Source organism: Gossypium hirsutum, chromosome D04 (genome assembly GCF_007990345.1).
Source record: "Gossypium hirsutum isolate 1008001.06 chromosome D04, Gossypium_hirsutum_v2.1, whole genome shotgun sequence".
NCBI classification, from domain to species: Eukaryota; Viridiplantae; Streptophyta; class Magnoliopsida; order Malvales; family Malvaceae; genus Gossypium; species Gossypium hirsutum.
In genome coordinates this window covers 22394386-22466474 of record NC_053440.1, presented here as the reverse complement: position 1 = coordinate 22466474, position 72089 = coordinate 22394386, and the positions used below count along the sequence as shown (strand labels likewise).

At 33.1% G+C, this 72089-nt stretch overlaps 1 protein-coding gene and 1 long non-coding RNA gene across 3 annotated transcripts; one reads left to right on the top strand and one right to left on the bottom strand.

Moving 5' to 3' along the window:
• The first annotated feature begins 26482 nt into the window (after positions 1–26482).
• On the top strand, positions 26483–29804 carry LOC107899363 (AP2-like ethylene-responsive transcription factor At1g16060). The gene is made up of 8 exons (XM_016825054.2): positions 26483–26880; positions 27065–27147; positions 27297–27305; positions 27400–27488; positions 27571–27644; positions 27749–27799; positions 28302–28378; positions 28943–29804. The coding sequence occupies exons 1-8, from the start codon at positions 26729–26731 to the stop codon at positions 29497–29499; spliced, it is 1092 nt and encodes a 363-aa protein (XP_016680543.1). The 5' UTR covers positions 26483–26728; the 3' UTR covers positions 29500–29804.
• A 7716-nt stretch (positions 29805–37520) lies between these two features.
• LOC107899362 (uncharacterized) lies at positions 37521–39529 on the bottom strand. 2 transcript variants are annotated; one of them, XR_001684655.2, is made up of 4 exons: positions 39132–39529; positions 38930–39019; positions 38559–38664; positions 37521–37946 (listed from the first exon to the last, which is right to left on the bottom strand). It is a non-coding gene; the product is annotated as an uncharacterized lncRNA (long non-coding RNA). The 2 variants fall into 2 exon arrangements; XR_001684654.2 differs by having other exon boundaries at positions 38849–39019; positions 39132–39512.
• Positions 39530–72089: the final 32560 nt, after the last annotated feature.

Sequence of the window (72089 nt, the reverse complement as noted above, 5' to 3'; positions counted from 1 at the left end):
CCCGATCACATCTCGTCAAAAAAGGATTGGTGGCGACTCCCGTTTTCATTCTTTTTTAAATCCAAGTCGACCCCGTTTTATCCAAAAAAATGGTGTCAACAGCTTGGCGACTCCACTGGGGACAATAAGAGAGTCAAGCCACGTGTTGATTATTTCTTGTCTTTTGTCGAAAGTTGAAAATTCGATTTAAATTACGATCTTCTCATTGCATCTCTTTTGTTTTGAGTTATATTTTTTATCGTGTTCTGTATTTTATTTATACCTCCACACACTGCATTGCATGACCGCTGGTCATACCCTTTTAAGTGGGAGTGAGAAACTACGCCTTCGTGAGGTTTTCACCTTCGCATGGGATAGTGAATCGCTTCCGGGATACATCCGTACCTATGTCTTCGTGAGATTTTCATCTCCGCATGGCCATAGGGAAATGTATTCCCCTGAACTGAACTCGGTCCATATGAGCCTATAATGGGTGAGGATCGAGGAATCTGCTGGTTCAGGTACCCTTACTTTAGAACCAAACCACACATAGCGAACCATAAGAACCCACCGAGATAGAGCTATTCCAGACCCTAGTGCTTACCGAATAGATGCTTTATTTATTACTGTTTGCTTTAAATCCTAGCTCTAATTTGCTTTGTTTGTGATTGCATGGCATTTGCATTTCAAAAGAGGTGTTGATTCACGTTCAGTATGGATAGAAAGCTTATCATGGAAAAGAGGTTTCTTGATAAAGTAGAAGACAATGCAGCTGTACGATTATGGGCTGAGACGATGTGGAAGAGAAAGGCGATAGTCTTGCAGAAGGGTACGTATCAGAGTTATGGGACTTCACCCGTATCAGCGTAATCCAAAATGATCTTCGAGAAATGAAGGAAATATGGGATCAATGGGACGACGGGACCAAGCAGATGTTTTACTGTGATTACGGGGACTTGCCTCACCTACTTGGTGTCAAAGTGGACAAGCATTTATTCGAGCCCTAGCCCAGTTTTGGAATCCTGCTTACAGTTGTTTCACTTTTGGAAAAGTGGACTTGGTGCCCACCGTGGAAGAATATACGACCTTGCTTCGGTGTCCAAAGATTCAAATTGACAAGGCCTATTCTAGAGCTGCTAGTGTCCGACATTATTAAAAAAATTGATGAGCATTACAGGGATGAGCGAACAGTGGGTCGCTGCCCGGATCCAACAGAAAGGAGACAGTAAATGCGTTCCTTGGAAAAGCTTGCGAGATTTAGTATTAGCACACCCTGATGTGAAGAAAAGAGTGGATGTCTTCGCTCTAGGTATCTATGGATTGGTAATTTTCCCTAGAGCTTTAGGGCACGTAGATGAGGCCGTCTCTGATTTGTTCGATCGGCTTAGTAAAGGAGTCACGCCCATCCCGCAATCTTAGCAGAAACCTTCAGATCTCTAAGCGCATGTCGAAGAGCAGGGGAGGGAAGGTTCATCGGATGCGCGCAGCTACTATTGGTGTGGTTCCATAGTCACTTTTGGAAGGTGGAAAATGTCTCCTATCGAGTCTTCTCAGAAGACTATTCTCCATTGAAGGAACAAGTTGCTACACCAAGACGAGACGACATCACGGAAGAAAAGTGGATGACGATTCTCCAAAATCTTCAGGAGGATGACGTTGAATGGAAAGCTCCTTGGATGGTACCCGACGAGATCCTGTATCGATGTGGGGATTTCGACTGGGTCCCTTTACTCAGAATTTGGGGAGCTGTCGGTTATGCCCCTTTACTCGTATTAAGACAATATAGATCGAGACAGTTCATACCAGCAACACAAGGGCTGGCTCAATGTGAGTTTTCTTATAAGGATGAAAACTACAAGAGAAAAACTCGAGAAATATCTAACGCTTGGAAACAGGTTCACCGAATGAAAAGATTACCGTAGGAGCGATGACAACTTCAGAATATTATGGGTGGTGGAGTAAAAGAGTCAATGACAACATCCCTAAGCCGAGGGAAGATTGCGTTCAGTCTATAGAGGAGCATCTACAAGTAGTTCCGTCAGAATTAGAGATCATCAAACGAGACTTTGAGAAAAGAAATTCTGAGTTGGGAAAGAGGATAGAACAGTTAGAAGAAGAAAGAGTGCATTTGGGATTAGACATCGATATCCACAAGCTAGAAGCCGAGAAATTAAGGAAGGGAAAGAACAAAGCTGAAGAGGATTTGGATAGTCTAAAACAGATTACAAGAAGCTGCGATTGTCGATGAGAACTGTCGGTCTGGGTAAAACGTCAGAGCAGTGGCGACAAGAGATCAATGAGGAAAAGAATAGGGCCGATCAGTGGGAAAAGAAATTTCAAGATGCTCGAGCTCGAGAAAACGCTTTGGAAAGGAGTTTGTTAGAGTGCCGAAATGAGAAGGCAGGATTAAAGGCCAAGTGGCAGAGCTAGAAAAGTCACTTCACTCGTACCGTAGTCGCAACTCCATGATCGAATTAAGAGCAAGCTTAAATAAGATCGAAGAACTGAAAGGAAAGGTAGAGGAGCTTGAGGACGCATTACACAATTCTGAGCTACGAATGGAGCTTCTTGAGAGGAGTAATGATCAATGGCAAGAGCAATTCCATCATTCTCAAAGGCAGATTAGAGATAGAGATTACGTTATGGGCGAAGCTGTGACTCAAGTGCGGGAAGTGGCTGATCATCTGCAAACATTAGCAGTTCAGGCCGATGTATTGAGTTTAAAATATGAGTCAGAATCAAGCCGAGGTCGAGATTTAGCTTGGCTTCTTAGGAAGGTTAAGGCTTTGGGTATAAAGGCGAAGCCGTATATGTAATTTATTTTATGTAAAGAAATTTGCTTTCTAGTTGAGTTTTCTAATGAAATTGAATTCGAATCAATGCCTCTTTTTTGCATTCATCTCATACATTTGCATTACATCTCATAAAATGACCCTAATAAAATTAAATTATGACAGTTACCCTGGAAACCAACAAAAATCTAATCAAATATCACTACGGTACTCGTCGCCAAACAAAAGCAATGGATCAAAGGTTGGAAAGATTGGAACAGTTGCAACGAGAGATGCAAGATCAGATGCATGAACGACTGGAAAAAATCCAGCAGGACATGTTAGAATCCCAGAACACTGTGATGAACCAATTAAAGCAGTTATTGGCTGGAGGAAATAACAAAGGAAAAGACCCCGTAGTGATGCTGGGGAAGATCACGATGACCCTGTTTATCCTCCAGGTTTCACCCCAACTAACATCCAAGCACAACCAGAGGTGTACCCACAGAGGGTACCGGTTACCATTAGACCTCAATATCTGGCTGGTGCCTCGGTACCATTGCATTTTCAAATGGGCTCGGGTTCTAATCCCGGGGATAATCCCACTAATCCTGTGGTCCCGGACCTCGATGATGTGGCAGAAACAGAAAAAACAAGAATGAACCTGCCAAAAACTAGAGGACCGATGTAGATGGTTAGAGGAAAAATTTAGAGTCATGGAGAACATCGACTATCATCGCGGGGTTGACGCCAAGGATCTGAGTTTGGTCCCTGATTTAGTACTCCCACCTAAGTTCAAAATGCCGGAATTCGAAAAATATAATGGGACTAGTTGTCCTGAAGCTCATATAACTATGTTCTGTCGAAGAATGACAGGATACGTCAACAACGATCAGCTGTTAATCCACTGCTTCCAGGACAGTTTGATCGGATCTGCAGCCAAATGGTACAACCAACTGAGTCGTGCTAAAGTTAGTTCATGGAGAGACTTGGCGCAAGCTTTTATGAAGCAATACAGTCATGTAACGGATATAACACCCGATCGAATTACGTTACAAAACATGGAGAAAAAGCCTAGCGAGAATTTCAGGCAGTACGCCCAACGATGGAGAGAAGTGGCAACACAAGTCCAGCCACCCCTTTTGGAAAAAGAGGTCACCATGTTGTTTATCAACACTCTGAAAGCCCCGTTCATCAACCACATGTTGGGGAGTGCTACCAAGAGCTTCTCGGATATGGTAATGTCCGGTGAAATGATTGAGAACGCGGTAAGGAGCGGTAAGATTGACACGGGGGAAAACTTCAAAAGACCAGCCCCAAGGAAAAAAGAGGGCGAAGTAAACAACGTAAGCACATATAGCAAGAGCCATTCAAAACCGATTACTGTTGGCCCTCCAAAAATGATAACCACTAGTCACCAAGCCCCCTCGAGGCAGGAACCCAACACAAGCCCAACACAAGGACTAACACAGAGAGACTTCAATTCACGCCCATTCCAATAACATACGGGGAACTGTATCAGAAGTTATTTGATGCACACATAGTATCTCCATTTTATCTCGAGCCCATGCAACCTCCATATCCCAAATGGTATGCACGAATGCCCAATGTGAATACCATGCAGGGATACCAGGACACTCAATTGAGAACTGCACTGGGTTTAAAAAGGCGGTGGAAAGGTTCATTAAGATGGGGATTGTGAAGTTTGACAACCCATTAGGACCCAACGTAGCAGCGAATCCGTTACCCAACCATGCTGATAAAGGGGTAAACGCAATAATCGAAGGTGAGAAAAGAGAATCAAAACCGATATTGCAGAGATAAAAACCCCATTGAGTTGGGTCTGGAGACAAATGATAGAAGGAGGTCTCATCAAACAAGATTCAAAAGAAAGGCCCGAAGGAACGAAGACGTACTGCGAGTTTCATGCTGAAGAAGACCATGACATTCAAAACTGCACTGAATTCAAGGCCATGGTGCAAAATCTGATGAACAACAAAGAGCTAGAATTTTATGAAGAGATCAAAGGACTTGAAAATGGAGAAGTTTATGCCTCGGAGGAGGGGCCTACGGGAAAGGCCTCAAATCACCCAGTGGTGATTATTTCAAGGCCAACGAGTACAGGATCTGGAATACAACTGGCGCCAAGGGTCATAATCCAAAAACCTGTAGCCTTTCCTTACAAGGATAGCAAAAAGGTTCCTTGGAATTACGACTGCAATGTGATGATCACGGGAGAGGAGAACCCGATAAATGCTTCAGAAGAGGGTAATGGCGCAGGCTTCTATACGCGTAGTGGAAAACGTTACGACCTGGGAAATACAAAAAGGGAGCCTATAAAAGGAAAAGCCTTGGCGGTTGAACAAGATAAAACGAAGACGACCGGAATTGAACCGCATATTAACACACCGGTGACTGAAAATGAGGCTAGAGAATTCCTAAAATTCTTGAGCATAGCGAGTATAGCGTGGTGGAACAATTGCATAAGCAACCCGCTCGCATCTCAGTGCTCGAGTTACTTCTAAGTTCAGAGATACATCGTAATGCGTTGGTAAAAGTGCTAAATGAGACTTATGTCGCTAAAGATATCTCAGTGAACAAATTGGATCGCCTGGTTAACAATATAAATGCCGATAACTTCATCTTCTTCAACGATGATGAGATCCCGCCAGGTGGTATGGGATCTACCAAGGCCTTGCACATCACTGCCCGTTGCAAGGGGTGTATACTACCGGCGGTACTCGTGGACAATGGATCGGCCCTGAATGTTTTACCCCTGTCCACATTAAACAGGCTACCTGTGGATAGTTCTCACATGAAATCATGCCAAAATATAGTGAGAGCATTTGATGGCACTGAGAGAAAAGTGATGGGGAGAATCGAGATACCTCTATTGATTGGTCCAAATACATACGAGGTGGACTTTTTGGTAATGGATATTAAACCATCTTACAATTGCCTATTGGGGAGGCCTTGGATCCATTCTGCAGGAGCTGTACCATTGTCACTTCACCAAAAGTTAAAATTGGTGATAGAGGGTCGATTGATGACTATATGTGCAGAAGAAGACATCATTGCATCAGTCACCGATGATATGCCATACATAGAGGCTGATAGTGAAGCGATAGAATGTTCATTTCGATCATTGGAATTCGTAAATGCCACATTTGTCATCGAGATGAGCAAAATCCCAGAGCCTAAGATATCCAAAGCTACGTCAATGAGCTTACAGCTAACGATGGGGAAGGGAGCATTGCCTGCAAGAGGATTGGGAAAATACCTCCAGGGAAGGGTCGGAGTACCGATCCTAGTTAACAAACAGGACCGTTATGGTTTGGGATATAAGCCTAATGCGAGGGAAAGGAGGAAGGAGATGGAGAAAAAGCAAGAAAGGAGAAGAGCACATTTGGGCGGGATAGAAGCCAAGTGGGGACCGATAACCTTTCCTCTTATATCTAAGACTTTTGTTTCAGGGGAATTGTCCACCCTGAAGAGAATGATGAGGTTACAGAAGGAAGGATTGAGATGTTGGACATCAATGCCATATCCACGGAAGAAAGGGTGGAAAGGAATTTATCGGGCATTCGTCCTTACGAACCTGGAAGTGTTCTGAATAACTGGACTGCAGAAGAGATCCCTGTAACATTTAGAACTAATTCAGAGTAATATTCAGAACACTTGTTGCCCTAAGCCTGGGGGTGATAAGAATCTTTTGTAAAAGGCACATGTCCAAAAGCTAATTTCAGTGAAAACTTATCATTCAGTTTCATCTTGAGCAAATATTCTTTCATTCTTTTCATCCCCTTTATAATCATACTATGCATACAAGTATTCTTAAATTCTTTTATTTGGGCCTCCATTTGTTCCAATAACAGGTCTTCAGATATCAACGAGATGAGCGACGCTGTTACTAATTCAGAGTCTCTATTTGAGCAAGACATGAGTATAGATGATCTCAAGATTTTGAGGGTGACCAAGACAGCGTTTTATCTCCGAATTTGTTAAGAATGATGGAAGAAGAAGAAAAACAAATTCTACCCTATAAGGAATCAGTAGAAGTTGTGATCTTAGAAGAGGGCAGAGAGGTAAAAGTTGGCGCTTGCATTGCCAAGGAAACAAGGCGAGACCTTGTTGAGTTGCTTCAAGAGTTTAAAGATGTCTTCGCATGGTCCTACCAAGATATGCCAGGTTTAAGTACTGATATCGTGGTGCACCGATTGCCTATAAAGGAAGAATGCAAACCAGTCCAACAAAAGCTCCAAAGGATGAGGCCTGATGTCTTGCTAAAAATAAAGGAAGAAGTTAGGAAGCAATTTGATGCTGGTTTCTTACAGGTGGTCAAGTACTCAGAATGGGTAGCCAATATAGTCCCTGTTCCTAAGAAAGATGGGAAGGTGCGAATGTGTGTGGACTACAGAGACTTGAACAAAGCCAGCCCAAAAGATAATTTCCCACTGCCTCATATCGATACCTTGGTAGACAACACGGCCGGATACTCACTGTTCTCTTTCATGGATGGTTTCTCCGGGTACAACCAAATTAAGATGCTTTCTGAAGACAGGGAGAAGACCACATTCATAACGATGTGGGGGATGTTTTGTTATAAAGTGATGCCTTTTGGATTGAAAAATGCGGGAGCAACGTATCAGAGAGCCATGGTAGCATTATTCCATGATATGATGCATAAAGAGATAGAAGTTTATGTTGATGACATGATCGCAAAATCCAGAACAGAAAGGGAACACGTGCAAGTTCTGAGAAAACTGTTTCTGAGGTTAAGGAAGTTCCAGCTAAAACTTAACCCAGCCAAGTGTACTTTCGGGGCTAGATCAGGAAAATTGCTAGGATTCTTAGTCAGCGAAAAGGGAATTGAAATTGACCTAGATAAAGTTAAGGCCATACAAGAATTACCTCCGCCAAGTACTCAAAAAGAAGTTCGGGGTTTCCTAGGAAGACTAAATTACATCGCTCGATTCATTTCACAATTAACTGAGAAATGTGACCCCATATTCCGTCTTCTTAGGAAACACAATCCAGGTGTATGGGATGAGGAGTGCCAAAAAACTTTCGAAAGAGTTAAACATTACTTGTCCAACGCCCCAGTACTGATGCCACCTTGCCCTGACAAACCACTGATACTATACTTGGCAGTATTTGAGAATTCCATGGGGTGCGTGCTCGGCCAACATGATGAGTCAGGACGAAAAGAAAGAGCGATCTATTATCTCAGTAAGAAGTTCACTGAATGCGAAACGAGATATTCGCCAATTGAAAAATTATGTTGCGCATTGGTTTGGACTACTCGGAGATTGAGACAATACATGTTGTACCATACGACTTGGTTAATCTCAAAGTTAGATCCTCTGAAATACATGATGGAGTCAACTGCTCTAAACGGAAAGATGGCCCGATGGCAAATTCTACTATCTGAATTTGACATAACCTATGTGAATCAAAAGGCTGTAAAAGGGAGCGCGATAGCAGATTTTCTAGCAAGTAGAGCCCTGGACGATTATGAGCCTTTGAACTTTGATTTCCCAAATGAGGATCTGATGTATGTGGCAACTACTGAAGCGAGCACACAAGAAGGCAATACTTGGAAATTAAATTTTGACGGAGCCTCAAATGCCATGGGCAACGGGATTGGGGCAGTCTTGGTATCTCCAAACGGTGATCATTATCCTTTCACCAGTAAACTAGATTTTGATTGCACAAATAACATGGCGGAATATGAAGCATGTATCATGGGAATCCGCGCGGCTATGGATTTCAAAATCAAGGTACTTGAGGTATATGGGGATTCGGCATTGGTAATTTATCAGCTCAAAGGCGAATGGGAAACAAGAGACCCTAAGTTGATTAGTTACCGAAGGATAGTCCTAGAATTGATTGAGGAGTTTGATGACATCACTTTTTGTTATCTCCCACGAGACGAGAATCAGATGGCCGACGCTTTAGCTACATTGGCTTCCATGATCAAAGTAAATAGACCAGAGGATGTGAAGCCTATCCCAATGAGCATTTATGATGCTCCAGCCCACTGTTGTAACATTGACGAAGAAGAAGAAAAGGACGACAACCCTTGGTATCAGGACATATTGCGATATGTGAAAAATTGTGAATACCCAAACCAAGCAACTGAGAATGACAAGAGAATGTTGAGGAGGATGGCCAGTGGTTATGTCTTAGATGGAGAGATCCTGTACAAAAGAGGAAAAGATCAGGTGCTGTTAAGATGTGTGGATGCTGTGGAAGCCAAGCAGATATTGGAAGAAGCCCATGATGGTATTTGTGGAACACACGCTAACGGTTTCACAATGGCCAGACAGATCATGAGATTTGGATATTATTGGTCTACCATGGAAGGAGACTGCATCAAATATGCTAAGAAGTGCCATAAATGCCAGATTTACGGAGACAAAATTCATGTGCCTCCATCACCTCTTCACGTCATGACTTCTCCATGGCCTTTCTCCATGTGGGGCATGGACGTCATTGGGCCGATATCGCCAAAGGCTTCAAACGGACATCGTTTCATTTTTGTAGTGATTGACTACTTTACTAAATGGGTAGAGGCTACTTCTTACGCCAACGTCACAAAGACAGCAGTCAGCAAGTTTTTAAAAAGGAAATCATATGTCGGTATGGAATGCCTGAAAGGATCATATCAGACAACGCATTAAATTTTAATAATAGCACGATAGCAGAGGTTTGTAATCAATTCAAGATCAAGCACCACAACTCATCGCCATATCGTCCGAAGATGAATGGTGCGGTGGAGGCAGCCAATAAAAATATCAAGAAGATTGTGGGGAAAATGACTGAGACCTATAGAGATTGGCACGAGAAGTTGCCATTCGCCCTCTATGCTTATCGAACGTCCGTCAGGACTTCTACCGGGGCAACACCATTCTCTTTGGTTTATGGAATGGAGGCAGTGCTACCAATTGAGGTTGAAATTCCCTCTCTCCGAGTTTTTTCAGAACTAAAGTTAGACGAAGCAGAATGGGTCCAAGCCCGATATGATCAGCTGAACTTGATTGAAGAAAGGAGGTTAAGAGCTATCCGTCATGGTCAAATGTACCAGAAACGAATGATGCGAGCTTACAATAAGAAAGTTCGTCCTAGAAACTTCCATGAAGGGGACTTGATACTGAAGAAGATCCTTCCCATACAAAAAGACTTCAGAGGAAAGTGGATGCCAAACTGGGAGGGACCTTATGTAGTAAAAAAGGCCTTTTCAGGAGGGGCATTAATTTTAACTGGGATGGATGGCAAAAGCTTGCCCAATCCTGTGAATTCGGATTCAGTGAAGAGGTACTTTGCCTAAAAAAAAAAAAGGAGAGGCCAAGGCGAAAACCCGCAAAGGGCACCTTGAGACCAAAGGGGTTTTGGATTGAAAACTCAGGAATGGGCAATTCAAATTTTCGATCAAAGATGAGGCATAGAGTAGTTTTGTCTTCTTCGAATTAACAAGAAGGAGAGATGCTACATCTTGGGGCGTCAACAAAGTCTTTTAGGACTTCTAAACACAGAGTTTGTGCAGAGAAGCTCATGCTGCGATATCTGGGGCACCTTTTTTTTATCTTATTTACATCTTAGCAAAATTTGCTATTTGTTCATTTAGAGCTCTGCTCTCAATAAAGTTCCATCTTATTCATTGTGATAATCTTTTTCATCTTATTCATCTCATATCTCAGCAAAATTTGCTATCTTGATTTGTTTGTTTAGAGATTTGCTCTCAACAAAATTTCATTTTGTCCATTTTGATAATCTTTCTCAAGCATTTTTCATTGAAATAACGATTAATGGACTGACAATACACATGCAGAAGGAGTTCTGCATATTACTCTGAAAGTTTCTAAATAATACGAGGACCTGAAACAGGACTATTGTTTAGAACTAACCAAACCTAAGGGTTGGAAACATTTGAGAAATGATAGTCTAAATAGCGTCTATTTCTTTAGGTTTTCTGTCAAAGGTACTGGCTGAACAAGAAGGCATCAGTGATGGAACCTTGATGAACAATGAGGAATGACAACCTAAGCATTAAAAATGGATCATTCTCATGACATTCTACAAATATCATTCATACACATCTAGTTAGGAGCATTTGATCCACTCTGATCATGTCATCCTAAACACTAGACGTAAATAGGTCCATAAAATTGATTTTATAGGTCAAAGGAACAGATCCTATCTTCCTATATTGGTAGGAAGTGGATCAAAGATGCAGATCTTGTCTTCCCATATTGGTGGCGAAGTAGATCGCAGAAAGCAGATCTTGTCTTCATGTATTGGCGTGAAGTAGATCGAAGGTAGCAGATCCTATCTTCCTATATTGGTAGGAAGTGGATCGAAGATGCAGATCTTGTCTTCCCATATTGGTGGCGAAGTAGATCGCAGAAAGCAAATCTTGTCTTCATGTATTGGCGTGAAGTAGATCGAAGGTAGCAGATCCTATCTTCCTATATTGGTAGGAAGTGGATCGAAGATGCAGATCTTGTCTTCCCATATTGGTGGCGAAGTAGATAGCAGAAAGCAGATCTTGTCTGCATGTATTGGCGTGAAGTAAATCGAAGGTAGCAGATCCTATCTTCCTATATTGATAGGAAGTGGATCCAAGATGCAGATCTTGTCTTCCCATACTGGTGGCGAAGTAGATCAAAGAAAGCAGATCTTATCTTCATGTATTGGCGTGAAGTAGATCGAAGATTGCAGATCTTGCCTTCCTGTATTTGGCAGCGAAGCAGATCGAAGATGGCAGATTTTACCTCCCTGACTACAGTGGAGTACATTGAAGCCGATAACTCTTGTCCCTGTATTTGGTAGTGGAATAGATTGAAGATTGCAGATCTTGCCTTCCTGTATTTGGCAGCGAAGCAGATCAAAGATAGCAGATTTTACCTCCCTGACCACAGTGGAGTACATTGAAGCCGATAACTCTTGTCCCTGTATTTGGCAGTGGAATAGATTGAAGATTGCAGATCTTGCCTTCCTGTATTTGGCAGCGAAGCAGATCAAAGATGGAAGATTTTACCTCCCTGACCACAGTGGAGTACATTGAAGCCGATAACTCTATCTCCCTATATTTGACAGTGGAATAGATTGAAGATTGCAGATCTTGCCTTCCTGTATTTGGCAGCGAAGCAGATCAAAGATGGCAGATTTTACCTCCCTGACCACAGTGGAGTACATTGAAGCCGATAACTCTATCTCCCTATATTTGGCAGTGGAATAGATTGAAGATTGCAGATCTTGCCTTCCTGTATTTGGCAGCGAAGCAGATCAAAGATGGCAGATTTTACCTCCCTGACCACAGTGGAGTACATTGAAGCCGATAACTCTATCTCCCTGTATTTGGCAGTGGAATAGATTGAAGATTGCAGATCTTGCCTTCCTGTATTTGGCAGCAAAGCAGGTTGAAGACGGCGGATTTTACCTCCCTGATTACAGTGGAGTATATTGAAGCCGGTAATTCTATCTCCCTGGCAGCAGAGGAATAGATTAAAGATTACAGATATTATCTTCCCTAAGCAGTAGTGGAGCAGATCACATTCAGTCTTATATCCCTAAGCGGCAGTGGAGCAGATGAAAGAAACAAAAAAATTTCATCCCCATGGAGTTGTAGCAGAATAGATTGAAGTCATGTTTCTCTAGAGCGCAATGAAGTGGATTGAAGCAACGAGACACAGCAGAATAGAATGAAGCTATTTGAAGAGAATGACCCAAAGAAGTCAAGACTAGATGGGACTAGGCAAATTTGGTCTTTCTCAGTCTTTGCCCTGTTCTCCTTACACGAAAACGAGCAAAGAGGGGCAACTGTAGAAGCCCAAATTTGTCGGGCCTAGTGCCAAAAATAAAACAAAATAAATACAATGCCACAGTCCATTAAAGCAGGCCAATATGGCCTAAATCAGAAAATAAAATACCCAGGCCCAAAAATTAAGAAACCCCAGCCCACCTATCTTAACATTCAGCAAAATAAACCCTAGCCTCCTTAACTCTTTTCAGCCGCCAGCCTCCACGCATGCCCACTACCGCCACTGCTTGGTCATCACGCGCACCACCCACACCTGACACACCTGCAACAGAGACAGAAACAACAGCAAAAGGAAGCATGCGAGGAATGGGGCAAAGAATAAACAAAAGAACGGAAACAAAAAAAAGGAAATGAATGTTTATAGATCGGCTTTAAAAAGCCAAAATCAAGGACAAAAAGAGGGGATTTTTGGGATTTTCCTTTCATTTTCGATTGTAATATTACTTGAGAATACGAGAGTAAAAGCAGATTCAAGCAAGAAAAACACCCGAAAACTGAAAAGGCAGTCAGATCTAAGGTTTCTTTTATTTTTATTATTCAAAAAACTCATCTATTATATATCTTTACATAGCATATGTTTATATAAAAAGAGTTAAAAAAAAGGTAAAAAAATTACCTGCTTTCGGATCGGCCGAAAAGAGGGATTTTTGACCCTCCGACCGCCGCACACGGCGGCGCCGGCGAGCCTCCGGTGGTCGTCCGATGTCCCCCCCTGGCCGAAAATCGCTCCGGGCTCCCCTCTCCTCTCTCCCTTTTTTTTTTCCCCCTCAGCTTTACAAATGATTTTTTTTGAATATTTTTTGACTTTTATAGGGGGTCAAAACGCACCGTTTTGGACCCCCAGTTTAAATAAATAAAACGACGCCGTTTTGAACACGGGTCGGGTCGACCCGACCCGCACCAGGGAGGATCCGCGTGTTTTTCTTTGGAAGGGCTAATTGCACTTTTAGCCCTTCCGCTTTTCTGGGAGTTTACAATCAAGGTTTTTCTTTATTTTTAATTTGGCTCCATGGTTTCGCCCCGAATTCATTCTGGTCCCCCATGCTGCGCAGCATTTTAATACTTGGGTTTATTGCGCTTTTGACCCTCCAAGTTGCACGCGTGTTACAATTAAGTCCCTTTTCTTTGTTTTCATTTTAAATTGGCCCTACAACTTTGTTTTTAATTCAATTTTAATCCTTTTTCCGTTTATTTTTGTATCTTTATTAAATATCCTTATTATTTTTATATTATTAGTATTATTAGTATTACTATTATTATAATTATGTACTAGTGTATATTTTTATTACGTACGTGTATACACATATATTTTTTTCATATTTAATATTTTTCATTTCACTTTATTTTAATATTTTATTAATTTTATGTTCGTTTCTTTTATATTCCAATGTTATTATTATTATTATTATTATTATTAGTTTATGCTTTGTTATATATTTATATATTTATAATATGTATATATACGTACTTATACATACTTAAATATATTTTTCACATTTCATAATTCTTATATACTTGCATATATTTATGCATATTTTACATCATATACATACTTATATATTCTTTATACTCTTAAAAAATGCTTTTTGTATATTTCACATATTTTATAATTCACATACATATATTTTATATTATCACGATTTGTAAATATATAAATACACATTTACATTTTTTATAATACTTACCGATTTTATATATATGTACATACTTATCTATGTTTTCATATTCTGTAATTTATATATATTTCTTATTTTATGGCTTTAAATTATACATGCATATATATTTTTTTACATAATTGTATTTATTGTCATCATTGTTACTTGGTGTTTGTTTATTTATCCATGTACACTTGTGCTTTTTCTAAAATGTTAGTTCTATTTATTTATTTGTATGCTTTGTTTATGTAATCGCCTCGTCATTTCATTTTGCCTATTGTATTATTGTTACTCACTTTGCCTTGCTCACCTTGTCGTATTCGTTATTGTTTTTGTCAAGCATTAATACCAAGCATCAAAAGGAAAATTTTTCTAAATAAGGCAATATTTCGTGTTTGGAAAATCGAGAAAACGTGCCCTAACGTGCTAGGTTTCGATTTCTCGTTCAACTAAATAGCCAAATATCCTCTTAAAGCTTCAAAGTGTGGTTTCATTAAACTATAAGGTGATCTTGGTTTCGATGATTTAGAGTATCGTGTCCTAACGTGCTGGATGTGATATTCCTTCGGAACAAGAGAATCTTATATTCCAATTCACGTCATCAGAGTTTCTTTCAAGGATCGTATTTTTTTAAAAAAACTCTTCAACTTTCCAATTTTCGACACTAAGACACTAATTAATCAACTAGGTACCAATTTTGGGCGTATCGAGGGTGCTAATCCTTCCTCGTGCGTAACCGACTCCCGAACTCATTTTTCTGAATTTCGTAGACCAAAATCGTTGTTTTAATAAAATTAAATCATTTATTAAAAACAACCACATTTTAAGGTGACCCGATCACACCTCGTCAAAAAGGGATTGGTGGCGACTCCCGTTTTCATTCTTTTTTTCAAAATCCAAGTCGACCCCGTTTTCATCCAAAAAAATGGTGTCAACAACAGCGACCAGTATTGAGTTTGTACGCCCTCTGATAGTCTCCTGCACACTCACTAAGTACATTAGCTCACATTTAGTCCTCATTCTATTCTTAAGGTCAATAAAATACTCTAAATACAATTTTTATTATATTTAAACTAGTGGAGTAGATCTGAGATAGCAAATCTTATCTCTCTGAAGTTGCAGTAGAGTAGATTAAAGCTATAAACCTTATCTACTTGAAGTTGCAGTGGAGAGGTTAAAAATAAAGAAATCTTATCTCCCTAAAATTGTTGGAACGCCGGCACCCCTACGGCGTTGTGGAAAAATAAAACACCCGGCGATCCTAACCATGGATCCATGTGTGAGGAACGAATCGAGGTAAAAAAGGGTTTCAAAATTACTGAATGGTGATTCTAAGTAGACAGCGACGCCTCGACAATGAGCAATCTGATCTACTATCGAACCAAGCCACAATCTTTGATGACTCCGACCTCTACGTAATCCACCTAGTTGACTATGAATGGAAGGAATCCTCGAACAGTTTTGGAGAAGACTTTTCTTTGACGGCTGCTAGACTCACCAAGCAAAGAAAAACAGGATTTTATATCTTATTATTTTTTTAGGGTTTCTCAAAATTAAATAAATATAATAATGTTTAAAAAACTGAAAATTATAATTATATTAATTATAATAAAGATTTTGGTAAACTATATTTATTTATATACGAACCAAAATCATATTCTCATTATGTGTACAACAACCTTGTACATATAATGTATTTGATATTTGATTACCCAATTAAATTAATTCTATAATTAATTCTATAATTAATTTAATTCATGCGACAACCAAACACAATACCAATTATGTTTTATTCGTTCATTTCAACTATAGGGTGTGACCCTATAGGTTCTTGTAACGTTAGCAGTAATGTTAGAACGATTCCAATGTTACAAACAATGAGTGGCACCTAGCAATGCATCATTGCTACCTAAGTCACAAGAAATCATGATTCGACATAACATTTTTATGATTAATCTTTTCATGCACTAATCCTTAAGTCCTTTATCTCTGGATTGAACACAAGTCATGGAATAGTCACACTTGTATAGTTCATTCCATATTCCTTGATATCTTAAGTAGACTATGATATACAAATAAGTATGACATCTCATATCAGCTTATTTGAGCATGGCCATGCATTTCTAGTCACACTCAATCAAGTGGCCTAAGATATTACTCCCATTATGTAGGAGGGACTTATCCTATATCGATCAACCATATCCCTCTGCATAGATTGTGGTATATCCAACATTAGCCTTTATAGAACAACCAGTTACAGTGTATATTTGACTGTATCAAAATATACAACTCAAGATGTTAAAATTATGATGATCTCAAGTCTGAAGATCATATACATATTAATCACTATGAGTAATGTCGTGACAATTACATAATAATCCAAGAAACATACTCATAACGGGTCAGTCCAATATGTTGTTCTCTAACACACATATTCATGCATCGATCCTGACACTCCATATCAATGACAACTCTTTATCATCAATCAACTACATGTTAGTCTTAATGCATTATCATTGTCCTATCCAACAATAATACTTGACTAAGGACCTTTTAAGAATAATCATATTATTCTCAGGCATTATTATAAAACAGTTTATTTGTACACACAGAAAAGAAACTGAAATAATAATGGTAACGCCTTATATTAATAAACATGATAAATCAAGTATGTTATTACAACCATCTCATGATTGATCTTGGGCATACTCTAACAGAAATTGCAGTGGGGAAAATTGAAGACAGGCTACAAATCTTATCTCCTTGAAGTTACAGTGGAGCAGGTTAAAAATTGTAGTGGAGCAGGTTAAAAATAGCAAGTCTCATCTCCCTGCAGTTGCAACAAAGCAGATGGAAGATACAAGTCTTATCCCCCTGAAATTTCAGTGGAGTGGATTGAAGCGACAAATTCTATACCTCTGAAGTTGCAGTAGGTTAGAAAAAGGATACTTGAAGAAGACGAGCACCAAAGAAGTCGAGATTCGAAAACTGGACAAATTTGGTCTTTCTTAAAGGTCTTTGCTCCATCCTCATTACATGACAATGAGCAAAGAGGGGCAGCTGTAATAACCCAATTTGCCTGGGCCCATCATAATAGTAAGACCAAAATAATAAAATAGTCCAAGTACAAATGTTACAGGCCCAATTTATAAGTTAATGGCCCAAACCTAACCCAAATTCCTAGGCCACAACACATAAACATTTTCAGAAAACCTAAACCCTAATCCATGTGCGCCGAACCCCCTACTGCCACCCACATGCCTCCGCAGCGTGCCCACCGCCTGAGGCCTGGCCGCCTTGCACCGAAATGGCAAGGTCCTTTCCGTTGACCTCACCTAGCCTTGCAAAACAGAACAAAAAGAGAAGACAGGAGCAAGGATAGCAAATGGCAGAAAACAGTAGCACAACGAACAGTGAATAATCGGCTAAACAAGCCATAACAATCAATGTAATTTAAAAAAAGAAAAAAAGAAAATTGAATACAAAAATTGGTAATCAGACATAGATTCAAAAGAAGAAAGGTGATTTTTTTATTTTACTTTCGTTTTTCATCTTTTATTTTCGAAAATATAAAATAAAAATAAAATACAAACAAAAATTTACCGATTTTGTTTCGTATCCCACCACCGCGAATGGAGGAAGACACCGTCCTCCATGATGGACGGCTCTCTTCAGTAAAACTAAGGAGAAATCGAAGAGATTCTTTTGGGTTTTACTTTTTTGGTTGAGTTTTAAGGAGATCCGCCCCAGATCTAGATTCTAGGAGCCGAGCGCTTAAAATGGGGGTTTTTGGTGTTTTCTGGCCACCGCAGACGGTGACGCCGTCGCTGGTGACGGGTGGCTAGTACAACGACCGATGACCAGATCCTGGACTCGATGACCGGAGCTCAAGAGAGACAGAGAGAGCTCCCAAAAAAATTTTAAATGAGGGCAGAATGAATTTTTTTAAAAAAAATTAGCTTTTATAGATTCATTAAACGACGTCGTTTTAGGGCTGGCTTCAATAGCTCCAAAACGATGCTGTTTTGGCCCTTGACCCGAGATCCAACCCAAGAGCCCCCAAGATCCACGTGTTTTTGGACTAAGGGTCTATTTACCCTTTTAGTCCTTCCGCTTTTGGACTCTTTTTCAATCTGGTCCTTGTTTAGCTTTTTTTTCTTAATCTTTACCCATTTGATTTTGTTTTTTTTTTTATTTTCGTCCTCTGACTATTTAGTCGCATGGAACACTGCGTTTAAGGGACAAGGGGATTATTGCCCAATTGATCCCTGTTTTTCCTTCGCGCATTTGATTTTAATCCCTTACCTTATTTTATTGTTTAATTTGTTTATTTTATTATTTTTTTTACTTTAAGTTTTGTTTAGATCCTAATTTAGTCCCTTACTTTCAATCTTTTATATTTTATTTCCCTTTGTATTTATTTATTTCTATATTTATACATTTATCTATTTATTTTCTTTTTATTTTTGTGTTTTTTCATTATTATTATTATCTATTTTATTACAAATTGCACCCTCAATTTCATTTACATTTTAATTCGGTCCTTTATTTTCAATATTTTATAATTTATTCTCCTCTATATTTATTTATTTATTTATTTATTTTTCCTTATTATATTAAAATTGGTTTTTTTTGTGCATATTTTGTCAGTATTATTATTATCATTATTATTTATTTATTACTTATTTTTTTTCTTTTGATTGTTCATATTAGTATCAAAGTAGTATATATTATGTGATTATCGCCATTATATGTATTATGAATTTTTTATTAGCATATTCATATTATTGTCGTTTATTAATGCGACATTTTATTCGTATTTCATCGTTCCATTTTCTACATTACCATTTTATCTTATTTCATTAAAATCACGTCATGAATCACGTTTAAACATATTTACCCATGGTTGTTTTTATATTATACCCCCAAATGAGATAAATACCCATCATTTTAAATTTTACATATGTTATTATAAAAAGGGGGAATTTTAAAAATAGGAAATATTTCGTATTTGGATATTCGAGGAGTCGTGCCCTAACTTATCGGGTTTTCAATTTTCTCGTTGAATCTAAATGACCAAATATCCTTTTAAAATTAAAGTACGTGAGATTTAAATAAAAAATAAAAAGGCAAGTTTAGTCTCAAAAGTTCGAGGTGCCGTGTCATAACTTACGTGATATGACATTTTGTCACTGTGAGATGAGAGAGTCTTTAACATACGTTTCAATTTATTCAAGCAATTTTTTTTAGCAAAATATTAATACAAAGAGGGATTGTATTTTTAAATTCTTTTCGGATTTTCAATTTTCGACACCAAGATTTTAATTAATCAACTAGGTACCAATTTTGGGCATCACAAGGGTGCTAATCCTTCATCTTGCATAACCGACTCCCGAACCCATTTCCTAAATTTCGTAGACCAAAAATCTTGGTTTTAGTAAATCAAATCTCTTATTAAAACGATCAAATTATAAGGTGACTCGATCACACCTATTAAAAGGAATTGGTGACGACTCACATTTTCGTTTTTAAATAAAAGTCGACCCCCTTTTAAAAAATATGGTTTCGACACTTAATATATATATAGTACCATAATCAATACAATAACCAAAAATGGATTGCAACCTTTTGCCAAAATTGCAAAATCTGTGTCACTAAAAATGAATAATTATCCAATTCTTAATAAAATCTCATTAATTTAGCATATATGTTTATATGTAATTTAATTGGGAAGTAAGCATTAAATAATCAAAAAAAAATTTATTTTACGTTTGCTTATTGTTTTATGAACAATTTGATATACATAGAAAGTATCATTTTTTTTATTGGTAAATTTTAAATTTATATGCAATTTCATAAAAATAATAAAAAAATGAACATAATAATATTTATAAAAAAGCCATTAAATTGAAAATTAATCAACATAATAAATATGGTCTCAAGTTATAAATTATTTTTAAAATTATATTTATGTTTATTAAGAAAAGAAGTTTTATGAATATATAGATGATCATAAATTAAAGCAAAATTTTAATATCTAAAACCAAATATTTATAGCAACTAAAACAATTTCTCCATCACCCATTTGCAAAACAATTTTCATACTAAAACTCCAAAAAAAAAAACAACTAATCTCTAAAACCAAATATTTATAGATTAGAAAATTTAAAATAAGAAAATAAATGAAAATTTTAATATTTAATAATTTAAAAATATTAAAATTTTGAATAAATGACTTTAAAAAATAAAATGAGATCAAAATTTAAATTTGATACAATTTAAAGATCATTGGTTTTTTCTTTAATATTATAACTCTTTATTAAAAATATATACTAGTCAAAATATTTATTAATTTATTAATTATTTAAAAGATTACCATAATATATTAAAATTAGATTGAAAATTAAATTTGATAAATAGTTTAAAAGTCATTGCTTTAATTTTTTAATATTATAACCCTATTTTAAATATATATCTAATATGTAAAATATTTATTTGTTTAATTATTATTTGAAAAATTACTATAATCTATTTAATTAAAAAATGTAAAAAAAATTAAAAACATCTATATGTAAATGTAACTTTTTTTCATGGAATAACATTAAAATGCAATAATAACTTTATTTAATAATATTTTATTTATGTTTTCGTACAAATATTATTGGTTTTAATAAAAAAATATTTTATTCGTATGTGACTGTTGGAGTAATTAAAGAATCAATAAAATTTATTATTTTATTTTAGTGAATTACAATAATAGGATAAAGCCCGAATAACAAACACAACTAACGCGGCTCGAACTGAGGCCACACGTTAACACCCTTCACCATTAAGCAGTCATATAAGGTTTAAATTTACTAATTTTTATTTAAATTTAACATCTCTATTTCATCTTTAATTTTTAAGTGAATGTTCTTGTTCTACTCCTATTGATTTAAGAATAGAATTAAAAAATAAATTACATATATAGATTTTCCTTTTTCAGAATATCTAAAATGCCTTATTTTTTACACTTATATGGCCGATTAAAAAGTTAAAACCAAAATGTAAAAAATAGTTAAAAGTAATAGAAATTAAAATTGAGAGTATAAAAAAGTTTTTTTTTGGTCTAAAAATGAATGGATAAAAGACAAAAGTAATAAAAGAAAACATAAAGGTTGTTTGATAAATAGAGTTTTGAGCATTTTTTTAGTTGATTTGGGTACAAATGGAGAATTGGGTAATCAAACCCTCTAATTGTAATTTTTGGTGAATAAAGGTTTATAAGAGTTTGTTGAGCTAAAACCTCTAAAACAAAAAAGGTAGGGATGAACAACTTTTTTCACAACTGATTGGAAATAAGATATTGGAATGACATATCTAACCATGATTGCTCAAAAGTTACTCCCTTTGTCATATGCTCTCAAACTTAATAAGGGTGCCAAGATATCAGTAGCCTCCATTATCTTATTTTCACTTTTACCTCTAAAGTCCAAAGTAAATCTCAAAAAAAAATCCACCATGAATCTACAAAAATCAACAATGGAGATGATTTCATCCATTAAGGTTAGTTCTTTCTATACTATTAAATTGTTGTACTTCATTTTTTTGCCTTTATTTGTCAAAATTTTTTACCCCTGTAAATCGATTTTTTCCCCATGTATTTTAGTCTTTTTTTGTCCATGTAATTCTAATTTTTGGTCCCTATAATTCTATTTTTTTGTCCCTATAGTTCGCTCTTTTCACTGTAAGTCAATTTTTTTCTCCCTGTAATTTGACCTTTCTTTTGTCTCTGCAAATTGAATCAGTTGGTCAAACCAGCCACTACAATAAGCAATCAACTAACAGCCAGTTGCCAAACAAGGTATACAATTATCCTATTTTGTTAAAAGACTAAACCAACCCTTTTAATTAAGTAAATTACCAAATCAACCCTATTTACTCCTAAGATTGTCTTAGTAGTTGGTTTTATATTATAGTTTTTTAGTAAATTACAAGAGGAGGGCAAAACCCTAACAATAACGCGACTAGCGCAACTCGAACCAACCCACACTTGGGGCAATGAACACCCTAACCATCAGATCAACACACGGGGTTCAATTTTATATTATACATAGATATGGTTATACCAATCATATATAATTATATTATAAGGTCTTAATATCTCAACTAATGTGAAAATCTATTTTTTTGACATGTGACATATTTATATTGTTAACGCATAGCATGTGTTTAATTTTACTTAAATATACATATATTTAAATATTTAAAATTAATTTATGCATAGCAAAAGTTGCAAATTAGTTATAGACATAATAAATATCCAAATTTAAAAAAAATCAAGGCAACATGTACGAAGAGAAATATACATATATTGTTAATTAGGGGTGAGCAAAACTCTATTCGATTCAAAAAAATCGAAAAAAAATTAAATTTCGAGTTAAACGAATCGAGTTATTCGAATCAACTCAATTTTTTTTTTCAAATTTCGAGTTCGAATTGAGTTGAGTTTTCGAATTCGAATAACTCGAATAATTCGAATAATTCGAATATCAAACTATAATATTTTACATTTTTACCCCAAACTCCCAAACCTTTTTACTTTTCCCTCAAAACTTTTACTCCTTCCCACTTTCCCCCAAAACTTTTACTCCCCTCCCCTCCCAACCCCCCAATCTCCCCAAAATCCATTTCCCACCAAAATTTTACTCTCCCATTTACTTTTTCTCAAAATTTTACTCCCAAAAACCCTCAAAACCTTTTATTTTCCCCCAAAATTTTTACTCCCTCCCACTTTTCCCTAAAACTTTTATTCTCTTCCCATCCCACCTCTCATCTACCCCAAACGCTCCCCCCTCTAATTTTTTTTTAATATTTTCCCTCCAAAATTTTACTCCTCCTATTTACTTTCCCTCAAACTTTTATTCCTCAAAACTTTTTATTTTTCCCCTAAACTTTTACTTCTCACCCTTTACTCTCAAATAAAAAATCAAAATTATCCAAAAAAAATCACTAAACATAAATAGTAATAATTTTATTTATATCTACTATTTATATTATTAAATTAAATTTCACATTTTATATTATTTATATTATTGAATTGTTTAGTCATATTGAATATTTATATTAAAATTGAATTATTAATTATGCCATAAAATATTCATGTTAAAATTTTATATTGGTATCAATTTCACATTTTATTTTTAAAATAAATTTTATTAAAAATCATATTTTTACATTTAATATATTTTTTAATTCCAAAATATATAGTGACAAGAATCTGAAGATAATTGAAACAACTAAGCAAGCAAAGAAGCTAACCAGTATATAAAAAATTAATAAATAAATTATGAGGTGATGAAAGTTAATAAAAATTTTGATTAAGGTGGACAAATTTTATTACGATGGGTGACACAGGTTACAAGGACCCAAAATTATTTTTTAAAATTTAGCTCCAACAAATATATTCGATTCGATTCGATTCGAATTCCATCTTACTCGACTCGATTCGAGAAAATTTTAAATAAAGTTAAGATAATAAAATGATATTTGAAAACTCGATTAACTCGAAAATTTTCGATTCGATTCGATCGAATGCTCACCCCTATTGTTAACGCCTAGCATGTGTTTTTTTTTTCATAAAAAAATTGGTTGTAGCTATATGTACGAAGAAAAATATGCAAAATAAAAATATGAATATTGTAAAAAAGTATATAGTTTAAAGTTGAAAATTTTAAAATAAATAAAATACTTATCATAAATATAAATAATATTTAATTAAAATAAATTTTGCTAAATATTTAAATAATATGTTATAGAAGTACAATGTTTTATTTTAGAAATTTATTAAATTATATAAATCATATAATCAAAATTAATAAATTTAAATTCTTTATTTTACTTATTCAAATTCACTTCAATATTATTTTGAATTTTATTTAAACTTTATCTAAACATATGTAATATAATATCATTTAAAATTTTAAAATTTATCTCAATTCCTATTTTACGTATTAAATTATAGGCTCATTTAAATTTATTCCAATGATTGAACTAAAACCATCAACAACCATATATTTTTTAGTGAGTAGGAGAGAAGTTATGTTAGCAAAAGACGATATTAATGAATTAACATTAAATAATTTGTGAGTTGGATTTTTGATGACTTGCAACTCTTGAATGTGTAATTACTGATAATGTATTTCTTCAATTAAGCATCAATATTTTGGTTAGGATGTTTTACAGACCACCGCATTACTTTTTGTGTTTATGATCTGGGAGGTCAACGTGCAAATTCAGATTCCTAAACTTCATTTATCCACATATTCAATGTTTAACATAAAAATAATTAAATAATTAACTTATCCATATTTACCTTAATATTTAAATTATATAATTTATTTATTCCTTATGTCTTATCATTATATTCAAATAACTTTAAAATAATTATTATATATTTATACTATCTTAAATATTTGATTAGATAATAAAAAATTTTAAATTTTATACAAATATTTATTTATATATTCATTTGATAAATTAAAGTATGTAACTTAACTAAATTAAATTATATTACATGGGTAATATTTTGTTTAAAATAAATTATATAAATATTTAATTAGATAATCATTTTTTTTAAATTTAGATAAATATTTAATTAAAAAATTGATTAGATAATTTATCTTCTATATTAGTATCTATTTTAAATTTTGATTTTAACATAAAAATTTTAAAAATTAATTTATTGTCTTAATTACTAAAATAATTTTAATATATATTTTAATTTATACGTATAACTAAACTCAAGCATTAAAAAGGGTCCATTCCAATGCATTACACTTAGCAACCAAAAGTCAACAAATGATTATATGCAAATACTTTATATATAAAAAATATGAATTCATTAAATGTATCTTTTAATTTAAATACAATAAGCTTATACATCTATATATAAGGATTAATTTACACTATTATTAATTAGGGTAAAATTCGAAAACATTCACTTTTGTTTGCCTCAAATTACATTTTAGTCATTTATGTTTAAAATGTTACGTTTTAGTCACTTACGTTATCGTTTTGTTATGAAGTGGTAAATCTACCATTAAGCTCCGTTATCTCCCTAACGTCAGTCTTATGTGACAGTCCAAATGGGTTTTAAATGCCAACTTGAATGTCCTACGTGGCAGTCCAAATTAAATTTATTTAATTAAAAACCTATTTTCATCCCAGCAACTAGACATCAAAGTGGGCATTTAAAACCCATTTGAACTGCCACGTAGGACGTCGTTAGGGAGGTAATGGAGTTTAATGGTAGAGTGACCACTTTGTAGCAAAACGATAACATAAGTGACTAAAACATAACATTTCAATCATAAGTGACTAAAATGTAATCTGAGGCAAACAAAAGTGACCGTTATTGTAGTTTACCCTATTAATTAAAGGCACATTAATTATTTTATAATTATAATCAATATTACCATCTACATATATTAAATTATTTAAATTTACTTATTAAATAACTTATTATTAGATTCAAATTTTGACAAATTTTCATAACTTTTAAGATTAAACTAATTTATACATTAAGTAAGCCAGTGCATCACACAGATAATAAAACTAATATATATATATTAAAATTTTAAATATAGGATTATATTTAGACCGTAAAATGGATGATAACACATGTGATTATACTAATATATATTAAAATTTTAAAAATTAAATGTATTTACATAAAACATGTCCCCATATCTAATTTTTTATTAGGGTACTAGAGAAAGAGAAAGGATAGTATGAAATAGGGGTACCATGTCATATTGTATCGTGTATCCCATTGATACATAATTTTGGTAATTTTTTTTAACTTGAACCCTAAACCTTAAATCCCAAACACTAAATCTTGAATCCTAAACTTAGCATTTTGGTTAAAGGTTTGGGGTTTAGAATTTTGATATTTGGGTTTAGGGTTCGGGATTCAAGATTTAGGTTAAAAGAATTATCAAAATTATGTATCAATGATAAAAAAAAATTGCTTAAACATCTTTAAATAATTAGGATCAAGTTTAGGATTCTGGATTTCGAATTCGAGGTTCGGGATTTGAGATTTAAGATTTAAGTTAAAAAAATTACATAATTATGTATGAATGAAGAAAATTACATAAATTTCATTAAATAATTAAAAGGATAGACGAATTAGGAGAAAGGAGGTGGGGCAAGAAATCCATAAATTAAAGTTTAAACTCTTAAATATATAATTGGGACAGCACCAAGTTCGGTAGGACAAGGGAGAAAGATAACTCAAGCCGGTAAAGACGGCAAATCTACATTAATATTTCTTTCTAGCCGGCCATTTCTAATTTGCTCTCCCTACAAGCTTCCAAACTCATAATATTTTTACTTCTCTTCTTATCATCCCTTTAAATCCCTCTTCCTTGGAGGACTCAGTCATATCTTTTCCATTTTTTTTTAAATTTTATCTCTTTTCTTTTCGTTGAAATACGTAGCTGGTCATCAACATTTTCATGGCGAAATTATCACAGCAGAATCACAAGAACACTACACAGAATAATACTAGCACTGCCAGCAATGGTGTTACTAAGGTGAAGAGAACTAGGAGAAGTGTTCCAAGAGACTCCCCTCCCCAACGTAGCTCCATTTATCGAGGGGTAACCAGGCAAGCTATTTTTAGTTTTTTTATGTATGTATGTATGTATGTATGTATGTATGTATGTATGTATGTATGTATGTATGCATGTATGTATGTATGTATGTATGTATGTATGTATGTATGGTGTTTTGAATTCTTGATTTCTGTCAGTACCTAACTTCCTTGTTATATATGCTGAGTACTGTTTCAGACATAGATGGACAGGTCGATATGAAGCTCATCTATGGGACAAGAACTGCTGGAATGAATCACAAAACAAGAAAGGACGTCAAGGTTCATTACCCTATTTTTCTTTTCTTTTTCTTATTGATCTTAATTGACTTATACTAGAAGCTGATGAAGGTTCTTTTTTTTTTTCTCTCTCTTCTTCCTTTATGGTTGCTGGTGTGGTGGTTTGTTGTTGCTAATTACACTCCATGCAGTCTATCTTGGTATGTTTAGTACTACTTTGAGTGGAATTTTTAATGCTATTCTTTTATGCGTTTATTCTGAAATTTGGGATTTTTTTTTTTTTTACCTTTTTAGGTGCTTACGATGATGAAGAAGCAGCAGCACATGCTTATGATTTAGCAGCACTCAAATACTGGGGTCAAGATACCATCCTTAACTTTCCGGTAAGTTTATCTCTTATATGTATATATATATATGGTTTGTGGGAGAATTGAGGAAGAAACTTATTTAACATCAACAATGCAGTTATCAACGTACCAAAAAGAGTTGAAAGAAATGGAGGATCAATCTAGAGAAGAGTATATTGGATCATTGAGAAGGTGAGATTAATGACTAATCCATTACATTAATCCACTCAATCAAGAACTTATAAGTATTGGATTGAAGACACAGTTAAATCATGCATTTGGTGTTGAATTTTCAGGAAATCTAATGGTTTCTCTCGGGGAGTCTCGAAATACAGAGGTGTCGCTAGGTATATATATATATTCATATCTTGTTTTCCTCATCATCTTAAGGGGTAAAAGTATCATAGAAATTCTTGTATTAAAAGTTGGATTGCATTTTAGCTCATTTAATCAAAAAATGAGCAAATTAATTCCTATATGTTAGATTAAAAAGTAAATTGGTCTTTCTGTTAAAAATTTAGTCCATTTTTACCGTGAAAAGTTAGTCTACATATGTCAGCATAAAGTATACATGGTACACTATGTGTCATTGTCTAATTATTCTGTAAGCCACACATGTTTTTAACAGCACAAAGGGATTAATTTTTTAACAAAAATGATTATTTTCTCTTTATCTAATGTATAAAGACTAGTTTACCTATTTTTTTAAATAAAGAATTTGACTGTTAATACATAAAACTGTTTTGGATGCAATATAATCTATGAGATGAATGATCTACAACATCTCAAATGCAGCATGATGCTACAAAATTTGGTGTTATTTACATGTTTCTCAATGTGAATGAACAGACATCATCACAATGGAAGATGGGAAGCACGCATTGGGAGAGTGTTTGGAAACAAGTACCTGTACCTTGGGACATATGGTATTTTGAACTACTCCTTTGTTTTCTTCATCTGTCTTTGCTTCCTTGTAAGAAAAAACAAAAACAAAAAAAGCGTAGGTAATCATTTTGGTTTTAGGTGGCCACATTTAACACTTTTTCTTTTGGCGCATTGGTATGATAGTTTGTGGAAATGGACATTCACCTATAGATGCATTAATGACTTGACTCTATTTCTACCCAATAGCAAAGGGTAACTCATTTTTTAGGTTGATTGACTAAAATACTCCCAAAATCAAGACTGAAAACGACATGTTAGCTTATCAGAATCCTTCAAGTTATTGTCAAACAAACATTCATTAATCATATCTGTTATCTCTTTATCTAACTAACTATCCAATGAGGCCAAGCACATGCTACAAGTCATGTAATTTCCTTGGAAGCTAACTGGGGCATGCATGCCCAACTCATAAATTCACACTGTTTTAGTAGGATGCAATGGTCCAACCAAGGTTTAAGCCGCCGGTTTTAATTAAGAAAATTTTGAGAGCCAAATCTAAAAATAATTTAAATTGAATTATTAGATCTGTTGACTGGGTTTTGCAGCTACTCAGGAAGAAGCTGCCACAGCATATGACATGGCTGCAATAGAGTACCGGGGATTAAATGCTGTCACCAACTTTGATTTAAGCCGTTACATCAAATGGCTTAAGCCTAACCAAACCAAACCTGAAAATAACCCTAACCCTAACCCTAATATCATAGACACTACCACTACTTCACTAGTAACACCAAACCCTGATCAAGAACTTGATCTAACCTTCTTCAACGGCAACAACCACAACCAGCAGCTACAAGAATCCGATGTAATTAGTGAAACCTTGCTGACTCAGCCCCGACCGGTGAATGCCACGTCAGCCCTAGGGCTTCTCCTTCAATCTTCTAAATTCAAGGAGATGCTGGAGATGACATCCGCTGCTACCGATCACCGCCAGTCCACACCAATGGTATCGGAACCAGTGCGGTGCGGCTTCCCTGAAGACATACAAACCTACTTCGAGTGTCAAGATTCCAGCTGTTATGGAAATGGGGATGATCTCATTTTCGGTGAGCTCAACTCCTTCGGACCATCAATGTTTCAATGCGACCAGCTTGATGCCTAGAGGAACTAGAATTTCAGTGCTTAAAGACATCTCTTGTTTTTATTTATTTATTTATTATTCATATATAAACCAATAAAGGTGCATGACTTAACAAAAAATAAATATGCATGTGTAGAGATGCTTTGTGAATACAAGACTAATGGCCTTAGGGATCAGAATATTGGATGAAGTGGAGGATTTTAGATTTAATTTTGCCTAGAAAAGAGGAGAAGAATATATAGATATAAATATATATAGCTTCCTTATTGCAGGGTTTGAAGTCGAGAAAGATGGTGGCCAATCAATACATTTGATTCATTTCTTGTAGATTAGAGAAGAAATAAATATTTGTATTTAATTTCTTTATCTATCAATAAGAATCATCATTAAAAATTAAATGTCTGTTAACAACTTTATTTTCCTCGGCAAAGGTTAAAATTATAAAAATATATATATATATATTGCATGTAGGTGGTTCCTTTTTGTTTTATGGATTTCTTCCACAGTAGCAAGCTCCCCATCAGCCCACTAATTAGGTGCGTAGCATTAGACTCATTTAACACAGTTTTAGTATTCACACCACCGATAATAGCACGGAGGATTAAGGGTAGATGGAATTAAATGAAAAAAATTTGAGTTAATTAAATTGGTAAGTTTTATTTATTATTTTAATTTGATTTTAAATTTTTTGGAAACTAGTCAAGTTGAATTGAGTGAAATAGTTTGAGTTAAATTAAAATTTTAAATATGTCAAATTAAAACATTGTTATAGCATAACTAATTTCATGTTAGAGCACATAAATTTGAAACCATATATATTTAAAAAAATTCAAAGCAAACTAAGAAAAAAACAAGATACTTTAGTATGATAAAATTGAACCATTAATTAACTTATTTAGATCCCAAAATTATTTATTTTGGAATATTTTTAAATTTTAAATTTTAAATTTTAAATCTTCTTTATATATTCTTTAGAATTTTCTTTTAAAATTTTTATAAATATTTTGAATTTTAAAAATTATTTTGATTTTTTTGTAATTTTTATTGAAAGAGAGACCAATTTGCTCATTTTCCAAGTTAACAGGGACCAAAGAGGTGTTTACACCAATCTATTATTTGAGCTATTCGAATTATAAAATCTAACTTGACTATAGAAATCGAAACTCGAATTACTCGATTTAATTAACTCAAAATTCATTTTTTCGATTTTTTTGAATTAAATCCAATTTTACTAATCCTAATAAGCCTTTGGAAACGTCTCCCACCAAGCTGACTTCTTTTTGGAACCATCCCCCCACTTTCAAAATGTTCTAACTCCACAATTGTTATAGCATTATGATTTGCATAATATTTAATATTTTAATAAAATGGCATGTTGTTCGTTCATAAGATGAATTATTTCTATAGTTACTTTGATAATTCAGGCATCCACTTGCCAACCATACAAGTGTTTTTATATTGAAACATACCAAATGTGCAACAAAACCTTGTTATGGTATATACTAATTTATATATTCAAGATTTAAAACTTTAGCATATAATATTATTATATTTTTCAATATACAGAAAATTATGTTTCTTATTTTCACATATAAATTATTGCAAGATTATAGAAATGAATTTCATTAATATAATGAAAAACTTCATATATTAGAGTATAAAGGTAAACATGTTAGACAACTTTTTGTAGCAGAATTTAAATGCTTTGAGTTAATTTGAAGTAATTAAAAAATGATAAATTTGATTATTAATTATGATACTATGAAATAATAATAAATAAATGTTTAATGGATTAATTAAGATTACGAGTATTGATTAGGCAATAAACTTAATTACGAGGAGTATTCATTGTTGGAAATTGTAGATTGCAAATTCATTATTATTCATGAGTATTTATTAAAAAGTGATGATTTATTCAATGGATACATTTGATTTCCATTGGACATGTTTTTTGTAAGAAGTATGTCCAGCGGAAATCTAATGTAAAGGGTTGTGGCTCTCCAAAATAGTGTCCATTGAATGTATATAAACAGAGGGACTATGGCGCTCACAAGTATTATTTACAATCAATCCAATTTCAGAGATTAGAGTAAGAGTTAGGGAATTCCTCGATTTTGCTAATCAAAGGAAATTCAAAAACTTCATTGTATCCCGGGGGACCTTTGTCTTAACCCTCTAGCAACTTTGTGTGGGGACAAATAGATCTCTTTGGAAAGCGTCACTCACGCCTTGAAGTCTATTGTTTTAATTCCATATCGTCTTTGGATCTATCATCTTCACTCAAATTCTCCAACAATCAAAGAGAACTAATTGGAGATTGCGATGGAGGCTACCACTGCATTCAAAGTGATGAACCAAGAGTTTGTGAAACTTAACTGATTTGATGGCTCAAACTTCAATCGCTGGAAGGACAATATATTTTTCGTTCTTACCGTCTTGAATGTGGCATACATTTTGGATCCAAACTTACAACCCATGGAGGATCTTGCCCCCAATGCAAACCCCGAGGAAATTGCGAAAGTGGCCGAACTCAAGAAGAAGCGCGAAGAAGACAATTTCACATGTCGTGGACACATTTTCAACACCTTGTCTGATCGATTGTATGATCTCTACTTGTCGATGCAATCCCTAGTGAAAATATGGAAAGCTCTTAAAAAGAAATACAACACTGAATGATAAGGTATCAATAAATTTTTAATGATGAAGCATTTCGAATTCAAAATGTTCAATAGTATTCTGCTCATGGATCAAGTCCATGAACTACAAGTCCTTATAAGTAGGCTTCATGATATGGAAGTTGTTATTCCAAAATTGTTACAAGTTGGGGATATCATCTCGAAGCTACCCTCGTCTTGGAACAATTATCGAAAAAAACTTCTGCATATGGAAGAGGACTTCACTGCGGATAAAATACTTAGGCATTTGTGTATTCAAGAAGAAACTCGGAAGCGTGATGCGGTGTATCTTCTCTAAAGTTCTAAAGTGAACCATGTGAATGAGTCCAAGAACTCTCGAAATGGAAAGCGAAAGGACACATTCGAGACCAAGGACATGCAAGACAAGAAGAAAAAATCTCACAATTGTTATAATTGCAATAAGAAAGGACAAGGATTGTAAACCTCTCATAAAGAATCAAGATGCCACAACTTCCAAAGCCAATATGGTAGAGGATTTGGACTTAGTGACCATGGTTACGAAAGGGATCGAGAGTTTAGAGATTGGTATGATTACCAAACTCAACATAGTCATGACCGATAAGTCCTATAATTGGTGTCTCTACTCCGGAGCTACTGTCCATGTGTGTAATGACCGAGAATAATTCAATAGTTATGAACTAGTGGCAAACCGTGAAGTACTTATGGGCAACTATCAATCGATTAAGATTCTCGATCAAGGGACGGTGGAACTCAACTTCACATTCGTGAAGAAATTAACTTTGACCAATGTGTTGCATGTTCCCGATGTGAGAAAGAATTTAGTGTCTGCGAGTCTTCTATGTAACAAAGGGTTCAAGGTTATCTTGGAATCCAATAAGTTAGTATTGCTTAAGGGTAATATGTATGTAGGAAAAGGATATTGTATCGAGGGCATCTTCAAGTTGAGCATTGATATGAATAAAGTTAATTCTTTTGCTTATACTGTTGAATCTTATCCTTTGTGGCATGCACGTTTAGCACATTTTAATTTTAAAACTTTACAATCTGTAAAAAAGAATGCTTATATCAATCTAAGTAATGATGATTTTATGGATAAATGTAAAGTTTGTATTCAATCTAAAAATACCAAGAAGTCCTTTCCTAATAAAAGTGAAAGGAATTTGCAAGTATTAGATTTAATCCATTTGGATGTTTGTGAATTAAATAAAACTCTAACAAGAGGTGGAAAATGATATTTTATCATTTTTATAGACGACTTGATTTACTTATGTGTATCTCATGAGATGTAAAGACAATACTTTTGATATGTTTAAACGTTTTAAAAATGAGGTTGAGAATTTGTTTAGTACAAAAATCAAAGTGCTTCGTAGTGATAGAGGTGGTGAATATTTTTCAAATGAATTGAATATATTTTGTGACGAACAAAGTGTGGTACATGAATGTTCCACGCCTTATACTCCGCAACAAAATAGTTTGGTGGAAAGAAAAACTATACTTTAATAGATATGGTTAACTCGATGTTGTTAAACGCTAAACTTTCATGTAATCTATGGGGTGAAGCATTATTGACTACATGTTATATCCTTAACAGAATACCATCGAGAAAATTTGAAGTATCTCCATATGAGTTATGGAAGGGTCGGATGTCAAACTTAGATTATTTTAAAATGTGTGGGTGTTTGGCTTACTATAGAGTTATTGACTAACAGAGAACAAAGTTAGGACCAAGAGTCGTCAAATGGTACATTCGTTGGATATGCCTAACACTCTAAGTCTTATCATGTTCTTGACTTAATGTTAAATACGATAATTGAAACAAGAGATGTTGTATTCATTGAAAATAAAATTTTCAATGATTCAATGGATTCGAAAAAAGAATATCAACCAATGATCTCAAGTGATCAAACCAAGAGAAGTCTTTGTGACAATAAGGATATGGAGCCGAGGAAAAGTCAAAGAGTGAGAAAAGTAAAAGACTTTGGTCTCGATTTCATTTTCTCGCAATTCTAGCATTTCTCATTGAGGGAAATAAAGAATCTGTAATTAGGAAGATCCCCATAATGTTTAATGTGGATGGTGATCCACAATCCTATGGTAAAGTTATGACTTTTAGGGATACGACATTTTGGAAAGAGGCAATCAATGATTAAATGGATTCAATATTGTCTAACAATACTTGGATTCTAGTTGATCTTCTCAAGGATTGAAGCCTAGGTTGGTAGTTCTCCAACAGGGGGTCCTCTAACCTTTAAGGCTAGGTTGGTGGCAAAAGGATTTAGGTAAAATGAAAGCCTAGATTATTTTGAAACCTATGCACTAGTGGCTAGGATGACCTCCATTCGAATTCTTATGACATTTGCATCTATCCATAAGTTACATGTACATCAAATGGATGTTAAGACGACTTTTTTGAATGGTGATCTCGAAGACGAAGTCTACATAAAACAACCAGAAGGCTTTGTGCTTACTGGGAATGAATATAAGGTGTGTAAGTTGATCAAGTCATTATATGGTTTAAAATAAGAGCCTAAACAATGGCATGAGAAATTTGACTTGGTTATCTTACCATATGGTTTTTTTACATAATGGTGCGGATAAATGTATTTACACTAAATTCACCGATAGGTACGATATAATTATTTGTCTCTATGTAGACGATTTTTTTATTTTTGGGACTAACATGGAAAGTGTTTGTGAAACCAAAGAGTATCTAGCCTTGAATTTTAAGATGGGTAGATACAATTCTAGGTATAAAAGTACAAAAACATGAAAGGGGCTTTGCACTAAGCCAATCTCACTACATCGAGAAAGTATTGGAAAAGTTCAAACACTTGAATATCAAGGATTTGAACACTCCATACGATTCGAAATTCAAGTTAAGTGAGAATAATGGAAGGGAAATAGTGCAACTTGAGTACGCCAACATAATTGGAAGTCTAATGTATGCAATGCATTGCACTAAACCCGATATCGCAACTTGAGATTTCCACCGACGACACTTCTCCAAAAATAAGACTGCCATCTATAAGATTTCCATTGATGACACTTCTCCAGAACTAAGATTGTCATCTATAAAAAATAAAAAATAGATGAGTCAATCTCAACCCTCCAAACAAATACATGTCTCTTTCAACAATCCATCTAACCTTGCCAATCGCAGAAGCATAGAAAATCCTTCAGAACAAATAAGAAATAGGTAAGGGCTAAGCGGATTATCTTAACATAGTGCTCTTTGTAGGAAAAATCGTTCTCTAGTAATCCCATTTATACAAATTTAGTAGGAAACTGATTTGACACAGTGCATCATTAATTCAATCCAAGTCATATTAAGCCTCATATGTACCTGAATGGCTTCGATGAAATTTCATTCTACTCGGTCATATGCCTTACTCATATCCAATTTTAAAGTTAAAAACCCTTTTCAATCCACCATGATGGTTTTAAAAGAAAGAAGGACCTCATATGCTAATAAGATATTGTCTAAAATAAACCTCCTAGGCACAAAGGCATTTTGTGCAACATCAATACGTTCATTAAGAACAAATCAAAATCGATTTGCTAAAAACTTGGAAATAATTTTAAAAAAGACATTACAAAGACTTATGGGTCGAAATTTACTCATACTACATGCATTTTCCTTTAGGATCAAAACTATAGTCGTACCATTAATCTTATCTGCACTAATCTCTTTGTTCAAAACCCGCATGCAATAGATTTTAATGTTCGATTCGACTATATGCCAAAACTTCTGAAAGAAGACAGTTGGAAAACCATTGGGACTCGATGCCTTAGTAGGATGCATACCCTTAATAGTTTGCAGAATTTCTTCCTCCTTGAAAAATGCTAGAAGAGAATTATTCATATCTTCTAAAATGCAACGATCAATTCTTGTAAGCAGAAATTATGGATCACTTTCCCCTTGTAATGAGAACATATCAGTGAAGTAATCCTTTGCTACAACTTACATAGACTCATTGGAATCAAACATTATACCGACTCGAACCATCTTCCAAACACCTTGTCCTATTTATTCTCCTTCTCTGATTGGAAAATAGACGAAATAATGCAGTATTCCAGTCATTGTTCTTAAGCCAATTCACTCTTGCTCTTTGTTCCCAATAAGATTCTTCCTTATCAATCTCCTAATTCATCTCCAACTTCACATCTATTCTTTTCTTAAAGATATCTTCTTCCAAATCCATATTATATAGCTCAATAAGTCGATCACACTACAACAAAATGGGCCTACCACGACACTTTTTTTTTATTTAAGACGACGCAAAAAAGGTTGGCATAGGTGTCGCGACGCTTCTCTCGGCGCTTCCAAAAAGGTTGTTTTTACTACAGTTGGCATAGGTCTCACGACACTTTTGAAAAAGCGTTGGCATAAGTCAACATAAGCCAACCATTATTGAAGGGTTTGCAAAGGCCTAGTCAAGGCCGACCTTTAAAAAAGGTTGAGATAAACTCATCTAAGGCAACCTTTTTAAGATTAGGCTAGACATTGTCTAAGGTAACCCTTAAAAAAGGTTGGAATAGACCCGTCTAAAGCAACCCTAAAAAAGTTGGGATAGACCTTGTCGAAAGTAACCTTTAAAAAGGTCAAGATAGAGTCATCTAATACAACCCTAAAAAGGTTGGAATATACCTTATCTAAAACAACATTTAAAAAGGTTAGGATAGACCCGTCTAAGACAACCTTTAAAAGGTTGGAATAGACACGTCTAAGGTAATTTTTTTCTATTTTTTATTGTTTCAATATTAATATATTTTCATAAACAGTTACAGTGAATAATGATAGAAATTGTGCTTTAAATACAACTACAAAATATTAAATTAAAATTAAAATAAAGGTTGAATATTCATTACAAAAATTGATCCAAAATCAAAATACACTAACATTTAGCCGAAATGTATACCACCAACATTCAACCCAATATACAAAAGTAAACAAATAAAAAAGTTCCTAAGACGATGAACATTGATATTGATGTTATACTACATAACAATTAATACAATATGAAATTGCAACTTCAATTCCAAGACACTCTGCTGATCTCTTATTTCTACAAGGGTAGCCTCAGGTAGTGAAACATCTCCAGATCCAAGTATACCATATTTCTAAAAAATACTATTAAAAACTATTAAAAAAATAAAAATTGTTTCCTTAGACATGAAGGCTTAAATATGAAACTAGTAGCTTGTGTGATATGAAACTTAGTTTATACTTTCCTTAGTTAAAATAGGATTATGTTTGCATTCATAAATGAGTTAAAATAGATATAGACAATGAGCTTTTAAATTCAGGAAAGAACAGAAATTGCAGAAAATTCTCAAAATTATATCCGAGCAATGCAATAAAAAGAATCCAACCATATTCAGCTCTGAGAACCATAGATGTTTTACGAAATTATTTAGCATCAACTATTTTGCCTTGCTTCTACTCCCAAATTGTTTCTTAAGAAATGCTACCACATAAAGTGAATAATGAACTTTTTTATATTAGACTAAATTTTCATAGCAATGCAGTTATTGCCTTTTTTTTCCCATTTAGCAGCACGCTGAAAGATTCTAAAGTTCTAACAAGCAACAAGTACACCCATGAAAAGGCTTAGACTTAAAAGCTGAATAAGCAAAGATGCAGAAATGATGAATTTTCAGAAAGAACCAAGAATTATAACATATGTAGAACTATACAGCCTCATAGTCCCTGTTCTGAATAAGTCCATTTGCATAAAGCTTGGCCACATAAGGATGAATTATTTCTAACAATTTATTATTCACATCAGAAGCATCTTGCCCCAGTGGAACCTGAAAATATTGCAAGGAATATGTTACTTTTATTAGAAATAACAAACAACAAATTTCAAAAGAGAAAAACTGTTCGATACCTCAATCAATTCTTTCTATTTTGAACATATGGACTAACATCATGGACTAACATATAAGTTGGTGAAGCAGAAATTGGATCACAGGAGACACCATTAACCAAAGATGAACGTATGATTTTTTAGGGTACATTTCAATAGTTTTTTTTTCCCAGTTTTGTAGTTTGATGAGAAAGAGATATAGGTTCCTGCATTGCCATTTATACCATTGCAAGAAATTATGTACCTTTTTTTTCACTAAAAAGAAGATTTAGTCTACTTGCTTGATACAACCACCAAGAAATTATGAAAATTGTATCTTCAAAGGCAGCAACGGACAGTTAATAACAAGTGAAATACAAGATCCAGTAATACACTAATCATCGACATCGATACACGTATATATGTATGTCAAGACAAAGCAGACATAAAAGGCATGAGTTCCCAACAATTTATCCTTTCTCATGTTGTTTTCTTTTTTAAAGAAAAGGACCATAGTGCATAGATCTATGTCCATATTCACATATAACCAAAAGCATAGTTAAATTAATTGTACCCATTTTCATGCAGCAAAGCATCCCAAATGGCATGAGTAAATAGGTTCCAGATTAAGGTCCAGTTCAGTCCTCCTCATTTCTGTTGCTTCTTCCTGGTATGTGCCACTGCAAAAATTGTAAACTATAAACAACCAAATCTTTTAACCAAGCTTTTGCCACTTCATTATAGACAACAGAAAACGAAAGCTTATGTGGATAGTAGGCTGCTTTGCTGAATAATGGCAACCAATGTAAGCATTAAGGTTACATGACAATTTCAAAACACAATGAGAAGACAATTGTAACTTACATCCTGGTGTTGCAGTCAAAGCTAATATTCTCAGCTACACTAGCATTGACATTAACTACAAATTTAGGGTAACACTAGCACCTTTAATAACTTGCTCCATAAATGCTGCCGCCAACAGCATGCTCCAAGATACAATTAAATTCAAAAAATCAAAACCTGTTTCCAAATAAACTGTAAACGATCTCAGCAGCACTCTTGCATTTAGTAACAACCTCAGCACTGTTATGATGTTAACAACTATATCAGTAGCAAAATTAAAGGTTGGAAATATTAGATGCAATACCTATAAATCCGCCATGGGTGCCAATTGACGGCCCAGAGAATGGAAAATGAAACTAAACCCAAAATTGCAAAAAGGATCCTAGAAATCAAACACGCCAGAGCAACCTCATCCCCTTCCATGGCTTCCTTCTCTCACCTTCAAACAACAAGCAAAATCCTTCCTTTACATTTCAAACTTATAATTAAAAGACTCAAAGCAGTAAAAAGAAAGAAGAAAAGAGATAAGGTGTATTAGGGTTTTCTTTTTAGTCTTGTTTGCGAAATTGGCAAAAGATTAAAAAGTTGAAGATGAAGACACAAAAAGAAGGGAAAGAAAAAAGAGTATAGTTTAAAATCCTATTGCTCTCTCCTCTACTCTCCTGTGAACTCTCTCAAGTCAAAAATAAAAACTATTTATTTATTTATTAGAAAACCAACACAAAGTAAATAATGGGAAAATAAAAACAACTTTTTAATATTATTAGATAATCATATCATATTTGGGCAATTTATCAATAAAAGCCCATTTCTGTAAAAATTTACCGAAATGGGCCCTCTATTTTATTATTTACCGGAATGGTCCATTTTCCGCGAAATCGCGTCCACGTAAGCACGAGATGCTTACGTGGAAGGAAATCGCTCCCTCAAGGACGCGATTTCTTTCCACGTAAGCATATCGCGCTTACGTGGACGCGATTTCCTCCCGCGCGTGAACAGTAGCCAACGGTAAAAAATTTGACCGTTGACCCCCCAACGGTAAAAAAAACTATAAATACCCCCACCCCTTTTTATTTTTTCACAAACAAATCCTCTCTCATATTTCCTCTCAATTCCTCTCAATTTCTTTCCAAAATTCTCTTAATTTCCTTCTAAAATTCTCTCAAATCCATATTTAATTTCAATTTCCTCTCAATTTCCTTCCAAAATTCTCTTAATTTCCTTCTAAAATTCTCTCAAATCCATATTTGATTTCAATTTCCTCTCAATTTCCTTTTTTAAAATAATTTTAAATTTTTTTATATTTTTATAAATCGTAAAAATTTGTCCGATTTCATCAATGGCCGGATCATTGACTCGTCTTGGTAAGCATCACATATCGATGGAACAAATGAAAATGGTAAGTGTTAAATTTAATTTTTAAATATTATTTAAGAATTTTTTATTTATGCATTTTTAGATAATTATTAATTTTTTATTTGATATAAAAGGAGGTAGATCGGGTATTGGAATACAATATCCGGAATATGTATGCTCCTCCATCACCGTTGGTAGAGAACTACATGCGTGAAGCGGGTTTTTGGCACGTGGCGACAGTAGGCCGGGGATGCAAGTTGTACCCGAAACTGATCAGTGCGTTCATCGAGAGGTGGAGACCCGAGACGCACACATTCCATCTTCCATGTGGAGAGTGCACTATCACTCTAGAAGATGTCCATCTGCAATTGGTATTGCCGGTGGACGGGCACCCAGTCACCGGGTCTGCCTAATCTAGCAATTGGGAGGCGGTGTGCTACGAGCTTTTGGTCGCAATTTTGGAGAAAATGGAGGGAGGTAAGGTCGAGATGGGCTGGTTACGTGACACATTCGCTAATCCGAATGAAGATTCAACCGAAATTGAAAGAATCGGATATACTCGGGCATACATTCTTCAAATAATTGGAGGTTATCTGATGCCCGACACATCACGGAGCCGCGTACATCTAAGATGGCTGCTGAAACTCATTGATTTTAGAGCAGCCGATGAATTCAGTTGGGGGTCTGTCGTGTTGGCTACATTATATCGGGAAATGTACGGGGCAACGCGACCGAGGAGAGCCAAAATCGGAGGTTGCCTGTCACTACTGCAGTTATGGGCATGGTTTCACTTTCCATTTCTACGTCATCGACTGAACCACCCATATACATTCTCACTCATAACGAGGTAAAATTTATATTACATTTTACAATTATTATGTAGATTTTTAAAAAATAAAAGTATGCTAAAAAATTATTTAATTAGGTGGAACCATCCGACTAGTTATGCTGGATTACCGTCCTCTCTTGAAGATGTACGGCTTCTATTGGACCAACGATCGGAAGCAGAAGTAAGAATTATTGCAAATAGATATTTCCATACATTCGCTAGTCGATTGGTATTTAGTATTTAGTATTTAGTATTATTATGTATATAACTAATATTTCTGTCATGTTCATATAGTTTGAATGGACATCATACGAGGATCCGGCAATTCGGGCAGTAATTCCGGAAGAGTTCTTACAAAATCCGAATGCCTGGCACGTGAAAGTCGTGTTGATCAACTACGCAACCGTGGAGCCGCACCAATTAGACAGTGCTACGACAGTTTGGATGTAGACAACCGATTCCCGTGGATGCTGAGGAGTTTGACGAGCAACACAAAATCGACCTTCGGTAATTGAATACAGATTGGCCGAGATACTGGTCCGGGTACATAGATATGTGGGAAGATCGGCATGAATATATACCTACTCGAGAAGTAATCATCGTTCCGGAGTTAGCGTGCGTTCCAGAATACATGCCATGGTTTAGGATCCATGGTAAGCCGTATTTACTGACGCCAGAGCAGAGGCAGCGGCAAATACATGTCGAAAGGGAAAGGCGTGGGCCTCTAAATCCAAGACGACAAGATGACGAAGGCAGCCCCTCAACGAGGCCCAGACGTTCACCTGGCTCATCATCAGCGGCCATGCAATCACCAGGCCCAACGAGAGCACTGAGTCAGTCACCCGACACAGCAAATCAACCGATGATACCCACGCAACCTCCTTTTCAGATGATGCCAGGTGCGTTTCCTAACCCTTATATGTATTCTTACCCTTATATGTATCCTTTTTCGAGTCCTATGGCAGGTTGGAGCCAAATGCCCGTTTCAACTTCATTTCCTGTTATGCCGAGCGGATCACTGATGCATAGGCCATGGTGCACGAGGGATCGTAAGGGGGGCCGTCGGGGAGCTCTCTTTTTTACCAATCCCCACCAACGTATGGGTTTCAAACACCGTCGCTGTTCCTGATGCAAACACCTCCACATACACAATTCTTTGAAGGTGGATAATCGTCCCAAGTCCGACAACCAGATGCTGTACTGGAAGAACCAGAATCCCCGCCGGAAGAACAACAACCGCCGCCGGAAGCTAGAGAAAAGAGGAATCCAGCGCGTAACCGTCGACGGCCGCCATGTGGCACTGAATCCCCTGGGCATAGACATTGATTGTCGTATTTAAATTTATTTGTACAAATATTTTGAATATTTTGATATTATTTTTATGTAAAAAAATAGAAATTTTTTGAGTTATTTTGATATTATTTATGTAATAAAATAGAAGTTTATTCCTAACCCTAACCCAATTTAATTAAAAACCCTAACCCTAACCTAATTCAATTACAAACCCTAACCCTAACCTAACTTAATTAAAAACCCTAACCGTAACCCAATTCAATTAAAAACCCTAACCCTAACCAAATTTAATTAAAAACCCTAACTCTAACCCAATTCAATTAAAACCCTAACCCTAACCTAACTTAATTAAAAACCCTAACCCTAACCCAATTTAATTAAAAACTCTAACCCTAACCCAATTCAATTAAAAACCCTAACCCTGACTGTAACACCCCGAACCCGAGACCGACACCGGAGTCGAACACGAGGTGTTAACAGACTTTAAACCCTTTATAAAAATATTTCTCAGACACTGCCAATCTGCGTACTAGTCGCTTTAAAAATAATATCTTGAGTTTCACAACTCAAAAATCAGTTTCGTGATTTATCCCTGAAACTAGACTCATATGTCCATCTACATATTTTTTTCTAGAATTTTTGGTTGGGCCAATTAGTACAGTTTATTAGTCAAAGTCTCCCATGTTACAGGGATCGACTACACTGACCTTTGCGCATTACGACCTGGATATCTCCCTGGACAGAGCTTCAATACTGATGCCGTTTGTTTCTATAGAAACTAGACTCAGAGAGGAATCTATCCATATATGGTATGACTCCTAATTATCTCTGGTTAATTTATAATAAATTTCCAAAGTCGGAACAGGGAATCCAGAAACCGTTCTGGCCCTGTCTCACGAGAACCTGAATATCTCTTAACATACTGTCCATATGATCTTTTCGTTGCTTCTATATGAAAATAGACTCATCGAGCTTCGAATACATAATTTATTCATCAATTAATTCCACTCCTACTATTTTTAGTGATTTTTCAATATCACGTCACTGCTGCTGCCAGCATCTGTTACGAAAGCAACTATGCCCATTTCGTGATTTCTCCTTAATCTAACTAGTAATTCTTTATACATATCACAAAATATGATCATGACTAGCCATGCCAAAGGCTAATCATTGTCAAACATCCCCCTACTACACTATTGCCATATCATGAATTTTAACACCAAAATAATCAACCATGACATATGGCATAAAAAGGTCGAATTATCAAGATTTACGACCTAACGTTATGAAACCAAACCCAACCGAACATTCATGCCATTTTCGCATGGCTAAAAGTTTACATACCAAAGTTCAAACACAACATAATAGCCTATACATGCCGAAATGTTCTCCTAAGCCGACTAAGAAGAAAGTACCAAAACTTGCTAGCCGGTGTGATGACTCCAATGACGGCCCGATCACGCAAAAAGAGTCGAGTCCAAGAAACCTAAAATAGGTGACAAGGAAACACCGAGTGAGTATATAACTCAGTAAGTCATAAGCAATGCACTACCATCCATTAATAACATTATCACAATAGGAAACAAAATGGAACGAGGCTAGTTACTCCATCCATACCGAACCATGCCATAGTTCCTCAGACCCATCGGTTCAATCTCATACCAAATCATGCATTCACATTCCATATACTCATCAATAGGATATTTGAGGCATTTTCATACATCATTTTATTTTCGTTACAATCATACAACTAAACAGCCTTTCACCTATTCCACAATAAATCTTATGTACGTGACTTCAATTATAATTGTCACATAGGTTTCAACTTACCAAGCTCAACTCCAATTATAAACATAGCGCCTATTGGCCATGAACTCAAGGTACTTACCCGATCCGCTGTCCGTGATCGACTTAATAATGTCGCACACTTAGTGTCCATAATGATTCAAACGTATATATTAAGTCCGCACACTCAGTGCTATATAATCAACTCGCACACTTAGCGCTATATAATCAAACTCGCACACTTAGTGCTACATAATCAAACTCGCACACTTAGTGTTACATAATCAAATTCGCACACTTAGTGCTACATAATCAAACTCGCACACTTAGTGCTGTACAATTTAAACCCGCACACTTAGCGCCAATCTCTTGATCATAAATGTTTATACCTGCACTCTTAGTGCCGAGGTCAACAACTCAATACATCTCACCTCTTTTCTCTTCATTCAACACTTTCATCTCCACATACATACATGTATATAAATTTATCATTCCATTCAGCATGATTACATAGACATTATGTCTATTTAGATCAATACAAAATATATGCTTGATGACTTACTTTGTGTTGGGTAAGACGGTTCCAACTCGGTTACTCGATGATCTTTTCTTTGCCCTTGCTTGCCTCTCCACCTTTAGCTTCTTGAGCTAAATCGATAAATTAACTAGTTTAACCATCTTGCTAAACATTCATACTTCAATTACACATGCATGTGTATGTTTGTATATTCGGCAATGACAATGGTAATTTAGCAAACCTTAATTTAACTTATAATTGTTCATAACACATTTAAAGCATCCACTCCATTCCATCATTTTAAAGCACATACATTACTCAATATTTTCCAAATTCACATTCGGCATTTTCACAAACACACATGCCGATTTCATTCACTCATCTCTAATGTTAATTAAGAAATGCCGAATGTCACCAACTAAATGGCATACACACACACCCACATGCATAAAAGTCATCCACACCTCCTATAGCTCATTCGGCCTTCACCTTTGCTAGTTTTCCCCATTTTTTTGTCGGTTATATATACATAGTCCTAAGGTAATATCACGAATGGGCTTACATATATATGTATATATACATATAGCCGAATATGCAAAGCTTAAACTCAACATCACATAAGCTCCTAAGTGATGGCCGAATATGTATATCTATATATATTCATCAACTATACTATTACTTTTAATTTATCTAATCACACAATTTCATCTAAGTTTAGCATGTAACACAATCATCACCCTTATTAATCTCTTATAGCCGAAAACCATACTTACCCCCAAAATCGAAATTTCAACATGGTTTACAAAAATCACTTGATAACTCACTCAATATTAACTAAAATTTCAAAAGCTAGTACAAACTTCCTTACCTTAATAGTGACTTAAGATGACCGATTGCTCATGTTACCAACAATATTCAAGATTTGAACATGGGCTAAGTAAGGGACTTAGTAACTAGCTTAATACATTCAACAATTTCCAAAAGCTACCATGCATTACATACCTTATTCAAGACTAGAAGGAGTGGCCGAATGTCTTACTTCCCCTTCCCCCTTTCTTCTTAGCATTTTCGGCCAAGGATGATAAAAGATGAACAATTTTTCTTTCTTCTTTAGATTCGGCTAGCAAGAACATGAATGATGATCCCTTTTTTTTCCTTTCATCATTCTTTTTTTTTCCATTTCTTTATTATTAACTTTTTATTTTGTTATTCATCCCATGATGCACCAACAAAACATGTCTATGACATGTTTTGCCCATCACACCTTGTCCACCTTATTTGTCATGGCCGGCCACTACTAAAAGGGGGGGGGAATTTGACATGCAAGTCCCCCTTTTTTCCACATGCACTAATAGGTCCTTACGCATTGACCTATCACATTTTAAAATTTTCTCGCATAAGTCCTATTGACTAAATTCACATGAAATCGACTAAATCGAAGCTTGAAATTTTCACACATTCATAATTACATATTCTAGACAATAATTATCACATTCAAACATTTCGGTGACTCGGTTTAGCGGTCCCGAAACCACTTCCCGACTAGGGTAAATTTTGGGCTGTTACACTAACCCAATTTAATTAAAAACTCTAACCCTAACTCAATTCAATTAAAAGCCCTAACACTAACCTAACTTAATTAAAAACCCTAACCCTAACCCAATTTAATTAAAAACCCTAACCCTAACCCAATTCAATTAAAAACCCTAACCCAATTTAATTAAAAACCTTAACCCTAACCCTAACCCAATTCAATTAAAAACCTTTACCCTAACCTAACTTAATTAAAAACCCTAACCTAATTTAATTAAAAACCCTAACCCTAACCCAATTCAATTAAAAACCCTAACCTAACTTAATTAAAAACCCTAACCCTAACCCAATTCAATTAAAAACCCTAACCCTAACCTAATTTAATTAAAAACCCTAACCCTAACCAAACTTAATTAAAAACCCTAACCCTAACCCAATTCAATTAAAAACCCTAACCCTAACCTAACTTAATTAAAAACCCTAACCCTAACCTAACTTAATTAAAAACCCTAACCCTAACCCAATTCAATTAAAAACCTTAACCCTAACCAAACTTAATTAAAAACCCTAACCCTAACCCAATTTTATATAATTTAATAATTTTACTAACCATTTATAATTTTATATAATTTGATAATTTTACTAACCTTTAATAATTTTATATAATTTGATAATTTTACTAAACTTTAATAATTTTATATAATTTGATAATTTTACTAACCATATATAATTTTATATAATTTGAGTTAATACAATTTATCAATGAATAATTGTACAAAGTTAATTTTTTTACAAATACATTCAACTAATTACGATTAGGGCATGATCGACTTGTATGGCCTAGATTCCTACACCATCCGCACAACTTCGTTTGACTGGCTGTTTCTCGGATACCCATATTGTTACGTATTCCAGTCGAGCAAGGTCGACCCTTTGGTTTGCGACGTAATTCTCTATCCTCACCATCGTAATAAATAACAGCACTAATACGTTCACTCATATTTGAAACTCTAACTTTCTTAGCCTCTCTAAATTGTTTCTGCTGTGACTTATGCATTCTGAGAACATTATATGCCTAATTTATAGCCTCAGCCCAAACATGCTACTGTAGCAAAAGCGCGCCCACGAGGCCGCGATTTCACACATTCTTCTCAAATAGCATCCTGCTAGAAGCGATTTTATACTATTTGGTCAGAAAAGTCAAAAAAAAATTATTTCTTACATGACCTACTATAGCAAAAGCGCGTCCACGAGGCCGCGATTTCACAAATTCTTCTCAAATAGCATCCTGCTAAAAGTGATTTTATACTATTTTGTCAGAAAAGTCAAAAAAATTATTTCTTATATGACCTACTATAGCAAAAGCGCGTCCACGAGGCCGCGATTTCACAAATTCTTCTCAAATAGCATCCTGCTAAAAGCGATTTTATACTATTTGCTCAGAAACATCAACTCGAAATTATTTCTTCCAAGACCTAAAAACCCTAAAAAGCCTGAACCCTAAACCCTAAAAGCCAAAAAAACCTAATGTAGGGGAAAACGACAAATTCGCGTCCACGTCAGCGCGATGTTAGGGTACGCGTCAGGTAATCGAGTCCACGTAAGCGTGAGATGCTTACATGGAAGGAAATCGCGTCCTTGAGGGAGCGATTTCCTTCCACGTAAGCATCTCGCGCTTACGTGGACGCGATTAACTTATGCGTACCCTGATATCGCGCTGACGTGGACGCGATTTCGCGGAAAATGGTTCATTCCGATAAATAATTAAATAGAGGGCCCATTTCGGTAATTTTTTACAAAAATGGGCTTTTATTGGTAAATTGCCCATCATATTTCTATTAATATATCATTATTTTTCATATTTATGAAACTATTTTTCTCTTAAAGTAATAATTTTAATGTACCAAAGAATATTAATAATTTTAAGTTTAATATAAATAATACTAATATGAGATTAATTCAAAAAAATTAACACAATCATTTTAATAAGTAATTTTATATACAAAATGTTGAGAGTGGAAAAGTTCTCGCACCTAGAGAAGTGGTTCTAAAGAGAGGAAGGATGCCGACAAGCAAAGGCGAAACATCTTCAAAGATGATCTTTAATGATGGCAACGCCTGAGGTGGTCTCGAATGAGATGTTTGGGTTTGCAAATGAACCTCCGAATTCTCAAAGATGATCTTAAGGTAGAACATTCTCAAAGATAAACTTTAGGCCACGTTTGGTTCGTTGTATTGTAATAGAGGTGTAATGGAATAGAGGCGTAATAGCAATTTAATTGTTTGGTTGAATGTAATGGAATAGAGGCGTAATAGTATTCTTGTGTTTGGTTGAATGAAATGGAGGTGTAATAGCATAAGGGAAAAAACTAAAATGACTAGAATACCCTTAGCAGAAATTTGTTTAGGTAAATGATTATTGTTATTGTTATTAAATTTTAATAAGATTATTAATATCAATAATAAATAATTTAATGATATTTTAACATAATTATTAGTAAATATATTTTAATTAAAATATATAATTTAATAAAATTCTTAATATTAAATATTCTTATATGAATTTACTAAAATCATAATATATAATAATATAAAATATATTTTAAAATAATTATTATTAAATATAATTTATTAAAAATATATAATTTAATAAAATTCTTAATATTAAATATTCTTATATGAATTTACTAAAATCATAATATATAATACTATAAAATATAATTTAAAATAATTATTAAATATAATTTATTAAAAATATATAATTTAATAAAATTCTTAATATTAAATATTCTTATATGAATTTACTAAAATCATAATATATAATACTATAAAATATAATTTAAAATAATTATTATTAGATATAATTTAATAAAAATATATAATTTCCCCCACTTTATTTGAAGATACAGGATACGAAACGAATTAATTGTTTGACTAATCAAGGGATTGATTTTGTTTAGCCATAAAATACATCAATATATATATTTATGTAATGAGATTTTTTCATTTACATCCGAGTAAAGTTATTTTAATTTTATATTTCAACTAACTTAACATTTTATCTCCTATGTTTTTTTTGGAATATTAATTTTATATCAATCTTATACCATTCTTCTATATCATTTTGATTAAATTTAAGCTTAAATCTTATAAAAATAACATGTTTTAATAATAAAATAAAACAAACTTATTTTATTAAATTCCATAAGTTCAACTTAGTAAAGTGTGCTTATTTTAAAACGAAAAAAGAAAGCAAGTTATGATATAATTTGGTAAATTAAAATTACTCAATATCCAAACTTTACAATTTAATCATTTGTGTCCTATACTTTTAAGCAAATATTCTCTCCATTGAAGGTGTAGTAGATCACTTCATGCAAGACAACAAATCAAAAATCAATTATATAAAGTACAAGCTTATCAGTATAAGGCCAAGACAAGGAGCCAATTTCTATTTTTCCTTCATTAAGCTTATCAGTATATGGATCCATCAATCCACAAACACTTATACAACCAAGAGTCCCATGTAGGAAATGGCACCTTTTTCCCTTGAACTAAAAGTAGCTGTTAATGCTCAAGCACACAAGAATACACAAGCTATTACTTTAGTGCATGTGCACAGTCACACCCCCTTGGGTACATTCACATTTAAGAGGATAATATATACTAATAAACGAATAACAAATAAAAATTTACAATAAATTCATGCCAATTTCCCCTTCAAGAACTTAACAACAGTAAAACACAATAGCTCTAACAAACAAGTTCCAAGCAGAACACAATAATTATCTCATCAAATATGCCTCTGAATTGGAGATATACTCTCTGATAATATACCAAAGCTGAGCATTTGTATCCATCAACTGTAAATTACACAGATGAGAAGTAATTTTAGGTGACAGACAACCAGAAAAGAGGCAAAAGGGCCATGAGTTTCATGATGCACATCAAGAAATGGAAACCACTCTCAGTTAATCTTGGAGCTTATTTATCTCTGTAGAAATAGACATAAATACATCGTGACACCAATCGTGAGATATAGAACCCTCAATATCTATTGCATAAAAGAAATGAAGCTAAAGTTCATGGCATGATATAGCACCTTTGACGCAAAAGACCACGCTGAAAAATTCTCATCATGGAAGAGCTGAAGCTCGTTGATTTTTCAGCTTGTCCTAAACTTAGAAGTTGCAGCAAGAAACACTGCTTAACAAAGCTGAAGTAAGACGCAGCTCAATCATAAAAACTAAACAGTTGAGCAAATTCAAAACTAATTGCATAATTCCGTATCACATATACTACCATTAAGAACATAAATTATGCCAATGACAGTTCTAACTTTTTCCCTATAAACATACTCATGCATATACAGTATCTCACAAAGGTTCTCAAAAAAATATTTATTGGATGGGAAAAAATGGATAATAAGCTCTAATCCTTCCAATTAAATTTAGAAAACTTAGCAAAGAAAAAGCCTTTTGACTGATATTTATTTGACCAGGGGCAATCGATACCATTAAACCATTGATGTCTAATATATTGCAATGTAAGAAAATCTATACCCCAGCATGAAATGCTGCATAAAATTTGAATATTTGATAAGTGAATGGTCAGTAAGACCAAATTTGAGAGGTATGTCCCCAGAGCAGAAGGTGAAAAAAGAGAGAAAAAACTGAAAAAACATAAGGTAACCTATTAATCATATTGCAAGGCAACCTGGAAAACCAATGGTATGAGAAGAATAAAGAAACAAAACAGAAAATACTATATGGTTTATACTCACTCTCAAATTTGATTAGAACAGCCATTATCCACCAGTGAGATCTTGAACTAAAGTAGCTCAGAAGACTACCAAAAGAAGATGACAATGACAATAGAAACAAAGAATATAAAGGTAATAAAAGACATCCATGTTCGACACATTGTAACGCTGGAAAACCAAATACAGCACAAAGAAGCACTGATCAGGAAATGGAATCGCGTTCCCCCTTTTTTAGAAAAGAAAAATGAACAAGATTCCTTAAACTCGTTTACAGTGCAAAAACAAATTGAAGAAACAGATCTTCAACCCACAAGCATTATATTTTCTTAAAAGCACAAAAATAATTTTCCATTCTTCTTTAACAGAATCATTTCTGCAATTCCCAACATTACAACCACAAATTTATATCACATGCACAGAATCATTAAATTGTACCTGGTGCAACATTAATGGTGTGGCAGCAAGAGCATCTTATACTTGCTACTCCACGTGTATACATTAGCAATGTTCGACAACCTCCACATATGAGTTGAGCCATTTCCATCCCTGCATGCTTATTTACAAACTTGGTGATCAAGCCATAATATTTTGATTCAACTTATTTACATATCGAAACACAAGGAATATTACTGACCACCCCATGTTTAATTTTTCTTTCACTTAAATTTTCTTATTTCTCTAATAAATTCTGGATAACAACACCATAATTAGCATTAACAGATGGTTTCGAACTATCTATCAACAAAGGAAACTGACATGAAAAAGGAAAAAGAAGATTCATCAATTGAATGTCGAAATAAGAGAACTTCCCAACCAAATAAAAAGAAAAGAAAAATACCTGCGTGAGTGATTTGGTGTTAGAAAATTGATGGAGGTGAGAGAAGAAGAGAGTCGTGGTGAAGCTCTCACAATTGCAACAATCCTTCCAGTCATTGCATAATTACTGTCCAAATCAAATACCCAGAATCAATACTTTATCACTCTGTCCTTAACAAAATATAAACAGATAAAAGAGTACCGAAAAAGAGAGAAAGAGGTGAAAGCAGCCATAGATTTGAGCGAAACAAAACAGCAGCCTTGAGAAGAGAAGGTATGCGACGGACAAAGCTAAGGAAAATTGGAAATAAAAGATGAAGAACGGAAAAAGTAGAAGGAGGAAAGTTACCTGGATGAAGAAGGAGAAGAAGATGAAGAACGGAACAAGGAGAAGGAGGAAAAAATAAAAATTACCTTAAATATCTAGGTCTCCTCTGCAATCAATGGAAAAAAAGAGAAACGTAGAGATGGTTGGAAAGAAAGTTACAGAAGCAAAAGATGAAGCAGAAGATGAAGCTGAGGGCAAAAATTGAAAAAGAAAATCAGAACAGAGACGGAATAGCTAATCTTTGCTTTTGGAAGGGCTTAGAAATCAGCGCTGAAGCAGAGAAAATACCGAATCTGTCCACAACGTAATAGGCCCGTATTAGGGCAATACAGCGAACCAAACGGCATATTGAGTGGGGCCACGGAATAGGGGTGTAATGGCTAATCCATTACACCCAACCAAACATGGTGTTAGTGATGGTAATGTTTGGGATGATCTTAACGTGCTAGGTGATATAACACTCCTAAAACTTTGATGTCATAAATAATATTATTTCAAGAAAATATTTAATGAAAATTTCCCTAGTAGTGAATTGCATTTAATCGATAAAAATTAGAAGAGGTAGTTGAACATCGGAGAAAGTAATTAGAAATTATATATTTTAATTTATTAAATCGAAGTATACACTAAATTGTAAAGAAGTAAAGGTGCAAGGGCTAAAAGTGTAATTATATTAAAAATGACCATAGGTTCAAGGATGAATATAAAGAATTATAAAAGGTAAAATGGACAATTCTCAACAAGATATATTAAGAGTAAAAAAAAAGTTAGTGTACTTTTGAATGATTTTGGACCGTTAGATTAAGAGAGAAAAAGAGATTCAATTTGGACCATCAAATCTAAGTGTTGGACAAAACCGAATCTTATTTAAGTGTATGTCGGCAAGTCTATCCCAACACTTAGGAAAGTGTCAGCATAGTGTTGGACAAAGCCAACTCTTATTTAAGCGTTGCCCTAGGCATGCATATCCCAACCCTTATACAAAGAGTTGGCCAAAGCGTATGTCGACAAGTCTATCCCAACACTTAGGAAAGTGTCGGCCCAAAAGTGTCAGCATAGTGTTAGACAAAGCCGACTCTTATTTAAGCGTTGCCTTAGGCATGCATATCCCAACCCTTATACAAAGGGTTGGCCAAAGCGTATGTCGGCAAATCTATACCAACACTTAGGAAAGTGTCGGCCCAAAAGTATCGGCATAGTGTCAAACAAAGCCAACTAATATTTAAGCGTTGCCTTAGGCATGCATATCCCAACCCTTATACAAAGACTTGACCAAAGCATATGTTGGCAAGTTTATCCCAACACTTAGGAAAGTGTCACCCCAAAAGTGTCATCTTATGATTATTTTGTTATAGTGTCAGTTAAGGTTCTCTGTTTTTGCTTGGACACATTCTTCTTATTTCGAGCCCAAAATTGTAATCCTTCCCCCTATAGATTCAATCTAGTCAACACATCACCTATGTTTTCCGTCTACAGTCGACAAACCTTGTCTTCGAGTGTTTCTTCCAAAATCCAACATGCCTCGAAACAAAATATATTATTATAATTTTTAAATAATAAATTTGAAATATATTTTTGACATTATTATTAAAGTTACTATTTGTAAACCTAATGTGATTTATGTAAATCATTTGCTTACATGTCAAATACAAAAAGTATCAAAATTAACGTCTATGTCAAAAAATCGTGCCATGCATGCGCGTACTTTATTTTATTTAATATAATACTCTGTAAATTAATACATTCATTTAAAATTTTGTGATGAATCTAATATATTGTAAATCAATATATTTATTTAAAAAATTTGTAATTTGTAACAAATAATGATACAATTGAATTTTATTATACTTTTTAGGGTAAATTTGATTTTTGTTGTAAATCTAATAAACTAAGGGATAAATTTGAGGGATAAATAAATAAAGATTAAAACTCCTATTTGTCTAGAAATGATATATTTTGGAAAAAATTATAATAAATTTTTATTTTAAAATTATACATTTTTACAATTAAATAATATTCGTAATAAATTAATATTTATCCTTTAAAAATACAATTGCCTAAAATTTAAATGCAAAGATGTTTTAATTTCAAAATAATTACATGATAATAAAATTTTAAATGTATTATTTTTAAATTATAATATTTATTAAATATATTTGACTTTATTTACTATTTGGCTTGTAAATTGTACCTATTTTCCATATGTGTATCTAAATTATTTTTATCTCATTTTAAATATTTGAACTTTTGTTCTGTTAAACTTTTTAACTCATGAAATTAATTGCTTTAAAAAAAGTACATCAACCAATCAAAACACACCATGTGTACATCATTGACTGCTGACATGGCTATAGACTTTTGGTTGACTATTGTTGACCAAGAGTTTATTGGAAAAAAATTAAAATTATTTTTAAATGTAAAATTATAAAAATAAAATAAAATAATCACAAAATTATTAATTACTAATAAGTAATGATTTTAAATTTATTTAAAATCATAAAAAATTAAAAATTAAACAAAATTAAAACTTAAACGAAATATCTTCTTTCATTTCCCCTCTTTTCTCTTTTCTCAGGAAAAAAACCCTAACTCTTAATCTGCTTATCTAAGTAAAGAACTTCTCTTCAATCGATTATTCTTCTTCACCACTAACCGAAGCCAAGATTTGTTCTAATTCCAGAAGAGTTTTCAAGTAGTCAATCAAGAAGGGTAAGCTTTTACAGTTCCAGGGGCTAAACCACCGATTGTAGCCGCCGCTGGCTTTACCATCTCTGTCGGATTTCGGCGTCTTCTCCGGTGAATAGCACCACCAGACGTCTCCTCTTCTTCCCCTCTCTCGATTCCTCGAAGTTCAAAGCCTAAAAACCTTTGAGTTCCTATTGCCGCAATCCGACGAGCTTCCAAGTCTTTTGCGTAGTCTGCCGCCATTTACATCGCCTTTCATCAACTGTTATAGATTCAAATAACTCGTTGTCAGGGGAAATTACTCCAACGTTCTGCAATTTTTAATTCTGAATTTAAAGCTAACTTTGGTTTTGATGATAGTGACATGAGAAGATGAATTAACACTAGCCAATTTCTTAGCTTTAATTTCTACAAAATGGGTATTGAATTGGGTACATCAATTTCTTTAAAAGAATTGTTTCAGGTATCAAAACCATATGAGCGATGGACTTGAACAGTGGCCAAAGTCTTAAAAGAGAAACGATGTAATTAGCAAAAATAAATTTAATTTTTGTAATTTTAAAATATTTACTACTTTATTAAATCTTTTTTTTTGATAATTTTTCAATTTTTAATAATTTTTATAGTTTCTTTTTGTAATTTTACTATTATTGAATAATTTTTTTGTAATTTTGTAATATTTTTAATAATTCATTCAAAATTATTATTATTTTTAGAATTTTTACAAAATTCTATAATTTTTTAAATAAGTTTTAAAATTTTTAATGATTTTTTGACCGGGTCACATCAAAGTCGACAGCCCCATTAGCAGTTAACCATGTACACATGATGTGTTTTGATTGGTTGATGGTGTTTTTAATGTGGGGCAAAATTTTAGGTATCTAAATAGGATGAAAAAAATCAAAATAGCAGTGTAAAAAATAGTATAGTTTAGACGCCAAATTATAAATAAAGCCAATATATTTTTAATTGTTTGATTTATCTTATTTCTGAATTTTTTATATACTTTTTTAACTTTAAAACTTAACTTAATAACATAAAACATTAGGTATAAATTTATGGTTTATCTTTTTCTATCATGTTAATTTATTAAAAAGTTTAAAAATAAAAATTTAATTTTGATATTCACAAATTAAAAAAATCATATTTCATTAAAAAAAGTGTTACCTATCATTAAAATAAATCGTCCCCATCAATTATAAACTTAAGACATTGTAATATATATATGATTTCTATTAAGATAAATATAATGAAAATTATATTCTTAGTGTTACATAAAAGAAAAAAAAAACTAACGATACAAGGATCGAACTTGAGATTAATAAAAATTTGTACATAAAACTTTTATCATTCCACCAATAATTCATTTAATAAATAATTTTCTTATAACCATATTTTTCTATATGAAAATTTTAGTTCACTCACATTGATGTATGACATGATTTAGTATTTTTAGTGTTACATAATAAATTATTGTTTATTATTTGTGAAAATTATAAAATTAATTGACCCATATGAACAACGGATAAGAAAACTAGAGAATAATGAATACAAATATTTTACGTGAAAAACCCTTAAATAGAAAAAAATCACGGGTAAATGAGGCTTCGGCTTTTCACTAAATAAATAAACAAACAAGAGTACAATATGGAGAAAATAACTTAAATGTACCAAAACTCCGAATATAAAGTTCAAAATCTCAAAGAGCAAACAAGTAAACAAAACTCTAAATCTCATAGGGCACTCACAAAAGAGGTATAAAATAATCTTCATAATTACCACAAAACTCTCACCAAAACTCACATGAGGCTACATAATGTCGCCCTTAAAGAAAAGCCCTTACTGATTGGCATATCAAAATAGGGATATAATGATCCCTTCAAATAGGCTAAAATTAGAGTTCTAATCATACTAAAATATCATTGAAATAATTAGAGTCTAATTGGGAGAAGGAATCCTGCTTGAAGTTTGAGACGCGGCTGCCAAATTGGAGAACACGTCATGACGTTGTAACATGCCAACTCTCTTTGTCACGACGTTGATGCCGCATTTACCTGGGGTTTACATTACGTCGTCCCGACGAGCTCTACCTGCTTGTCACGATGCCGAGCTTGTTTTTGCCCTTTATTCGGTTGTTCGTTGATTATTGTCTTAACTGCCTACAAACTTTCCGATAAATGCAAGGCACACCCTATATATATTATTAAATGTTAATATTTTATATCATTATATATATTATATAATAAATAGTTTTTAAATTTAAATATTTATTGATTGTATTAAAAAAATTTACTCAATTAATTTTTAACCTTTTTATAAAACAAAATTAGGGGCGGGAGATGGGGTCACACAATTTGAACTTGTGTCAAATGAATCTAACAAGAGTTTTAACCACCGCTCCATACAAGTCAAGACAATTAATTTTTAACTTTTCAAATTATTTTTAATTACTTTTATGGTCAATAAATTTAAATATAATTATATAATATTTATAAATATAATTTCATAAATTAAATAATTATAATTTATTTATTTTTATTTTATGTATGATCATATAATTATATTAAATATTAATTCCTGTTTAATTATAAATTTAAACTTTTTCAAATTTTAAATTGAATTTATCTCGAGCTCGAAATTTTTTAAATTTGATTTTTCTTAATCTTGAATCATTATATACTCATTTTTTCTTGAATTTGATTCATTACGGATTCGAATCAATGTCAAATCCGAACTTTAAATACACAAAAATAGAACAACTTTGAAGTTTATCAGTCTATTCGTCCAAAAGGAGCAGAGAAAATAGCAAAAATATTGCCACATGAGTTCTTCAAAACACCATCGGGCTCCAGCCCAACTCTAACCCCTCGGAACGAACCGCCAACATCTAAAATTTTGTGTTAAAAAAATTATTTAAATTTTTAATTAAATTTGAATTTGTTTCACTAAAAAATAATTTTTAAAAAATGATTTCTGAAAAAATATTTGATTGTTAAAAAAAAAATTTATGTTTGGATGATTCTAACATAAAATATTTTTTATTTTTAGAAAATTTTCCTAAAATCATTTTTTAAAACTTGTATTCAATTATTTTTATATATAATTTTTTTTTTGTATTTAAACAAACACAATATAAATTATATTTGTTATGAAATATTATAGAAACATTTTTTCTTTAAAAACCAAAATTTATTTTTATAGTATGATAATATTTTATATAAATTTAATAATAACCAATGTCTAATTAAAATTTGATTTAAAGTTACATATATTATAATGTTAGAGTTGATACTGAGGTGATTATGGGCCAGGCTAGGCCGGGCCCAAAAAAATTAAGCTCACTTTTTAGGCCTGAGCTCCTCCTTACCCGAAATATGGGCCTGAAAATTTGTCAAAGCTTAATCCGGAAAAAATTTCTAAACCCGAACCCGGCCCGGTCCTTTTTTTTTTTTTTGAGAAACAAGACTATCACTACAATGCCGCTGCTATTTACCCCAACTCTCTGTTTTTCTTAAAATATGAAAATCTATGTTACCCAAACTTTTTATTTTCCTCAAAATATAACCTACCATTGATATATGAAAGAACAATATATACCCACGCTCATCACTAGTCCAGAAAGTGCAGGACAATCGGTAATAGCTCAAATTAACATAAAAGAAGAAAAGGCGAAAGGGACACATCAAGAATGCAATTCATTAACGCTGCATTCAATAATTCAGTTAAAAATAGCATTTTGTTTTTCTAAAAAAATAAATAAAATAAGCAGCATTCTTTAGTTAAAGAAAAATAACAGTAAAATTAATTCACTTTATCGCATTCCATATTCATGAAATCAGAATATTACGATGCATCTGCAAATGAGTTGAAAATCGTCAAGTTGTGTCATCCTTGAATCATCCAAACAAAAAGAAAGCCAAAAATGAGAATGAAATTCATAAATTCCATTGAAATCACCATTAAAAAAAAACAATTGACACCAAATCATAAGCCAAAGTATACACGAATTGATTCGCAATTAACCTAGAAACATACTTCACATATATACAACAGAAAAAAAAGTAGAGAAACATTAGAAACAAACCCTAGAAGACAAGACAATCAATGTTGAGCTTGCCAGCGGTGGGGCGGTTCGCGGCGGCTGGGTCTGGTTGGGACTGGGGTTCATCCTGGACCACGAGCTTGATGAACATGAGAAGGCGGTCCTTGGCTTCCTCTTCGTCATCGAAAATCGGTGGTGCTGAGGTTTATACAGGAGCACTGCTCCAACGAAGCAAAAAAAGCAGAGGCCATGCAGGCGCCCACCCAAGTAGCCATACGATCTAGCTTGTCGCATGATATGAAGCTGCAGCTGTTATCCATCGCCTAATTTGATCAAATAGTTATATTTTGGAATCGGAAAAAAAGGGGTGAGGCCACGTGCTTAGGGATTTTGATCGGTGGAAGAGGGGAAAGGAGAAATGGGAAATGGAGAAATTGTAGTGTATTTTAAAAATAAATAAATATATATTTATTATATATTCGGCTGGACCCGGGCTAAAAAATTTTTTCCCGAGGCCCGGCTCGTTTTCTAAACGAGCCTCATTTTTTGTCCAAACTTATATTTTGGGCCTATATTTTTACCCGAATTCTCTCATATTTCGAGCAAGCCGTCAGGCTGAGCCGGACCGCCCAACCCATGATCACCTCTACTGAGGAGCATGAAAGAATAAATAAAGCAAACCAATATTTAAACAAATATTCATATTTATATTATCAAAATGTTCATATTGTATACTAAGGAAATTTATCACTAAATATTTATGAATTTTAATATAAATTTATTATTAAAAAATTAATATATATTTTAAAAAAACTTAATATTGTTATGAATATCTTATTCAGTGGATGTCTATCATAATAAAGATAAAATTTTAATATACTTTAAATTCTAATAGTTATTAGAATTAGACCTCTACTTTTTTTATATTTCTTATGCCTATAAATAGAGACTCTGATGAAGCATTGTAATCATTCCTTTGATCAATAAAGTACATTCTCTATTACTTTCATTTTTTTTGTTCTTTATTCTATCAATGTAACGCTCTGCATAATTTATTTTTGTTTTCATGGATTTTGTTATAAATATGTATTTGCTTTAGTGGCTAAGTGTTCTGATTGTATGTTTGAGGTATTGGGTTTAAGTCATACTTTTGAAAAATATGTTATTTTTGGTCTTAGCTTATTGATTTTAGGTGGGCTTATGTTATATTCTGGGCAAATTCATATCAAAATGAGCCTATTGATTTAAGTGGTAAAGTGTTAACTTATCTTAAGGTCTTGTGTTTGAATCCTCATGTGAACGTGGATGATAATTTTTGTTTCGGTTGTGTGGTAGAGGTTTGATCAAAGTGAAATGAAGTAATTAAGAGTTAGAAGGTTGGTTAGTTAGTGGGATAATGGGGGGGTTGAGATATTGTGGGATTTTTAATTTAATTTAATTTTTTTAAAACATAAATTTCATTATAGATTCTTATTATATCTACTACTTTTGATAGCATACCTAAAACTATTCATAGCTTTTCCTCAACCATTAAATAGGAGGATAAGACACTTCAGCGCATTCGAACCCACATCCTCCTACACTAGCAACAATACTGATACCAATTGAGCTAAGACCTCCGTGAACTATACTGGTGGCCGAGTTTGAAACGAGAGGTAACAAATTTTGTTTCCCGTTGTCTGAAGTGGCAGCAAGTTAAGGCTAAGCATCAGTTACCTTCAGGGTTGCTCCAACCCATTAAAATTCCTTTATGGAAATAGGAACATGTGGCTATGGACTTTGTTAGTGGGTTACCTTTAACACCTACTAAGAAGGATTCTGTTTGGGTTATCGTAGATCGGTTGACCAACGTGGATGATAATTTTTGCTTTGGTTGTGTGGTAGAGGTTCAATCAAAGTGAAATTCTAAAGAAGTTGAGAGTTAGTGGGTCGGTTAGTTAGTGGGATAATGGGGTGGGTTAAGATATTGTGGGATTTTTAATTTATCTTTATTTTTTTTCTCTTCTCAAAACTTTTTCTAATGTTACTCTCCCCTCCCTCTTCCTTTCTTGCGTTTTCTTTCTTTCGTTCGTGTAACACCCCCTAACCCTAAACCGTCGCTGAAACAGGGTTATGAGGCATTACCGGACCTATCAGACAACTTACGAATAATTCATAATTAAAATAACATTCATAGTATAATTTAATAATTAAATCCCTATAATGCACTCTTAAAGCCCAAAACATGTATTAAAAGTAGAACGGAACTTGTTCGAGTATTCCGAAACTTTTTTCGTAATTTTTAAAAAAAATTTCGACAGTATTTCTACTTATTTTTACATAAAACCCCCTGCAATTAAAACCGTATCCATTTCCAAACATAACCAATTCAACCAATTCAATATAATATCAATTTAAAATTTATCAATGTACTAATTAAATTGAAACGAATAAACTTCTTTCATTATAATTCTTAGACTTGTACTACTAACATTTTTAACCATTTATATTCAAAACATAATAACCTTTATATACATCCTATGTACATGCCACATTACCAAAAGAAAATATACATCACTAAAAGTTTGCTGAAGTCGGGTCTGGCTTTGGATGCTGGTTCAGTACTTGATTTCTACAACCTGCGCACGGAAACAACCGTACGCTGAGTATGCATATACTCAGTGGTATCACTATAATTCAGTTTATATTTAAATACATTAAATCACGCACATACACACATACTTTTACATTACAATTATCATCACTTAATGAACAATTCAGCCTTTTATATTATCATTTGATTATATATATACCATTCTTATTTCTTTATTTCAATTCTCACCTTTCACATATGTCATATCATTCAAATTTAGTTTTATCAGTAAGTTTATTTCATTTGCCCCTATTAACTTGACTCAGACTCAGCGAATACACGGATTCCAACCAACACACCAATACTACACATTGTACCTTAACGGTAGACATCACCTAAACAGTAATCAGTAACGATAGCAGTAACAGTAACAGTAACAATATTCAACACACAAAGTGCTGAATCTGTAACAGTAACGGTAACAGTATTCAACACACAAAGTGTCAATTCGGTAACAGTAACAGTAGTTGGCATATAAATCCCTGATCAGTAAGCCGGCAAAAACCCGTACTCTTCCATATCCTATGCCATGCCAACTATATTCAACTAGCCCGACTAGTTAATAGGGTATTTAATTCACTTTTCAGTACAATTTCCATCTTAGTTCAGTATCAATTATAATTCGTTATTTCAATCAGTTTCACAGTATTGCAGTAATTCATTACTTTAGTAATTTTACAGTTCAATGCAGTACACATAACAATATTCAGTAACTTCACAATTCAATTCAGTACTCAAAAATAATATTCAGTATTCTATAATTCAGTTCAGTATCAGTCTCAATTTCAATACCCAAACATAAATTTTTATTTTACTAAACACTTACCTTAAAATACTTACCATACATAATTAGTAAATTAAATACATAATAATGATAAAGTTTGAATTGTAGTGATACAAACCAGAATTCTCTTTAGATTTAATCCTCGACGATCTTTTCTTTTCCTTTTTGGGCCGATGCTTCAGGCTCGATATTAGCTACAAACAATTAAAATAATTTCACAATCATTAGCACAACATAATTTAATTGTTGAAATTTTTATCTAACTTTTACTTTGATTCCAATTTGAATCCTAACTAAACCTATATATTTTTCTTTCTCAATTCATACCCTTTTGCTACTCAATTTCTTGCCAAACTCACATTTAACTATCTAATTTTTATCATATTTTCATAATTTCAAATTTATTTCAATTTAATCCCTAAAACTCAAAACTTATAGTTTAGTTTACAATTCAATCCTTTATTCAATTCCAATCAAAATTTCTATCAAATAAACCCTCAATTCCATCATTTTTTTCAACATAAACCCTACTAAAAAATCTATTAACTTTCAAATTTTCAACTTAAATCCAAGAGTATTTCACTCTAGGATTCCAAAAACATCAAATTTACAAGAAAAGGACTTGATTAAAATTACCAATTAAATTTCAAGTTTTAAAACCCTAATTTTCCCTTTCTTCTTTCTTTCCTTTTTTTTTCTTCTCTCCTTTCTCTGTTTCGTTCCTGCTTAATGTTCTGTTTCTTTCTTTCTTTTATTTCATTTGCTTTATTTTATATTTAAGTTAATTAATAATTATAAAATATCTATTTTAATAACAAATATAATTAATACAATTGTGCTATATCATAACCTTACATTTGTCTTAATCTAACTAATTTATCAAATAAATAAAATCTTTTAATATAATAATTTAATTAATAATATCTTTTACTTAAAGTTTAAGAAAATATACAATTATATTACAAATGTACAAATACATATATTACACATGTATTTTATCATATCCATACAATTGGCATATTTTGATTTATTTAATAATATAATATCATTATAATTTAATTATCATTCATTATATAATTAAAACAAATAAAATATTAGATTTTATTCCCTTTTATGCCGCCTCAACTATGCTAAATGGCTTAATTGCCATTTTAGCCCTTTTTACTTTCTTTTAATCTATAATTAGACTTTCATTCTTTATTCAATTTGATCCTTTTTCCTAATTACTTTAAATTAAACTAAATTCAGTAAATAAAAAGAAATCTAATTAAACACACTATCAGACTCATAATTTTAATTACTCCTAATAATTATTTACTAACTCGGTTGACTAAGACGGAGGCCCGATAACACACTTTTCCGGTGCCCACGGATTTTGGGTCATTACAGTTCGTTTCTCTACTTTATTCATCAATCATTCATTCGTATCATTGCTTCTGGAATTTTGGTGCTCCTCGTGTGGTTAAGGTAAGAGGGGTTCCATTTGTTGTAGTTTTCGACTTTTGTAAGGTTGTTTTATTCCTTTCATTTTAGCGTAATGGTATAGTCGGGGATCTAATTTTTCTACGACCGTTGTTGTGTAGGAGAAGGCTGTGAATAGCGAGCTTCGCTCTAATTGCCTAAACAGTGTTAGTGTAAGTTTTCGTTGGCTGTAAGTTGGGTGCATTTTTGGATTTATGTTGATGAATTCATAAATTAAATTGCTAAGATGGTGTTTGGTATGCTCCTTTAGGGTTTTAGAGGTCTCGAGATTACTGTAGCGTAAAAAATGAACAAGGTGTGTAACGAAAACACAAAAAATTAAAGTTCGGCTAAAGCTAAAAATGTGGCCTGCCGATGCCACATGGGCTTGTGCTCGGCTGTATGGTCAGTCCGGCCGTATGGTTTGTCGTGTGCTACACATGACCGTGTGACGGGAGAGTGTGTGGCCGTGTGAGTCACACGGGCTAGGCCAATTTGGGTGTGTGAGCCCACATGGGTATGCCACATGGGCTTGTGGGCCGTTGGCCAAGTTGTGTGGGCCATACCGGCAAGGCCAATTTGGGATTTTGGGCCTACACGGACATGTGGGCCCAAAATTCTAAAATTTTCCATAGGGTCGTACGTGTCATTTCGATCGATTATGGGCTTTCTTTAGGGTCGGTAAGGGCAAAACAAACCTTAATGTATGAGATCTGTTGTTCTGATAGGCTAACCTGAGTTTAGAAAAACTGATATATATGTTTGATTGTGTTGTATAAGCATGTTTGATACCTGTTTATGAGCATACGGGCTCATGTTAAATCTGTTTATTCTTTATATCTATATTCTGTATTTGTATATGGGGTGGGTTCTGTTTGTTGGATGAAGTGTTCTGTGAGGCGATAATTCGTTGTTATTCTGGCAGCACAGCTGCAAATTATTCTGATAAGTGTTGTACAAATACTATGTGGTGTGTAGGGCTGGGTGGGTGTTTAATACCCTACGTGGTGTGTTGAGATGGTCGGAAATGGTGTGTAGAGGATATGGGTAGGATTTTGCATATCTGTATGTATCTGATAATCTAATTCTGATAAGGACTTATGTCCGCATCTGTTCTGATATACTGAAATTCTGAATTTGATACATGTGTGTTTCCGTTGGGTTACACAATGAATTTATGAAAACTCATATATGTTGCATAATCTGTTCAGGTAATCCTTAGATATAGGTGGGTCGGTGCGACGGAGTCTCAGCGGTGACCACTAGTTCACGAACTGTCTGATTAACGATTTTCATTTAAAATTTGGATTATTTTTTAGTGTTGTGTAATTTTGGGACTATCTGGACTATTTGTTTTAATTTTTGTTTTGAATGTAATTTTTTTACTTTTATACTGTGATGTTTGACAAAACCACAGTTTTACCCAAACAAATGTTTTTTTGAAAACACAAACTTGGTTTTCAACTTTAACAATATCAAACTTCCGCTACAAAAATAAGTTTTCTAAAAGAGCACATTAACTATGTTTTCCTTAATGAAAATAATAATATGTTGATAAAATGTGGATTCTTTTAGTAATAGTTAAACGCAAGAAATTTAACAGAATAAGATTGATTTCAAAACCCTTCTTCGTAACACTCCCAAATTCGGCAATAACGTCTGGGCTGGGCTTGGGGTGTTACACTCCATCTCTTTTTATTTTATAACACATTATTAGCACGATCTTGCTCAAAGTGATAGTTTCTTTTATTGACGATCAAATTTATCCTTCATGATTTTCAATATCTTTGACGGCAAGATGCAAAGTTTTTACAGGAAGTTTCTTTTATTTAATATTTCATATATAATTTTTTTTCATTCTTGTTTCATTATACATCATCATTGTTTTGATTAACTTATTTTACTTTTTTTTCTTAAGGATGGTAAAAGATTTAATACCGTTATCTATATGAAATCGAGAAGTAAGATTCATTCTCAAAGTTTGCTTTTTGATATTTGCTTGGGGATGATCTGTTTCTCTTCATTACAAAGGAAGTTTATAATCACTACTTCTCATCCATGGTAACATAAGTCAATCTAATCAACTTCTTTTGAAATTTGATTTGATTTCTATTAAAAAGTTCGATTTATATAATTCACTATCTATATCTCTATGAATTTATAAAACCCTTCACGCATTTAGCTATTGAGATTAGTACAATTGAAACACATGTTAAATGAATGATAGTAAAATTATTAATTTGTTACAAATTAGTACAATTGAAACACATGTTAAAGTAAACCAAAAGTTTACTGATACAAATGCATTTACTACTTGGCGTGACTAGTTAGACCATCCTAGATCATATATGATGTGAAGATTAATTAAAAATTCATATGAACATTCATTAAAGAACCAGAAGATTCTTTAATTTAAAAGAGTTCTTACATGTTGCTTGTTCTCAATGAAAATTGATTATTAGAAACTCACTACCTAAAGTTGAAATTTAATGTATTGCATTTTTTAAATGAATATGGGCCCATTCATCCACCATGTGGATGGTTTTGATATTATATGATTTTGGTAGAAACATGTACAAAATAATCACATATGTGTTATCAATTTGCAACCTGTCATTTGCAATATTGCTTGTTTAAGTAATTAATTTTAGATCATGCAATTACGACAATTCATCTTGCTGATACTGATGAGTTTATATCTCAATCTTTTATTGATTGAGCTTGAAAAAATTTTGTAAAAGTTTGCGCATAATGGTTTAGAGAAATTATTGATTGAATACCTCTTATTAATGTCTAAATCATTACTTATGAAAACTAAACTTCATATTTTAACATGAGATTATGTTGATTTACGTGCTATACGTATGAAGCCAATAAGTTATAAATACTCCCCATTACAATTGGTTTTTGATCAAGAGTTAAATATTTATCATCTTTGAATTTTTGTATGTGTGTATATGTTCCAATTGCTCCACCACAACGCACAAAGATGAGTGAATCCTCAAAGAAAGTTGAGAATATATATTAATTACAAGTTTCTTTATATTATTAGATGCATTGAATGTATTCGAAATTCAATTATGACATGATTTGTGATTACAATTTTGATTCGATAGTTTTTTCGACATTAGGGGAGAGAAATAATAACTTGTAATGAGTTAGAGGGAGAAAAATAACAACTTATAATAAGTTAGGGGAAGAGTAATTTGAACCAGAAGTTCAATAAGGATAACTCATTACAAGTTAACTGTTAGATGTATTTACAAACTTAATGAGAATAACCAAGTATTATATACCATCTAATATTTTAATTTGAATCAAAGTCCCAATAGGACAACTAGTTAGAATAAATAATAGATTGATTGGTTCTAAAGATGAAAATTCTTCTAGATGGTCATATAGTGAAGACGGGTGCTCCAGAAGAGACCTAAGACATAACTAATAATTAAAACTCCAGAAGAGATTCAGGTACTTGGAACTGAATTTTAAAATAATGAAAATAAGAGATCTCGATAAGTTATGCCAATTCGAGAAAATGTGGAACTGAATAATAAAAGTGGTCGACAATGATTTTGCATGTAATATTATTATTGAAATAATGAAATAAAAAGAAGATCTTGAATAAATTTATTAAGAAATATAGATATGGAATAAATTGATCAAAATAGAAAGACGCAACTCAAGTACAATTAAATTTGTGAAGTTTTTGGACCAGTAGTCTAAATATCTAAAGGTATAAAGCCAGTGAGGGTGCAATTGAAGTAGTTTTGCAAAAGTGGAATAAAAATATGAAAAGATATAATATTCTTTTGTGGTGAATGCAATAACCTTTAGATATATTGTTAAATTGACAATTCATAAAAGATTTAACTTGCGTCTAATGGTTATGAATCACTATATAGTAAAGTTTATATTAAAATCCTTAAAGAAGTATATTGAAATTCTTAAGAAATTGTTCATTTATATGAATTGAAATAATTTGAACATATGTGATAAATTTGACTTAGTGAATAGTAGTTGAAGTAGGATTATAAAATGATCCAAAATACCTACTTGTATTTTTATAAAAGAATCATGATTAAAGTTTGTTATGATTATTGTTGAATCTCCTAAAGAGATCAAAATATATTTCCCCCAAATTTCCCTCACTCATGAGTTTTAAAAGAATGGTAATATAAATGCTTATCAAATACATTCAAATAATCATTTGAAAAACTAGTATTCAAGATTGAATACGTAGACTATGAGAAAATATGCGATATTTTCATGAGGAGTAAATATGTATTGCATTCTTTTTCCCTTAACCGATGTTTTGTCCCATTGAGTTTTTCTAGTAAGGTTTTTAATGAGGCATCATATTATGCATATTATAGATTGTGTACTCTTTTTCCTTCATTAGATTTTTATCCCACAGGGTTTTTCCTAATAAGGTTTTAACGAGACACATTATCTACCAATGGACATCCAATGGGGAGTGTTATGAATATTTCTTAAGTGGATGTCCATCATGACCAAGATAAAGTTTTAATATACTTTAAATTCTAATAGTTATTAGAATTAGATCTCTGCTTCTTTTATACTTTTTATGCCTATAAATAGAGACTTTGATTAAGCATTGTAATCATTCCTTTGATCAACAAAGTACATTCTCTATTACTTTCATATTTTCTTTGTTCTTTATTCTCTCCATCTCTCTTTATTTTATAACAAATATTACTTAGTTTTTTAATTTTAAACAATTTTATTGAAATAATGAATAATATTAGTTATATTAACAATTTATTATAACTAAATATAAATTTGTGTGTTCTATACTATTAAAATTTAATATTTTAATATTTTAATATTTTTAAGCATTAAAATTAAAATTGTATTATTAATATAAAATATTTATCCTTAAGTTAATTTTCATATAAAAATAAGAGTTTTTTCTTATACCTTTTAAAAAAAACTTATTTTTCATTAATCAATAAATCTTTTTCCATTGATTATATTATTTTTTATAAAAACACAAAAAAATATTTTTATAAATTATTTTATTGAAGCAAACACACCCTTAATAAATAATTACTTAGGTCAAATCCAAATTTAAAATTGTTACCTTAATAGAGTGTACACGTGTCTTTTTCAAATCTTAAACTTTAAGTCTTATGATAGTTTTTCAAGATGAAAATTTCAATGAGTCCATGATATTATTGGTAAATGTTGAGTATGTAAATTTTTGAGTTCTGTTATGCAAAATTATTATGTGGATTTTAATTTAGATTTTTTTAATGTATTTGTATTTAGTAACAGTTTATACTATTTTATAGTTGTTTAGACATGTATTTATATTATAATTATATTATATTTTTTAAGGATTCAACAATTACAATCATAAAATAATACATGTTGGATTAACTATAATTAGAATCAACCCAATACAAAACATGAGAAAATAAAAGCTGACATATATTTGAATACAAAACAAAATAAGTTTAGGCAAATATTGCACACTTACCCTTAAAATAATCTGAAAAAAACTCCCACGTGAGTATGTTAATTTTGTAAAATTCATAACAAGACTAATTAAAAAGGGTCAAAATTTAGATAGAGTTCTTTCTATATATATATATATTTGTATTTGGTTGGAGCATTTGTTAGAATTCTCATTTGGCATTTTCGTGATCCAAAATCAAATCTTTATATTTCCTTCCTATAATAAAAAAAAATAAATTACTCCTTTAGTTCTATTGTCAGATTTTTAATAAAACACGAAAAAGTTAAACATACAGTAACTAATTAAATTACATTCTTTTTTAATAGTTGTACCAGAGTCAATATATAATTTATTAGGAAAATAAACATTGAAAATCGTGGATCCCAGAAAAACTGTTGAATAGGTAAGGCACGGGCGTTTAGCTTTTTTGCCTTTTATTCTTTATTCTACTAAGCTTTGATTTTCTTTTGCTGGCCTTATTTATTTATTTATTTCTTTTATGAAAATAACTGCCAACGTGGAAGCATCAATTCCATGGAAGAGAATAAACGCACTCCAACAAAGATTTGATCTTAAAATAAAACTCACACAATGGACACACCTCTATAACCAAAAGGATTTGTGGTCAGTTTTTTTAATTTACATATTATTTATTTGAAGGCAAAAGAAGAAAAGATTCACTACCCTTTTCTTGTCTTCTTGCTTCTCTTTTAAGCTTTTTTTTTCTCTGCTTCCTTTTTGGGGATGGGTGAGTGCTTTGCTGGTTCACTATGGGGTTTTCTGAATTTTCTTGGGGGGTGCTGTGATGCACTTTTAATTTGAATTTTAATAATTTCTCCTAAATAATTAAAATTTGAGCTTTGTTTCTTCTTTTTGTATTAATTTTTTTATTAGTGCAGTAATATGATAAAAAAATATTTTTACATATATGTTAAAATGGTTAGATAGAGGAGGAGGAGAGGGGAGTGTTAAGGAAGGCCAGTTCACCCATTCTAAGATCGAGAGTCAAACAAGTAGAGGGACTTAGGATGAATGATTACCGTATTAGGGTTTTGAGAAAAGAGGAGTCCTATGTTCATCATTGGGGTATTTATAGGTAAGAAAAGATTCCGACCTAATTATGCCACTCATGGGGTCCTAGATGGCCCAATGGAGGGTCCAATTGGGTTCAAATTGTGGTAGGGATATAACAATAGTGCCCTCCAGTCGAAAGGTAGGTTATAAAGTGATTGTGCCTTGAGACCATTTACAAGTTACCATGGTGGGTGGTAACTATTAAAATTAAAGTAGCGGCGCGAAAGATACAATTTACTGATTAGATGACCCGAGAATATACGATGCCTGCGAGGCTATTGAAATTCATTTGTACCCTTAATAATGCGTTAGCAAATGATGTTTCTGTTCATGTTTTATTCGTATAAACTTCGCTTTGTGATTTAACAGGCGGTGTGTTGATTAGCTCGACAATTCAAAAATGTATAATGTATACTCGAGTGGTGCAATTATCAATTAGATGATCCAAATTTATATAATGGAGACGCTCTATGTATATCATGGATACAGTAATTGGACATGTAAAATAGAAAAGGTTCTAGCCATCTGTTGGTAAAATAAAATATAAGAGATGCATACTATTCGTTAGACTTAATAAACACATAGTGTTTATTAAAACGAGTGAGGGGATTACTCATTGTTATAAATAAAGTGTGTGTGCCCTTAGTTATAAAATTTGCTTGTTAACTTAACTCTGATTTTTATGAAGATAATATGCCTCACCTATGTCGAGAGCACAAAGGGTTCACAAAGGGGGCCAAATGTAATACTCTTAGGCGCATGAGGGGAGGCTTACGAAAGGGGTAAAAAGACCTTGCTCCCAAACGCATGCTGTAACGACCCGTTTTTCGAAAGTGTTAGAAAATTTGGTTTCAAGGCTGAACAACCTAAGTTAAGTTAGTTCAAAAATTTTAATTGAATAATTAACTATTTAATTAGTTAATAATTAATTAATCACATTATTTAGTTTAATATGGGAACTAAGTTGTAAGTGACCTTATAACTAGTGAAAGTAGATTGAGAATTCCATTAAGCCCTTAATATGCTATTAAACCAATAATCTAAGGCTAATTTACCCACATTTAAGTTATGGTTAATAGCTTGAAGGAATAAAATCCATCAATTTCCACTATTTTAAAATTTATGAGATAATGGCCACTTAGTAATATCATTATTATCTTAAGTCATTAAACAAAGCATTAACATAGGTGTTAGTGGAGAGATGAAAGAATTTTCTATCATCTTTCTCCGTAGCCGAATGTAGAGGAGAATAAATGGATTAAACGCACTCTCCATAGCTGCCCAAAATTAAGCAAGTTACTTAATCTAATCTTTTAAAATTTTCATGAATTATAAATCTAGTTAACTTAGTAAAGTTGACTTATAAGCTAGATCTTTTATTGTTAAAGTTGATTCAAGTTACCATTGAAGGGTGTAAAGGGATTGAGTTAAATTTATGAATTGTTGAGTTGATTAAGTTTAAGATAGGTGAAAATCATGTTGATGGTGTGGTGGATGAAGTTGTGTCTTAGTCAATTTAAGTATTTTTTTAGAAGCTTTTATTATTTTATTTGAGACCTAAGTGTAAAAGATGAAAATTATAGAGTTAATTAAGATTTAGTGATAGTTTAAGGTCCTTAAATAATAATTACGAAATTGGATTTCAATTCAATTGAGAGATTTGATAGATACGAGAATTTCAAGTAATAGGGTTTGAAGGGTTATTAAGAGACCTTGCATTCCATGACATTTACCATTAGTTGTTAAATTCATGATGTTAATTATGGATTTGTATGAATTATTAGAGAAAGTATTGAAGGGTGTTGGAGCAAGCAGAGGAAAGGATAAAGTTGTTGATTAAGCCTTGAAAGAAATCTACTCATTTTGTGTTTTTAAGGGTAAGTGTA

Excerpts from the sequence above, each read along its gene's own strand:
- LOC107899363 (XM_016825054.2), top strand. The coding sequence starts at position 26,729 with ATGGCGAAATTATCACAGCAGAATCACAAGAACACTACACAGAATAAT. Across the intron at positions 26,881-27,064 it reads ATTTATCGAGGGGTAACCAG|ACATAGATGGACAGGTCGAT; the intron begins GCAAGCTATTTT and ends GTACTGTTTCAG. Across the intron at positions 27,800-28,301 it reads AAATACAGAGGTGTCGCTAG|ACATCATCACAATGGAAGAT; the intron begins GTATATATATAT and ends GTGAATGAACAG.